Below are 72,089 nucleotides of genomic sequence, written 5' to 3' on the forward strand. Positions count from 1 at the left end.
GGAATGGATTCAAACCTAAAGCAAACACCAGTTCTACTGAGGGGGTGTCCTTCTTGATGAAAGCTTTGTATTTTAAATGTGTGTTTTAAGAGGTTTTATGTCAAGAAAACAGGTGGCAAAGGATATGAAAACAGGAAACATTGATATAAGGACTTTATGATATGTCAAATCTTGTGTCAAATAATGCAAAACCCTGCAGATGTGAGGGTGGTATAGTATTTCTGCAGAATTTAGCAAAAAACATTTTCTTTGTGTATTAATCATGAACAAATATTAATACACAAAGAAAATGTGTATAGATTTTTATATTAATATAAATTGGAAAGATATTTATTGGGAAATGAGCTCTTCTGAAATATTAGGTCTACCCTTTTATGGAAACTATATTTAAGAGTACTTGTTAGAGCCTTTTGGTGATTATGTTTTTTCAGTGTGTTGTAGAACTGAAACTGCAGAAGACAAAATACTTAGGACACCCCATAGTTAGAAATTTGATAAGAATTTAGCAGCCAACAAAAAGTGTAGTAACTTCTTCTTTTTTATTCATTTTATTTGTATATGACAAAATACATTTTTATGTCCAATATAGTGAGTTTTGCAACTAGTTTCATCCTGAAACAAGGCCTGCTCAATACTACCAATAAAATCAATATAGCACAGTAGCTGTTCAATTTTAGATACAAAGAATAAATAACCTAAATATAAAACACTAAAATATTAGAAACATGTATTTAACCATTCTTCACAGGCATCCAACTTCACAAATATAAACCACAGCATGCCTAACTGTTGTGCAACCAGAGCATGTTGCAGTCTCTCAAACTCATCAACTACTGTATATTTTACCTCCACATTAGACCATGACCATGAAAATTCTCTGTATTCAGACCCACCATTCATATAGTTCAAATATAACCAAAAATAAAATTTCACAATTATCCTTGTACCTTCAAAATCAAGAATTTATTTCTTATATGAATACTTTAAAGTCAGTTGAGATCAGGTCTTTTAAGTCCAATTTTCTGCCTTCATTGGTCACTTTTTGTTTTTGTTTTTTTATCGTAGTATGTTAGATTCTGTAACCTCCACATTCATTTTGGCAGGTAATGAGTGATGCTGAAAATATAAATAAGTGTATTGTTTTTATTTTTAGAACACCACATGGGCTGCTTGACTATTTTCTTATTTCAGATGTCTGTTAATACAAACTAGGCTACTCCATGATAGTGTTAAAAACAAAATGTACTAACAACCTGATATAAAGGCTTTAAAAGTTAGGCATTATGTGGAGCCCTATCTTTACAGAAGTTTTCTACTGTTAAGTGCTTTTACTTTTATTTTCAGTTTTCATTTTCTAATATTCCACCATAATTAAAATTGCATAAGATAATTGCTTTACATTTCACATACATATATTTACCTGTAGTAACTTCTTCTATAGCATGTTTTAAAGATACTATTCTTGACAGAGAATATTATGCCAGGACATTCAGACTTTTCCAAGTTTTGTAAAGTTTTTAGAATATTTGTATCAATGCCAGAGATACATAGCATTCTAAGAAAGCAGATATTTATATTATTAAAGTCAAAAAACAGATTGGATCAGAGTTTTAAAGGGATTTTTTTAAAAACCAGGGTCTAGGAAGGTGTGGTTGTAAGAGATAGCAGCACCTAAAGAGACGTTAAGCATTTCACATAGAGACATTTGAAAATGAGCTGAGGGCATTGAAGGAATTTGCAAGACCACAGCCATGGCATGTTTAAGAATGTAGAAGGGAAAATTACCTTGAGAAGGCTTATGGGGCACCCTGCTTGCAAACAGGGCCCAGGAAGTTGCTTTACCACACTCAGCCAGAAAGACATTCAGAAACCACCAGGGCAGTAATTTCAGGGACCCAGCTTCGGTGTGAGTTGGCAGCAGATTTTGGCATCATGTCTGTGGCTCTTTAGGAATGTAAGGTGCTCATGTTAGGGGTCATGGAAGTTTCCACTGTCATTGTTAGAAAGACCTGGGAGGTCAGGCAAACTGTCCCTGCAGGCTGCCCCTGACAGGGTGATATGTGAAGCTGTGAAGGTGAAGCCAAAGTTGGAATGGAATCCCCAGAATTTAATGGATGCAAGTAGCATAAACTCCACCAAGGAATCCTGCTGGCTGCAGAGAAAGCCAAAGGAAAAGAGAGCCCTGTGCTCTGCCTCCAGCAAGGGGGAAAAGGAAGGCATTGTCAATCCCTCTGGAAATAGCATCTTGCAGTCAAAGGTCCTAGATGTTCTACATGAAATTACATGTGGAGTTATGGTTGCTCAGCTGGGTTTGCCTTTCCTCTGGCCCATCCATTCTTTCCATAGCCTTGTTATTTACTTTTTTTTTAATTAATTTTTATTGTAGATTATTCAAAACATTACATAGTTCTTGATATATCATATTTCACACTTTGATTCAAGTGGGATATGCGCTCCCATTTTTACCCCACATACAGATTGCAGAATCACATCAGTTGCACAACCATTGATTTACATATTGCCATTCTGGTGTCTGTTGTATTCTGCTGCCTTTCCTATCCTCTACTATCCCCCCTCCCCCCTCCCCTCCCCTCTTCTCTCTCTACCCCCTCTACTGTAATTCATTTCTCCCACTTATATTTTTCCTCCTTTCCCCTCACTTCCTCTTGTATGTAATTTTGTATACCCCTGAGGGTCTCCCTCCATTTACATGCAGTTTCCCTTCTCTCTCCCTTTCCCTCCCACCTCTCATCCCTGCTTAATGTTAATCTTCTTCTCATGCTCTTTGTCCCTACTCTGTTCTTAGCTACTCTCCTTATATCAAAGGAGACATTTGGCATTTGTTTTTAAGGGATTGGCTAGCTTCACTTAGCATAATCTGCTCTAATACCATCCATTTCCCTCCAAATTCTATGATTTTGTCATTTCTTAATGCAGAGTAATACTCCATTGTGTATAAATGCCACATTTTTTTTATCCATTCGTCTATTGAAGGGCATCTAGGTTGGTTCCACAGTCTTGCTATTGTGAATTGTGCTGCTATGAACATGGATGTAGCAGTGTCCCTATAGTGTGCTCTTTTTAGGTCTTTAGGGAATAGACCGAGTAGGGGAATAGCTGGATCAAATGGTGGTTCCATTCCGAGCTTTCCAAGAAATCTCCATACTGCTTTCCAAATTGGCCGCACCAATTTGCATTCCCACCAGCAATGTACAAGAGTACCCTTTTCCCCACATCCTCGCCAGCAGTTGTTGCTGTTTGACTTCCTAATGGCTGCCAATCTTACTGGAGTGAGATGGTATCTTAGGGTGGTTTTGATTTGCATTTCTCTGACTGCTAGAGATGGTGAGCATTTTTTCATATACTTGTTGATTGATTGTATGTCCTCCTCTGAGAAATTTCTGTTCAGGTCCTTGGCCCATTTGTTGATTGGGTTATTCATTATCTCATTGTCTAATTTTTTTAGTTCTTTGTATATTCTGGATATTAGGGCTCTGTCTGAAGTGTGAGGAGTAAAGATTTGTTCCCAGGACGTAGGCTCCCTATTTACCTCTCTTATTGTTTCTTTTGCTGAGAAAAAACTTTTTAGTTTGAGTAAGTCCCATTTGTTGATTCTAGTTATTAACTGTTGTGCTATGGGTGTCCTATTGAGGAATTTGGAGCCCGAACCCACAGTATGTAGATCATAGCCAACTTTTTCTTCTATCAGACGCCATGTCTCTGATTTGATATCAAGTTCCTTGATCCACTTTGAGTTAACTTTTGTGCATGGCGAGAGAAAGGGATTCAGTTTCATTTTGTTGCAAATGGATTTCCAGTTTTCCCAACACCATTTGTTGAAGATGCTATCCTTCTTCCATTGCATGCTTTTAGCCCCTTTATCGAATATAAGATAGTTGTAGTTTTGTGGATTGGTTTCTGTGTCCTCTATTCTGTACCATTGGTCCACCCGCCTGTTTTGGTACCAGTACCATGCTGTTTTTGTTACTATTGCTCTGTAGTATAGTTTGAAGTCTGGTATAGCTATACCGCCTGATTCACACTTCCTGCTTAGCATTGTTTTTGCTATTCTGGGTCTTTTATTTTTCCATATGAATTTCATGATTGCTTTCTCTATTTCTACAAGAAATGCCGTTGGGATTTTGATTGGCATTGCATTAAACCTATAGAGAACTTTTGGTAATATCGCCATTTTGATGATGTTACTTCTACCTATCCATGAACAGGGTATATTTTTCCATCTTCTAAGATCTTCTTCTATTTCTCTCTTTAGGGTTCTGTAGTTTTCATTGTATAAGTCTTTCACCTCTTTTGTTAGGTTGATTCCCAAGTATTTTATTTTTTTTGAGGATATTGTGAATGGGGTGGTTGTCCTCATTTCCATTTCAGAGGATTTGTCACTGATATACAGGAATGCCTTTGATTTATGCGTGTTGATTTTATATCCTGCCACTTTGCTGAATTCATTTATTAGCTCTAATAGTTTCTTTGTAGACCCTTTTGGGTCTGCTAGGTATAGAATCATGTCATCTGCAAATAGTGATAATTTGAGTTCTTCTTTTCCTATTTTTATGCCTTTAATTTCTTTCATCTGTCTAATTGCTCTGGCCAGTGATTCGAGAACTATGTTGAACAGAAGTGGTGAGAGAGGGCATCCCTGTCTTGTTCCAGATTTTAGAGGGAATGCCTTCAGTTTTTCTCCATTCAGAATGATGCTAGCCTGAGGCTTGGCATAGATTGCTTTTACAATATTGAGGTATGTTCCTGTTATCCCTATTTTTTCTAGAGTTTTGAACATAAAGGGATGCTGTACTTTGTCGAATGCTTTTTCCGCATCTATCGAGATGATCATATGGTTCTTATTTTTAAGCCTATTGATGTGGTGAATAACATTTATTGATTTCCGTATATTGAACCAGCCTTGCATCCCAGGGATAAATCCTACCTGATCATGGTGCACAATTTTTTTGATATGTTTTTGTATCCGGTTCGCCAGAAGTTTATTGAGGATTTTTGCATCTAGGTTCATTAGAGATATTGGTCTGTAGTTTTCTTTCTTTGAAGTGTCTTTGTCTGGTTTAGGAATCAGGGTGATGTTGGCCTCATAGAATGAATTTGGAAGTTCTCCCTCTTTTTCTATTTCCTGAAATAGCTTGAAAAGTATTGGTATTAGTTCCTCTTTAAAGGTTTTGTAAAACTCTGCTGTATACCCATCCGGTCCTGGGCTTTTCTTAGTTGGTAATCTTTTATGGTATCTTCTATTTCCTCAATTGATATTGGTCTGTTTAGGTTGTCAATATCCTCCTGACTCAATCTGGGCAAATCATATGACTTAAGAAATTTATCGATGCCTTCACTATCTTCTATTTTATTGGAGTATAAGGATTCAAAATAGTTTCTGATAATCTTCTGTATTTCTGAAGTGTCTGTTGTGATATTGCCTTTTTCATTCCATATGCTGGTAATTTGAGTTCTCTCTCTTCTTCTCTTCATTAGCGTGGCTAAGGGTCTGTCAATTTTATTTATTTTTTCAAAGAACCAACTTTTAGTTTTGTCAATTTTTTCAATTGTTTCTTTCGTTTCAATTTCATTAATTTCAGCTCTGATTTTAATTATTTCTTGTCTTCTACTTCTTTTGCTGTTGTTTTGCTCTTCTTTTTCTAGGATTTTGAGTTGAAGTATTAGATCATTTATTTGTTGGTTTTTTCTTTTTCTAAGGAATGAACTCCAAGCAATAAATTTTCCTCGTAGAACTGCTTTCAATGTGTCCCATAGATTCCGATATGTTGTGTCTGTGTTTTCATTTATCTCTAAGAATTTTTTAATTTCCTCCTTGATGTCTTCTATAACCCATTGATCATTCAGTAACCTATTGTTCATTCTCCAAGTGATGCATGATTTTTCCTTACTTCTTTTATCGTTAATTTTCAATTTCATTCCATTATGGTCAGATAAGATACATGGTATTATCTCTACTCCTTTGTATTGTCTAAGAGTTGCCCTGTGACATAATATATGATCTATTTTTGAGAAGGATCCATGTGCTGCTGAGAAAAAAGTGTAACTGCTTGATGTTGGGTGGTATATTCTATATATTTCAATTAAGTCTAGGTTATTAATTGTGTTATTGAGCTCTATAGTTTCCTTATTCAACTTTTGTTTGGAAGATCTGTCCAGTGGTGAGAGAGGTGTGTTGAAGTCTCCCATGATTATTGTATGGTGGTCTATTAGACTCTTGAACTTGAGAAGAGTTTGTTTGATGAACATAGCTGCACCATTGTTTGGGGCATATGTATTTATAATTGTTATGTCTTGTTGGTGTATGGTTCCCTTGAGAAGTATGTAGTGTCCCTCTTCATCCCTTTTGATTAACTTTGGCTTGAAATCTATTTTATTTGATATGAGTATGGACACTCCTGCTTGTTTCCGAAGTCCATATGAGTGATATGATTTTTCCCAACCTTTCACCTTCAGTCTATGTATGTCTTTTCCTATCAAATGCGTCTCCTGAAGGCAGCATATTGTTGGGTCTTGTTTTGTGATCCATTCTACTAGCCTGTGTCTCTTAATTGGTGAGTTTAAGCCATTAACATTTAGGGTTATTATTGAGATATGGGTTGTTCTTCCAGCCATATTTGTTTATTTATGTTACTAAACATGGTTTGTTTTCCTTTTTGATTATTCCCCCCCCTTTACTGTACTACCTCCCGCTGTTGGTTTTCATTGATATTTTCCATTTCCTCTTCCTGTAATATTTTGCCGAGGATGTTTTGAAGAGATGGTTTTCTAGCTGCAAATTCTTTTAACTTTTGTTTATCATGGAAGGTTTTAATTTCATCTTCCATCCTGAAGCTTAATTTCACGGGATACACGATTCTTGGTTGGAACCCATTTTCTTTCAGTGTTTGAAATATGTTATTCCAGGATCTTCTAGCTTTGAGAGTCTGTGTTGAAAGATCAGCTGTTATCCTGATTGGTTTACCCCTAAATGTAATCTGCTTCCTTTCTCTTGTAGCTTTTAAAATTCTCTCCTTATTCTGTATGTTGGGCATCTTCATTATAATGTGTCTAGGTGTGGATCTCTTATGATTTTGCACATTCGGCGTCCTGTAGGCTTCTAGGATTTGGGATTCTGTCTCATTCTTCAAGTCTGGGAAGTTTTCTCGTATTATTTCGTTGAATAGATTGCTCATTCCTTTGGTTTGGACCTCAGTACCTTCCTGTATCCCAATGACTCTTAAGTTTGGTCTCTTTATGTTATCCCATATTTCTTGAATGTTCTGCTCATGGTTTCTTAACAGCTTTGCTGAGCTGTCTATGTTCTTCTCCAGTTGAAATACTTTGTCTTCATTGTCTGATGTTCTATCTTCTAAGTGTTCTACTCTGCTGGTAGTATTCTCAATTGAGTTTTTAACTTGGTTTATTGTTTCCTGCATTTCCAGGATTTCTGTTTGTTTGTTTTTTATAACCTCTATCTCCCTGTATAATTGATCTTTTGCTTCTTGGATTTGTTTATGTAATTTATTGTCAAAGTGGTCGAAGTGGTCTTTCTTTGTCTGATTTTGCTGTCTAATGTCTTCCTTGAGACTCCAGATCATCTGAAGCATGTATATCCTGAATTCTTTATCTGACATTCCATCTGCTGCAGATATTACCTCTTCTAAAGTTGAGTTGACCTGCATTGCTTGTGGTCCTTTCTTTCCTTGTCTTTTCATATTGATCGCGTTTCTTTCTGCTTGGTGAAACTGTTGTGTTATTGATTTTTCCCCCTATATATTTATATTGCTCTTGTATAGCTGCAAAGTCTCCCTCGCAGGCTTTGGTGGTGGTTCTGCCCCTCCTCCAATTGAGGCAATGTGTCTACCACGCCGGGAGGCCGCTGTGCCTGTACTTTCGATGGGCCTGTTCTTTCGGTGGTCACAGGTCCGCCTATCTTGCAGGCGTGAGCAGCGGCTTTGTCCCTCCGCTGGCCACTAGGCCTGTTCTGTCTGTCGGTTGCAGGTCTGTCTACCTAAAAGGCGCTGGTAGCGGCTCTGCCCCTCCCCCAACCGGGGCGATGTATCTGGCGGGCCACTGGGCCTGTTTTGTCAGTGGTCACGGTTCCGCCTACCTTGCACGTGCGTGGAGCAGCTGTGTCCCTCCGAGAGTTGCTGGGCCTAACCTGCCGGTGAGTGGCAAGTGCACCTGCCTTGCAGGCCCGGGGGTGGCTCTGCTGCTCCGCGGGTTGCTGGGCCTGATATGCTGGTGAGACGCAGGTTTGCCTACCTTGCAGGCGCCTGGCGGCTCTGCCCCTCCCCCTACCGGGGCAGGCGATGTGTCTGGCCGTCCTCTGAGCCTGTTCTGTTGGTGGTCAGGGTACTGCCTACCTAGCAGGATCGTGGGGCAGCTGTGCCCCTCCGCAGTTTGTTGGGCCTGACCTGCTGGTGTGTGGCAAGTGCGAGTACCTTGCAGGCCCGGGGGTGGCTCTGCCGCTCCGCGGTTGCTGGGCCTGATCTGCTGGTGATTCGCAGGTCTGCGTAACTTGCAGGCGCCCGGCGGCTCTGCCCCTCCCCCAACCTGAGCGATGTGTCTGGCAGTCCACTGGGCCTGTTTTGTCGGTGGTCACAGTTCCGCCTACCTTGCACACGCGTGGAGCAGCTGTTTCATTAGTGCCTGGGCACACTCTCCTTGTTTGCCTCCCTCAGGCCCTAAGTTTGTAGAGCTTGGGGCTGAGAACCCCCAGCAAATTTGCTTACCTTCTGGTAGCCACGCCCCCGTATCTGATGCAAGAGACCTCAGTTGTCAGCACTGGTGGGAGCGGTAGCCGTGAGTCCCACGCCAAGGCGAGTCGGTGCAAGAGACCTCAGTTGTCAGCACTGGTGGGAGCGGTAGCTGGGAGTCCCGCGCCACGCGGTTCCTGCTAGCTCCTGTGCCGGCGCCGCCGCGGCTCCCACCGGCTCCCGCGCCGCTGCTGCGGCTCCCGCCGGTTCCGGCCGGCTCCCGTGCCGCTGCCCCGGCTGCCGCCGGCTCCCTCGCCACAGCCGCGGCTGCCGCCAGCTCCCGTGCCGCCCTCGGTCTGGCTATTGCGCTCACAGGAGAGCTGGGAGGGGCCCTTAAGTTTTCCCCGCTGATCTATAGCTGAAAGAGCTGTGATCAGTCAAAAAAAAAAAAAAAAACAGAGATGATGACGTCAGCTCTCCAAGATGGTGGCCGCTGGCTTCCTCTGTGGTCTGACCGATGTGGAGAACCGAATTGGATGGCTTCCTTCCCCGTCTCAAGCCCAGAATTCAGCTCTGAGTACAGCATTTGCACAGCTGGCGGGAGCCTGCAGAATCCGTATCGCTGTATCTTTGCATTGTTATCTTAGCAGAGCCAGAGGGGAATGGCAGGAGCTGTCTGCCGGCCGGGCGGGGACCCTTCTCGCCAAGCGGGGCCGCCGGGGGCCGCTTGTAAAGCCGGGTGGCTGCAGCCGCGTGGCTAAGAACCAGGCGGGCGGGGTGGCTGTTTGCAGAGCCAGAGGGGAATGGCAGAAGCTGTCTGTCGGCCGGGCAGGGACCCTTCTCGCCGAGTAGGGCCGCCGGCGGCGCTTGTAAAGCCGGGCGGCTGCAGCCTCGTGGCTAAGAACCAGGCAGGCGGGGTGGCTGTTTGCAGAGCCAGAGGGGAATGGCGGGAGCTGTCTGCCGGCCGGGCGGGGACCCTTCTCGCCGAGCGGGGCCGCCGGGGGCGCTTGTAAAGCCGGGTGGCTGCAGCCGCGTGGCTAAGAACCAGGCGGGCGGGGTGGCTGTTTGCAGAGCAAGAGCGGAATGGCGGGAGCTGTCTGCCGGCCGGGCAGGGACCCTTCTCGCCAATAGGGCCGCCGTTAGCCACTTGTAAAGCCGGGTGGCTGCAGCCGCGTGGCTAAGAACCAGGCAGGCGGGGTGGCTGTTTGCAGGGCAAGAGCGGGGCCGCCAGGGTAGCCGGGATGACGGAAGCTGTCTGTCGGCCGGGCAGGGACCCTTCTCGCCGAGTAGGGCTGCCGGCGGCGCTTGTAAAGCCGGGCGGCTGCAGCCTCGTGGCTAAGAACCAGGCTGGCGGGGTGGCTGTTTGCAGAGCCAGAGGGGAATGGCGGGAGCTGTCTGCCAGCCGGGCGGGGACCCTTCTCGCCGAGCGGGGCCGCCGGGGGCCGCTTGTAAAGCCGGGTGTCTGCAGCCGTGTGGCTAAGAACCAGGCGGGCGGGGTGGCTGTTTGCAGGGCAAGAGCGGGGCCGCCAGGGTAGCCGGGATGGCGGAAGCTGTCTGTCGGCCGGGCAGGGACCCTTCTCACCGAGTAGGGCTGCCGGCGGCACTTGTAAAGCCGGGCGGCTGCAGCCTCGTGGCTAAGAACCAGGCGGGCGGGGTGGCTGTTTGCAGAGCAAGAGCGGAATGGCGGGAGCTGTCTGCCGGCCGGGCGGGGACCCTTCTCGCCAAGCAGGGCCGCCGGTGGCCGCTTGTAAAGCCGGGTGGCTGCAGCCGCGTGGCTAACAACCAGGCGGGCGGGGTGGCTGTTTGCAGGGCAAGAGCGGGGCCGCCAGGGTAGCCGGGATGGCGGAAGCTGTCTGCTGGCCGGGCAGGGACCCTTCTGCCGCACTGCTCTGGGCCGCCTGCTGCTTGCAGAAGCGGCCGGTGGCCGCGGGATTGGACTCTGTGCCCGCCGGTCAAGTTTCACTTGTCTGAGGCAAACTGTCACGTCTAATAAACTTACTAATTCTCAGCAGGTCTTCTTTCAACAGAATTTTGCTAGATGATCCTCAGTAGGTAGAATGTAGCTGTTTTAATGAGTGTTTCTGATCCCGTTAATGTGGAGATATTGAGAGTCCTGTTTCCTCGCCGGCCGCCATGTTGGATCTCCTTGTTATTTACTTTTTGAATGGGGAGATTTACATTCTACCAGTGGATATTGGATGTATATAATTTGCTTTTGACTTTTACAAGCCAAGAGTTTTACCTTCAGTTTCAGGTGATATTTTGGACTTGGACTTCAGGGCAAAGACTATGGGACCCTTGGAGATGGACTAAATTCGTTTTGTATTGTGAAATGGACATGAGTTTTGGAGGTCTGGGGTTGAAATGTTATGGATGGGATGTGAAGTGTCTCCCAAAAGTTCCTGAGTTGAGGCCGGAATTTGCAAATGTAAAATGATTGGATTGTGAGACCTTCAACTTAACTAGTCTCTCCTAGTTTGAATGAATTGATTGGGTGGTAGCTTTAGGTTTTGGGCCTATTGCTGGAGGAGGTGAGCCATGGAATTAAGCCCTGGAAACAGTCATCTTCCTCAGATTTCCTTTCCCCTTCCCAGTCTTTGCTTCCTAGCAGCCACATCCTGAGCAGCTTCCCTCTGCAGTATCGTTTCTCAATGTGCCCACACCACGGGCACAAAGCCATGGAATTGGCCAATGATTAAACTGAAACTCTGAACCTAGGAGCCAAAAATGTGCTTTCCCTCATCTGAGTTGTTTTTTGGGTTTTTTGTTTGTTTGTTTTGGTTTGGTTTGTTTTTTTTTTTGTACCAGAGATTGAACTTGGGCACTCAACCACTGAGCCACATCCCCAGCCATATTTTGTATTTCATTTAGAGACAGAGTCTCACTGAGTGCCTTGCTGTTGCTGAGGCTGGCTTTGACCTCACAATCCTCCTCCCTCAGCCTCATGAGCTCTAGGATTATTGGCATGCACTACTGTGCCTGGCTGGCTTTTGGTTTTGATCAGGTATTTTTGTCACCACAATGCAAAGCTCACTGACACAATTACTCAGCACATTCATAGAGAGTTTAAAGTGTTTACGAGAGATGTCAAATACGGGAAAACATACGATAATCAATAAATCAGTCACATTATATTAGCAGAATGAAAAATACATGTCTACAAATGGAGGTGTTGATTAAATATTTCTGGCATATACATATAATGGTATGTCATTCATCCTTAAAGATGAACAAATGATACATGTAACAAGGTAGCTTAATTTCAATGATGTTAGGGTAACTTAAGCCAGAACACAGATCATATACTGAATGATTACATCTATTTGAAATTTCACAGATATGTAAATTCAAAGATAGAGAATAAATTTAGTGTTTTCCAGTGACTGCAGTTAGGCATAATATGCAAAATGTGTGTAATGGATTAGATGGTTCTTTTGAAGTAAAACAAGTATTTGGGAACAAGATGTAGCGGGAAGTTGTGCAATGGGGCAGTGTGGTAAATAAGACTAAGCCAATAACCATGACTGTTGCAAAGCTTAACTTTATGTCACGTAGACTTCATCTCATTGATAAGAAATTTTGGTGCTGAACTGCAGACAGCCTTAGATGTTTCCCACTTACAGGTTGGGGAATGAGTGAGAATTGCCCACCACCCTCAGTGTTCACTGATCCCCATGAACACCCCTAACACACTGTGGTGAAGGGGGGCACAGATGGAAATACACAGTGAGCACCATCAGTCTCTCTTCAGTGTTACCCGATTCTCAATAACGACTCAGGGAGATGCCCAGCAGATGAGTTCCTCTGTGCCATCCACTGTCCACATTGGCACATGCCCAGAAGTGGGGTAAGGCTGCAGTAGTTATGGAGGAGCTCAAGACAACAATGAATCTTCATGGTGCCGACAACTCCATAATGAATCACTATGGCTCTCCTTTATTTTTTAATTCATGTTAGATCAAGCAGCTAGCTCCTTGTATGCTTATTAATTAACCCAAATCATATAATCTTGGAAATACAAAGATAAATAGGTTCTACTTCCTAAGCAGAACCCCTTTGCACATTGTTCTCCAAAGTGGCAAACAGATAAACAAAGCACTTGTTAAAAAACAAGAGAACAAGAAAAAAAAAAAAAAACATAAACTCCCCCATGACACCAACAATGCGACCACAAGTGCAGTGACACCAAGGTCCCGGTGATGTTGGGATGATGCAAAGTGCTGCCGCTCACTTGAGCAGCTTTGCTCCTTTTATTACTTAGTTTAATCACATCAATCTCTAACCTACATTCTAACCACCTCTAAATAAGCCCCTCTTTCTACACAGATGACCCTTTTTTCCTCAATTCAGGCAAATTCCCCTGATACCCTGCAGGAGTGATGGTCAGTCAGAAGCACGGTGTGGCTGCCAGCCCTGGTGATGTGCCCCTGGCCTGGGAGACCCGGCTTCCCTTCCTTGATGGTAAATAAAGTGAGGCCAGTGTGCCACCTGGCATAACAGATGACTTCAGGACTCCTGACACCTTCTTGCCTGTTGGCCACAGATGATGTAGGTCTTCCCACCTCCTTGCATTCCAGAAGCACTGGACATGTAGATTGTATCAGTTTTGAAAGTAATCATGATCTTGTGCTGGTAGACACACAGATATGTCCTTGACAGCCTGACACCTGGCAGGGGACACACAGCCTAGTTGTAAGTCCAAAATCATCTTATTGGCTTCCCCAATTTCAAAGAAAAAAGCTTGGTTTGGGAGGCTGAGGCCAAAGAGTCGGATCATAGGTTTGTGGCCAGTCTCAGCACCTTAGCAAGGCTCTACACACTTAGTGAAACCCTCCCTCAAAATTTAAAATAAAAAGGGCTGGGAAGTGGCTCGGTGGTTAAGCACCCCTGTGTTCAGTCCCTGGCATAAAAGAAAGAAAGAAAGAAAGAAAGAAAGAAAGAAAGAAAGAAAGAAAGAAAGAAAGAAAGAAAGAAAGAAAGAGAAGGAAGGAAGGAAGGAAGGAAGGAAGGAAGGAAGGAAGGAAGGAAGGAAGGAAAATTGCCAAGAAGTGTAAATTTCCCAAATTCCGTCCTCCTCCGAGACACTTTTTATATTCAATGTAAATACAGTACACATTTTCTACAGTAGTATAAATTCCAAAGAATTATAGAATCATATGTGGAAGCACTTTTATTTACATCCTGTAAAATTAGAAGAACCTATGATCTCCCTGGACTTCAATATTAATGACATTTTGTCTCAATAGTTTAAAACCACTGTGTTTACACTATCAAGCTCACTTATTTTTTAATTTGTTCTTTTTAGGTACACATGACAGTAGAGTGCATTTTGACATATTATACATACACAGAGTATAACTTTTCCTCTAATTAGGACCCCGTTCTTGCAGTCGTACATGATGTGGAGAATCACAGCTCACTTTTAACATTGTGAAAATTGTGCTCCCCTGTCCTTACTGAGGCACCATATCAGGCTGCTGGGCACCTGTGGCTGTCACAGGTCAATGGTGGCTTACAGGGTAGCGAGAGTGAGGGAGCAACCAGCATCCCTTCCAGGGCTCTACAAGGTCTGAAGTCTGCACAGTGAGTCTCTGCTAGGGTTAAGGCTGGCCCCTAGGTCACAGGACATGCCCCATGAACCCAGGATGGAGAGAGGTGAGTAAAAGCCACTAGGTCAGCTACTGAGACACAGTTAAATGATGTCAAGAAGTGAAATGCACTGAGAAAACAGGATGAATAGCAGCATAGAGGAGAAGCTCCAGACAGGAGTGGGACTATGGGAGGGCTCCTTGTTGGCTCTGGATCCTGAGGACAGCTGAGAAGAGAGATGGGGGAGGAGGAGGGAGGGGAAGAGGCAGGCTCACTCCCAGGTACGCCCTCTCAGAACCCTCGGGAGGGGCCTCTTTGACTGCAGCAGGCTCCTTAGAGCTGCAGTGACATCTCTGTTGTGCAGGCTGTAGATGAGGGGGTTCAGCACAGGGGTGAGGATGGTATAGAAAGCCGACACCATCACATCCTGCTGCGCTGTGTGGTAGGAGCCGGGGAGCATGTAAGTGTAGATGGCTGCACCAAAGAAGAGTAGTACCACTGTCATGTGGGAAGAGCAGGTGGCCAGTGCCTTCCTGCGGTCCTCAGCTGAGCTGGTCCTGTGGATGAGGAGCAGGATGAGGGTGTAGGAGCTGGAGATGACCACGGTGGGCACGAGGAGCATGAGGACACAGCACAGGTACATGAGCATCTTGTAGAGGGAGACATCCGAGCAGGAGAGCCTCAGCAGGGCAGGGGCCTCACAGAAGAAGCTCAGGATCTTCCTGGACTTGCAGAAGGGGAAGCTCATGGTGATGGGCGTGAGCAGCAAGCCGTCCAGTGCTCCCAGGAGCCAGCAGCTGGACACCAGCAGCCGGCAGACCCTCTGGTTCATCAGCAGTGGGTAATGCAGAGGTCTGCAAATGGCGACATACCCGTCATAGGCCATGGCCGACAGAAGGAAAAACTCAGCCCCTGCCAGGGTCAGGTAGAACATCTGGATCCCACAGCCTGCAGGGGAGATTGTATGGTCTCCCGTGACCTGGCCCACCAGCATCTTGGGCACAGTCACAGAGATGTACAGGAGATCCATGAGAGAGAGCTGGCTGATGAAGGAGTACATGGGGGTCCAGAGGCAGGGCTCTGAGTAGATGAGAAGAATGAGGAGGGCGATCCCAGCTAGGGCCATCAAGAAAATAATGAAGGTCAAAGTGTAGAGGAGGGTAGTGTGGGTGGTGTTCCCAAAGAGTCCCACGAGGAGAAAACTGGTGCTTAAGTTTGATTCCATGAAGTTTCCTTCCCCACATGCATATCTAGCAGGTAGTTTCACCTATGAAGAGTGAGTGTTGTCACTCTCCCTCCATCACACCTGCGTGACTGTCCCAGTCTGCTTGGGTAAGACATGCACATCGAGCTATTTCCCCACACACTGGGTAAAATCGAGGTGTAATCCTAAATTCAAATCTCAGGGAAGTGAAGCTGTGCGTGGCCCCAGGAGCAGATTAAGCTGCTCCTGAATCTCGGGACCTGCGGGCTCATCAGGGTCTCACTGCTGGAAGTCAGAGTGAGGCAGCTGTGGAGGGTGATAATGTCAGTGGAGCTAAAAATCACACCTCACATCCTCTGAAAACCACAGTCTCCTCCAGAATCCTCTCCTCCTATATCTCCATCATGTGGACCCCGTGCAGGGAAAGGAGCAGCAGTGGCTGGCCACCCCTACAAGGGATTTAATCCACTAACCATCCTGCAGGAACATGATATGTACAAGAAATGGCAGAAATAAAAGTTGGAGATGCTCTAAATATCAACTATTTCATTTAAAAACAAATTAAGCACTTATTTTTCCTTCTGAGGATGCTGTTTCTCCCCTAAAACAGTGCCTGGGAGTGCAACATTCCATGTGCAGTGATAGGGGGAATGGAGTTGAAGGGCCAGGAGAGCAGTTGTGTAAAGACTCGGTGCTGCAGCCCCTGACAATCCTTGGATCCTTCCAGCCCTGAAGTCCACTTAGAAAACCAGTAGAGTCATCCCCTGGGATGACATCCCACAGCTTTGCTCAGGAACAGCTCCACCTAAGATGCACCTGCAGGTTTTCAGCCGACTGGTGTGAGTCACACTGGGCATGAAGAAAATCGTCCTGCACTCAAAGTTAAGGAGATGTCAGGCTGCAGACTACTGATGGGTGGGAGTTCTGTGGCTGTCAGGCTGGTTGACCTGGGACTGCTGCACCCAGGGTAGAACAGCATGCAGAGGAAAAGTCATATAGCAGCTGAGTCCCAGGTACACACAAAGCAAAGCGCAGTGAACCATGGGCAGGCAGAAAAGGCGAGTCTTCAGGAAAGCTGAAGTGTGACTCATGCAGGAGACAGCAGCAAGGATCAGCGGCTAGTGTTCCCTGGCCTCCTTCCTGGTGCAGAGTCCATCAGACCTGGCAGAGCAAAGCCTTGTGCTTCGCTTCTCTGCTCCCCAGTGAGTGAATCTGCACCACAGCAGCCCAGAGAAGTCATCCCCGTCCTAAAGATGGGCGATGGGTACACTGGGGAGGCAAGTAGGGAGTTTCATCAGCAGGTTCTTGGCCTGAGGGAGCTAGACACACACCTGCTGTGTGACTTCCACGCTGCTGAGGAAGCCTGGACCAGCTCCCCAGGGGAACCTAGGAACTGCAGCGACCACTTGTCATCTATCCATCTTCCCCACGCTTGGCCTGCGCTCAGGATGGGATGCCTGCTGTCCTCAGCCTCTCCAGAGGTCCACTTTTCTGGTTTCTGTTGCTGTCCTGCTCTTGATGTTTTTACCATTTGGTTTTCCAAGTATATTGTAACTTTCCACTTACAACAAACATGGCAGTTGTACATATTTGCCAATTTGATGGGGTAAAGCTATAAAAATCTCCATCTTTTTCAGTAGGACAGGCATATTGTTTTTTAAATTATTTTCCCAGCTTAAAATCATGTTTTCATATTTGGTATTCATTGTCTCACTCTATGAAATAAATCTGAATTTCAGAAAGGCAGGATTGTGCAGAACACACATAGTCAGACTATGAACCCAGACAGGATTGAAGGTCCCAGCTCTCTTCTCCTCAGTCTGTAATTGCTCTGTGCACCACCCAATGACCGCTTCAAGTCCTCTTCAACACAACCAAGCATTGCTCTTCAGTACCCTAATCAAGCAAGGGTAGGGGCCATGTAGACACTCTCCTGGCAGACTTGTAAGCCCATAGTAGGTCCACAAGAAACCTATTCACAGTTTAGCTATCTCCTAGTTGTGTCCAAGTTCACTCCATAGCCCCAAAGTTCAAGTGATAACATGCCTGACATGTTATCACCACAGCTTCCCACTGTCCCTTCTGTTTCTGTGGGAATGCCTGGCCCCACAGACTCGGGGCTGTGTGGAGGCCACAGGGGAAGGCAAAGACTACAACTGAAATGGGCATCGGCTAAAGCTGCAGTCCAGCTGCCCTGCTGGCTTCAGACTACGTGATCTCAGTGGAGACCCTAAAATCCCTGTGGTTTCTCAGAATCCAGTCAAGCAGCACATGTACTCTTGTGTCTCTGAATCATAAGACACATTCGATTCCAACACCCAACTTGGTCTAAGCCTTCTTTGGGGAAGGGTAAGCCTCCTTTCTCATTGCCCTCTGCCTCCAGGCCCAGAGACCTCCCCTGAAGGTCTGTCTCTTTGTTACCTAACTTGAAATGGAGAAGCATGGGACGCCAATCTCTGGCACCCTTGCACACTTCCCAGCACAGGGAGGCATAGGCATTGACTGGGCTTGTGTCTGTTCAGGCCAACTGACTCCGGGTCTGAGACCCTGCCCATCTCCACCTTGACTCTGAGGCCTGTTCTGCTTCCCCCAGGCTCCAGCTACCTCCAAACTCCACACCTCCGCCTTTGCACCTCTGTGCCTTTACATCTTTGTGCCTTTGCATTTTGAGACTCCCCTAGGCTGTTTCATGCCTGGCCTTACTCAATCAAGCTGTCTGAATTCCAGCACCCTACCCACTCAACTGCACTGCCAGCTCCTGCAAGGGTCTTCTGTACCCTAAAGGAGCTGACACCTCTGAGGGGACCCAGAGCTTTGACAGTGTCATTCCCAGAGGCCTCTATCACCTACTACTGATTTCATTGCTTCTTTTCAAATTCCAACAAAAATTCTGCATGAATGACATGTATATCTATAATTAAAATGGAAGGTATTTTAAAAGGGTACCTGTTGTATAAGTATGAAAGTTAAAAAATATGATTTTTTAAATAATTATAGGTGGAGGATGAATGTATTTGAATACATAAAACCACAAAATTCTCCCTAGATAAATTTTAACTAGTGTAAAAGCATCCATGATCTGTACACTGATAATATGAATGTTTTACTCATGTATATCACACTTCAGCTAATAATTTATAAAGGGGCTGGGGATATAGCTCAGTTGGTAGAGTGCTTACCTCACATGCACAAGGACCTGGGTTCGATCCCTAGCACCATCAAAAAGGAAAAAAAAAAATAGTTTTATAAGGTTGATCTAGAAAACACATAACAGATTCAAGAGTACAAAGAGAAATTAATAATGAAGCTCTCCATCGCCCTTGATCCTAGAGACTGAACCAGGGGATGCCCAGTGCCACCAACAGACTCCAGGTGCTCACGGAAACACAGGGTGCACTTGGCATCACCTCAAGCAGTCGCAGGGGTCCTGCCTCTCAACCCTGCCTACTCCGAGGGACCCAGGTCTGAACCTAGAGCAGCACTCCTTCCTCGCCTCCTGTTCATGTGGCGTGAGGAGGTCACATGTTCTAACCATTCACTGTTTGTTTGTGCTAGGAGGTACTGTGCTTGTTTCCTTCCCCATGTCCCCCAGCAATAACATCATGCCTGGCACATAGGAAAAATTAATTAGCATCTGTTAAGTGAATAAATAACTGGAGAAGGCAAATTTATGTTCCAAAATTAAATTAGTGCCACCCCTTTGGGAGTGAATTAGTAATGGCTTTTAACTTACAGAAGTTCTTCCCCTGCACCTTAGGTATTCCAAGGAAATGTACAAAGATATGAACCTTGAAAGAAAGTGGGAAACCTAAATACTTCTCTATGGAAAAATGCATGCATAAATAACAACATTAATGTCAATTCATTGAAACTCTTCAAAAAAACAGGGCTGAAAGAAAAGAGGTCACAAAATGATCAGTGTGACACCATTTAACAAAACACCATCCTGCAAAATCTTAACATATTAACGTTTTAAATATGAACACACATATTTGCTGCAGTCATTAAAAACTGATAAGCAAGATACACACCCACTGCAAGGGAAGTACTTTCTCTGAGAACAGTGAAGCAGGGACCCAAAGGGACACAGGTAGGGCTCCAATGTGTCTATAACATATTTTAAGAGTTGATATTTCTTTCAAATTTTTGGAGTGGAATTTGAGCAAGGTGAACACTACATTAATTTAAATGTATGTGTGTGTGTGTGTGTGTGTGTGTATATATATATATATATATACACATACTCAGCTATGAAATATTTTAAATAAATTATACTAAATAAGTTATTTCCATTCAAAAGCCAAAACACACTATTTCTTAGTGGTATAAGTTATTAACTGTCATTAGCCTTTGCCCTTATTAGAGGACAATGATCACAGTAGACAATACTATATGTAAATCATTAGATTTGGTAAATGTGCACATGTCAGTCTCAAAAACAAAATGAAAAGATAGAATACATCAGTAGCTATTCCCTCCTGTAGGAAACCATTCATAAGCCATCAGAGAAATAATGTGTCAGTTAAATTTCAAAGCTCTGTGTCATGCAAAAATGTTTCAATCCTGTTTTCATACCTGTGACAGTGGCTTTATGCTGATGCTCCACCTATTCTGGGTAAACATCATAGGACTTACAAGTTAATTTTTAATGGTAGTTTATTTCTAATGGAAAGTTTTCATTGCCATTGCAATTTGAATTATTCTAAAAATGAAATCACAAGCCAGATATGTTGACTTGCACAGTTTCAATTACATATCACCTAAATACACCTGGTTCTGTGGAAAGTTTTCCGTTAGCTTGAAGCCATTTGCATGTCTTCTTGCAGATCTCTTATAATTCTTTTATGAAATTATGTTCAGTAAGCATAAGAATAGGATTCTCTCCGCACATAGCTGGTGATCTGTGTCACATGGCTTCTTATGTCGGTGCCCACACTGCCCTGACTGCTGAGTACTGTGTCAGGTGAGGGAAGGACAGCCAGGCTGCACCCTGAGTCAGGATGGAGAACCGTGATCTGTGGGACTTCCAATATGCTGCAGCAGAGACTTGTCAGCATTCTTTTTTTTTTTTCAGGGATTGAACTGAGGAAGATCACAAAGATAAAAACATTATTCATAGAATTGGAAAGAATAAAGACATGTAATTTTGATTTCTTCTTCTGGTTCATTCTGATCAGACACAAAACATCTTTTTTTTTTAGAGAGAGAGAGAGAGAGAGAGAGAGAGAGAGAGAATTTTAATATTTATTTTTTAGTTTTCGGCGGACACAACATCTTTGTTTATATGTGGTGCTGAGGATCGAACCCGGGCCTCACGCATGCCAGGCAAGCGTGCTACCACTTGAGCCACATCCCCAGCCCCCCAGACACCAAACATCTTTAGCAACATTATAATATCATCTATGCTCAGATTTACACTTCTGCAATCTTTGTAATGTTTTGAATAACCAATAAAAAAAAAGATTTACACTTCTCACTAAATCAAAAATTTGAGATATTTATTCATATGTTTAATAGTTATCTTCAAAATAGAGAATTCACTGAGAAATCAAACTTTTTCCATGCACATTTACATTTAATTTACATTTAGTTGCTGCTATAAATTAGATATTAGTGGTTTCTCCAGCTTCAGTCTGATCATGTAACTTATAGCAACAAGGTTCAGATTCCTACAGATTTCCTAATTAGCTGAAAGACCCTCTATGAGCCGCTCTAGGTCTCTGCCTCCGCTCACACCAAACAGGGATAATAACACTACAACCTTGTATATGTGCCTTCTAGGTAAGCAGACTAAAGACCATGTGAAAGTATTTGCCGAAGTCACCTAATATGTGTCAGGAAACATACATAATGTTTTATCTACAAAAGTGTGCCAAGTCTATCCTCACCAGTTAATCCCTTCTTAGTTTTAGGGTGGATTCTATTTATTTTTGCTCTCCACACAAATTCAGTCTTATGGCAATGGCATATTATTCGTGATTTTGAGTTGTTTCCCCATTTGATCATTGTGAGAAGTAAAGGAATTTTCAAAACTGACTTCAAATGTGAATATTGTCATTTGATTTTCTATTTCCACTCAAAGATACACATAATTGAAAATTTAAAAACAATAAAAAACAGAAAAGTCAATAAAGCAAACACTTGATTTCTATAGTTGGGGTCAGAAGTGTCCCCCAAAGCCCAGGGTTGAAGGATGGTCCCGAGGGTGGTCTACTGGAAGGTGTCACTTTCAGGAGGCGAGGCCTGGTGGGAGGCAGGTAGGTTGTTCAGGGTGTGAACAACCTACCTTCCCATCTTTCCTTGCTTCCTGGCCACCGTGAGTGACAGCTTTGCTGCACCAGGTGTACACCATGATATTCTGCCTTGCCACAGGCCGAAGTGATGGAACCAGGCAACCACAGGGAGGAACCTCAGAAGCTATGAGCCAGAATGATCTTTCCTCCTTGTAAGTTTTTTATCTCGGGTATTTTGTTACAGTGATGGAAACCCGACAGTGATTCTTAAAAAAGATCAAACAAATGGATAGATTAGTAGCCATATACAGAGACAGAAGAATCAATCATCCCCACATACGTATACATTCCACTTGCAATGGAATTGGTCTTATGGTGATTACAGGAGATAAAACAATTCAAATAGAGAATACAAGAAGCAAGTAAGAGTAGATTGGTTCAAAATTTTTTTGAGATATTAGTTTTATTATTATGCAGGTATTGTGAGGCCAAGATCAGGAGAAGGCAAGGAATGAATGAGGTTAAAATGCTGTACTCACAGATCTCAAGAGAAAAGGGAAAGCTGTGCCATGTGGAGAGTGGGGGAATGAGGGCACATAAGGGGGATGAGGGAGCCAGGAGAAAGAGCAGACAGCACACAGCTCAAACCCATAAAAACCTCCTAAGGTGAGGTGTCGGGCCAGGAGGGTTTCATTACAGCAGGACCTCACAGAAGTGGTCAGTCTCCCAGGACCTGCCATGGTGAAATATGAAGCCATCTAATGATCCCAGGAACCAGCAGCCAGATGCCAGAAGGAATCTCAGTCCATGGCTCATGTGGACAGAGGAACAGGGAAGATGGCAGACAGCCACATAGCATCATGGGCCAGGCAGCTAGAAAGCAGTACTCTGCACCTCCCACATCAGGTGAAAGCTCATCCAGGTTTCACAGCCGAGGACTGAGATGCCCTTGTTTTGGCTGATTGGTTCACCAGCATTTGGGGCACAATGACAGAAGTATGTATCAGTCCATGAGTTGAAAACTCACTGATGCAGAAGCAGATGGGGACATGCAGAGAGGAGTCCCTGTGGCTCAGAAGTATCAATGCAATGTTCCCAGACTCGGCCATCAGGAATGTTCTGAGAATGAGTAGAGGTGGCCAGGGGGTTGAAGGACTGGCCAAGATCCCCAACAGGAAAAGGTGAGTACCAGGGCCTTCCTGCCAGCCACATAATGACCAAATGGTCAAAGTGACTTTAACCAGAGGACAAAGCAAATCTTTTGTTATTTATAAGCATACAGTTATCATTCCTGGCAAAGTTTCCTTTAATGTATTTTATAGTCTCAACTTGAAAAAAATTTCAGAGTCTCCAAGATCAGATGTGAATTTGCACAAAAAAAAAAGAGACATCATTTTAGATTATGATAGATTCTCTACCTGGAGTGGAAATGTACCCTTTATATTTACAACAAGGTATACAGCAGAAATCACAATGTCATTTTTATGAAAAAGGAAATTGAAATCAGAAAACACAATTCCCCATGAGAAAGATTTGGTGATATCAGTGGGCTGCCATGGATGGACAGTAGGGGATGGCCCCTGGGACCTGTTGGCTCTCTGTCTGATACTGTGTGTCACACACCTCAGTTGTGGCCACCAAATTGCAACAAGGAGATCAGAAACTTCTCCCTGTGTGGGCTGAGTCACTGGCTAAGAACTGAGAACCGGATCATGGCGACAGTCGTGTCGTTTGCATGTTGGTGTTTAGCAATCTGTGGTTTCAGCCCTGCCCACTGTTACCTGCTCTGTCACTCATTCAGTTGCTCACTCAGAGAGCAGCTGGCTGCCATGTTGGGGCTGACCTATGGAAAGGCCCAAGTGGCCCTGGCCAGCAGCCAGCCATCTAGTACCTAGATTCTGTCCATCGTCATGGGAGGGAGCTTGCAAGGGGGCCATTCTCATCTGGGCCCACAGTGGATAGCTGTCCCAGCCAATGTCTTCACTGGTTTTGTGAGAGACCCCAGACCTGAGACACCTGCTGAGCAGTACCCAGATCTGGCTCAGAAAACTTTAAACAATGTTTGTTGTTTTAAGTGGCTAAGTTTTAGAATAGTCTATTACACAATCATTGGTAATGAACATATCATCTATTGTATTTTTAAAATCAAAACAATCACAGCCTATTTGAATCAAAACTATACAAGAAATGGGTAATGTCCATAGAAAATTATAAAAGAATGAAGATAAATATTGAGTTATATTTGCACAAACATTTGTAATAGCAGTGAAAGATAAACATTAAACAGCATCAGGAAATATATTAATGTGAAAATGTATGAAATAGAAATTGAAGTTTGTTTATTTAAGAAAATTGTAACAAGCACAGGGAAATGGAAATCAAGCCTGTGAAGCATTAGAAAGAAGAAGTTACAGAAATCTTCACAAAGATGAATAGCACTTACCGATCTTAGCTCACCTTTGAAAGAAAAAAACTCAAAGGAAAGTCAAAGGTGTTCTTTAAATCTAAAGGTAGCCAAGGACATGATAAATATGAGGTTACATGTCCTCTCAGTGAAAAGAACAGGACAGTAAACATGCACTAGGAAGATGAAAACCAAGCCTGAGCATGAGTTGCAGGAAACAGCAGGTGCCCAACAGCACAGAGAAGCAGCAGAGCAGCAGTGGTGTGGGGTAGTGAGCTTGCTGAACTGCAGAGACCTTGATGCCAAAGGCTTGGCTGGGAGAAAAGACAGACTTCTTAATAAATGGCACAGGAAAAAATGGAGAATGCATTGGGGAAGAATGAAGCTAGATCTCTGTCTCTCACCCTGCCCAAAAATCAACTCAAAGTGGATCAAAGACCTAGAAATTAGACCAGAAACTCCACAACTGCCAGGAGACAACATGACAGAAACACTCCAACATTCTGACTCGGACACAACTTCCTCCAAAGGACCCTTAGCGCTCAAGAAACAGTGCCAGGAGTTCATAAACGAGATGACATCCAATTAGAAAAGCTTTGCACTGCAAAGGAAACAAGAGAGAAGAGAGAACCTACGGAGGGGAAGAAATATTTGGTAGTACATATAGGGGACTAATATCCAAATATATAAAGAACTCAAACAATTTAACAACCAAAATACGAATAACCCAATCAATAAAGGGGCAAAATAACTAAACAGACACTTCTAAAAAGAAGAAATACAAATGTCGAGCAAATATATAAAGAAATAGTCAAGGGCTGGGGATGTGGCTCAAGGGATAGTGCTCTTGCCTGGCATGCATGCGGCCCGGGTTCGATCCTCAGCACCACATACAAAGATGTTGTATCCGCCAGAAACTAAAAAATAAATATTAAAAAACTCTCTCTCTCTCTCTCTCTCTCTCTCTCTCTCTCTCTCTCTCTCTCTCTCTCTCTTTCTCCCCCTCCTCTCTCTCTCTCTAAAAAAAAAATAAAGAAAGAAATAGTCAACATTTCTAGCAGTCAGAGAAATGCAAATCAAAACTACATTGATATTTCATCTCCTTTCAGTTAGAATGGCAGTCATCAAGAATACAAACAATAATCAATGCTGGTGAGGATGTGGGGGGAAAGGATCACTTATACGCTGTTAATATGATTGTATATTAGTACAACCACTATCAAATAAGCATGGAGTTTCCTCAAAAGCAATGATATGACCCAGCTATACCACTCCTTGGTATTTATTCTAAAAAATTAAAGTTGGCATGCTACAACAATATATGCATACTCCTGTTCATAGCAACACAATTCACAATAAGTTATGGAACCAGCTCAGATGCCTGTTAACAGATAAACAGATAAAGAAAATGGGGTCTGTATACACATGGGGTTCTACTCAGCAATAAGGAAGCAGATGGAACAGGACAACATCCTGATAAGGGAAACAGCCAGACTCCGACAGTCAGGGTTTGTGTATTTTCTCTCATTTGTGGAAATTAAAGAGAAAAAGTGGGGGAAATGGTAGTAGAAGGGAGACCAGTACTATAGAGGATGAGGGTTGGAGAAGGGAGGGAGGGAAGGGGGAAGTATGGGGAATGAATATAATCATAATTCATCAATACGTACATTCTTAAAATTAAGAAACAGGTCCGGGGTTGTGGCTCAGTGCTAGAGCACTCACCTAGAATGTGTGAGGCCCTGAGTTCAATTCTGAGCACCGCATATGAATACATAAAAATAAAGTTCTTCAACAACTTAAATAAATAAATAAATAAAATTAAGAAACATCCATAAGCATGCTACTTTATAGAACACACAAAATTAATAGAAAAAATGTATGTAACTTAAACTATGGGCAAACATACAAAAAAAAACAAAGAAATATTTTTAAAAAATTAGAAGTGGTATGATTTCACATGAGTAAAATTCTACTAACTAAAATAATAGGGGTGATTTCATATTCAAAAATGCCCAAATAGAGGTCCTCTCCCTCCCTCCCTCTGCAAGGAATCTATGACCTGCTCAGTTCCTGAATGGAACTATCGTTTCCTACCCTCAACTTGCCCTCTCATGTTTCCTTAACTACTGCCTAGTGGATTTCCTGACTTGGATGTGTCCATCAATGGGAATAATAGAAAAATTAAATTAAAATACCTAAGTAAAGTTAAGATACATGCTTCCGAATTTAAAATAGATTATAATTCAATTTTGGGTGTATGAAGAAAATCATTTTAAAAGACAGCACTATTTGTACATGATTTTTGTGTTTAAGAAAATGTCTTAATGAAAAAGGAGAGCTACAGTGAATGATCAGCTACACTTGCTCCATCCTCTCTATCTGACAATTCCTTGCTTGAGATTTGCCTACTCACCAGAATTCATCATCTCAAGATCATGTCATTTCTACAACTTCCCACGAATGTGTATAGCACTGGAGAAACTTGCACTAGATGTGTGTGTTCCCAGCTGCATAGGAAATTGTGCTCTGCCTTCCCAACCTGCACTTTTGTGCTTTTCTAGGGGACAAGTTTGCTGCTCAAAGTGGCCTGAGTTTGTCTAATGTGACTGGAATCAAGAAAGTTGTGTGAGGATTACGAAGCCAGTGGAGCTAGCTCAGCCTCTCTAGGCCAGGTGCTGAGTTCAAGTTCAGTGCTAACTGACTCAGTGAGGTCACCACGCTACACCTTCATCAGAGTCTCAAGGGTAGTGAGTCCTTAAAGAGAAACACAGGAAACAGATGAAGATAATGTGATCAGAGGTGCCCAGGCACTTAGCCCTGTGTTTGCTTTGGGGCGATGACTCATTATTCACTAACTCGGTGTGCTCAATGATTACTATTGAACACAAACACATCATATAACAAGAACCAACTTGTATATCAAAAAAGGTGGATCTACTGGGGCAAGTGAGCAAAGAATGTTTCTTCCATATTGCAGAAAAAAGCCCCCCTTCCTAGGAGGGGTGGAGGGAAGTGTATCTTTTTCAAACATGACATGCAAAAATATCTTGTGACAAGGTGTATGTTTTCATCCTGGAATACTTTTTAAAGGATATGAAGTCACTTGATAATTCTGTCTCTTATAGTTTCTCAGGGAAATCTGGAAACCTTGGGAAATGAGCCAGTTGGATATGGAGCCGAGGACATCCACCATAGATCTCTGATCCACCCTTCACCCCAAATGCCAACAGAGGGAAACAGCAACCCACAACCATCGCAAAAGAAGCTGAGAGACTCCCAGGACAGTCTCTTATCTACAGGGAGTGATGGCCTCCTCCATAAAGCACCTGAGAGGAAATTCATCTGTCCCCACCGGGTGGGGAGTTAGCCTAGGCTGAGGGTGACCCTAATGCTCTTAAGGAGTGCCCCATGGTCTCTGGTCTGCTCTCACACAGCTTTCCTGATCCCTCTATGTCCTGCCTTGTGAGCAAAATGGTCTTCTGAGAAACCTTTCCCCTCCCAAGAGCTCCTGTCTCACTCAGTTCCACTTAATGATCTGAAGAGTTATTACTAGAAGATAAAATGATTTGACTTATTGAATGCTTTTCTTTAGATGAGATTTCTTGCTAATTCTCTAGCTGAGCAAGTCACACTTGACACTACCAGTTCAGTTTCGCTCACCCTCTCTTCAGGGAAGTGGTGTGAGATGAACTAACTCTCCAGCACAGGTGACGTTGGAATGGGTGCAGTAGATTGCCTTGTGACACTTGTTGGCTTTCTCACCCTGGATTCGGCTTCAAGGATTGTGTTTGTTTGGAGAATCTTTTTTAAAAAAATTACATTTTCTCTCCATTCTTTAAAAATTGCCCAAGCAGTTAGTTATCACATTTGCAATATGGAATTTCTTTTTTTTCCGCCCCCGTACCAGGGATTGAACTCAGGTACACTCGACCACTGAGCCACATGCCCAACCCTATTTTGCACTTTATTTAGAGACAGGGTCTCACTGACTTGTTGAGCACCTCACCTTTGCTGAGTCTGACTTTGAACCCGTGATCCTCCTGTCTCAGGCTCCTGAGCCACTGGGATTACAGGTGTGTGCCACCGTGCCCAGCTGGAATTTCTTTAATGCTTCCATTTCCATAGGGGCAGTAAAAAGTCAACTGTGTTATTTTGCAATCAAACTACAGAACGCTGGACAGCATTATTCTTCATAAGGAGTTTCTAAGAGCCCAACATTTATTCTGGGCTGACATTAATTAAAGTCTGGGGACAGACTCCCATGAGACAGCGCTCAAAGGTTCCCAAGTTTTGCAACACCCAGAAGCTGTGGGTGGACTAAATCAGGTCCAGAATATGCTACTGAGCCATCACATGCTATTCTCAGACCTCAGCCAGGTGTGCAACAGAACTGCAGTTAGTCCTTTGAAATGAGATGTCAGATATCAGATTCCTCAAGACAAGACTAAGTTAATGCCAAGGAGCCATGGGACCCAAGATGAGCCTGTTTACCTGAAGCTCATTGGGCAGCAGCAACCAGAGGGAACACGCTAACTCACTATTAATAAACAACTGCTTTCCGTTCAGGAGGTTAAGTCTGGTTGTCTAGAGCTCTTACCATGTCTTACTGAGCAGAAAATTTGCTAATACTGGACAGGGAAACAGTACATTAAAACAAAGAAGCGTAAGAATTGCACATAACAGTTGTAGCAGAAAATGTTGAAAAGCAAGAGCAGGTAAGTTTGGACCAGTGAAATGGAAGGATGTTTCTCACTGAGTCATGACCTATGAAATGTATTTTCTCCATCCGTGGAAGAGCGAGGAAGCAGGAACCCAACTCCTGTGGTAAGGATCAGTGTGACAGGGGTAGATCCGGGTCCTGATGGAGAGGGGCTCTAAGTCCTGGTAGTGCATCAGCCAGTGCCTGGCCGGGGCCAGCTTCACAGCTCACTGCCACCTCCCAGGCTGCCCTGAGTCTTCCAGGCTGAGGACAGAATCATTCTCTGTTCGACAGAACTCACAGTTCCTTGCTTGTCCTTCAGTCAAGACAGCCTCCTCCAACTAGCTGCGTAGTTCAGTACTGCTTTTAACTTCATGTCCTAAAATAGGTGCATGAGGGCTTTATCAATGACTATTGATTTATTATGATTTTGAAGATGAGAGAGCAGCCTTTTAAATCAAATAGAACATGAAAAATCCAAATCCCTGACCTATATGTTGATTTTTCAGCTTACCAGGCTTTGAAGAACCAAGACATTCCTAATGAAAGCACCTTTACCACATAGTCCTATAAAACCTCATAATATCTTCATCATATAAAACATCACATGTGGGGCTGGAGTTGTAGCTTAGTGGTGGAACACTTGCCTCACATGCGTGAGACACCGGGTTCGATCCTCAGCAACACATAAAATAAATAAATAAAACAAGGATATTAAAACAAAAAAAAAATCACGTTATTATATTCACTCCTAATTCCCAAATAAAATGATAATTTGACATTTGAATGGGGGCCTGTGCATGAGCAGGGAACTATCAGCAACTGGTCATCAAGCAACATGCCACACACATTCTCCATGCTTGGGGCTCAGGTTGGTGCTAATCTGCAGCGTTGGTCTCCTTCCCACTTGCTATGGCAGTCTGTCGGCCACAGCTAAGACCCCTTGCAAGCTAATCAAAGACTCCATGTTACATTTTACATGTGATAATCGAGCACCAAGGGCTGTTACTCTCAAGGATCATTTCACCCCTCAGAGGGAAAACAAAGCCCTATGTTGAGGGAAGCATTTACAACCAAAAACTCCGAAAGACGGAGAAGCATTATAAGGAGGGACCACTAGAAAAAGCAGTCCAGGACCTCAAGGCACCTGGGTCTAGTACCTCGAGGAAACAAAATTCTCCAGATGTGAGGTGCTGAGAAAGGCTTATCATGACTCTACCCTATAAGGGCGGCTCTTTCCACTGGCTGTTAACACTGTACAATGCGTTATTTTCATTATCTCAAATAAAGGAAAGCATAAGAATATGAGATGGGAAGACAGGCCTGGTGGTGCACACCTATAATCCCAGCTATTAGTGAGACTGAGGCAGGAAGATCACAAGTTTAAGGTCAGCCTCAGCAGCTTAGTAAGACCCTGTCTCAAAAGAAAATTAAAAGCCTCAGCATATAATGCAGTGATAGGGACTTAGCCCAGCATGTGTGAGGCCCTAGGATTAATCTCCCATGTTGAAAAAGTGTAAGTCTACAAAGTATATGAGTATATGATAAATAATGAAAGTAAAATTTCTAGTTGCTTGACAAAAGCAAAAGATATTGAACATGAGTCATTAGGGTACACAAAGGAAATCAACTTATGGATTTGGAATTGAATATTTGTCTGTCTGCCACAGCTAAGACCCCTTGCATGCTAATCAAAGACTCCATGTTACATTTTACATGTGATAATCGAGCACCATCTGATATTTGTTGTCAGATGAGGGTATAAGTCTTCATTTGTCCTAAGGGGAAAGAGTAAGGTGTTATCTACTGGCCTTTAGACAGTACCCTTGCAAACATGGGATCTTAAAAATTATTTATGGGACTTTATATGACACCTTAAAATATTTTAAGAAATTTTGTGTTACTCTGTGGCCAATGAACAGTAATTGAAGAACTACAGACCCAGCAATAAAAGACCACTTGCTTAAATAGGAGATTATTTTATTTAATACAAAGATAAAGTTTAAAATTATTCTTACTTAGAATAAAATGGAAAAACCTGAATGTAATACAAATTATGGATCATCACAAGTAAAGCAGAATAAACAGCCCTAGTTCATTTGGTTGACAACTGAAATTTTTGAGTATAGCTGTGTAATAAAGGGCCACAGGGAAGGCCTCTGGGTCGAAGTGGGTACACAGGACGCTCAGAAACAGAACCCCCACCAGGAGAGAAGGCCAAGAGCCCAAAAGACATTGAGACTTCAAAATACAGGGAAGAATGATGGGCTGGGAGATTGTTATCAGTCAAAGGGACTAACGTCCTCATATATCCAAGTCAGAGTAACTACAGGACATGACTTTGCTAATTTCCAGGTAATGGCGTTGTTTGATGGAATTATTTAAATGTCTCTTTATTGGAATGCAGAGTTTTAAAGTCCTGGTGAGCAGCAAATGAAGAAGAGGTGCTGACCAAGAGACAACGATTATGTCAACAAAACACCACAAGCCCTGTGGTATTATTTTGCCCCTGTAGATTTTCAATCCAAACTTGAACACTTGAATGAAAACATGGAGGAGAATGAAACCTCGACGGATTTCGTGCTGCTTGGGCTCTTCCCCAGGTTCAGGCATCCCAGCCTCCTGGTCCTCATCATTCTCCTCTTATACACTATGGCCTTTGCTGGAAACTCCACCCTGCTCCTCCTCATCTGGCTGGACTCCCGGCTGCACGCCCCCATGTACTTCCTACTCAGCCAGCTGTCTGTCATTGACCTGGCTTACATCTCCAGCACAGTGCCCAAGATGCTAGCCAACCATTTCTCGGAGAAGAGGAACATTTCCTTCCTGGCCTGTGCTGCCCAGATGTTTGCCTTTCTCACCCTGGGCCTTGCTGAGTGCATCCTGCTGACCCTCATGGCCTATGACCTGACTGCTACGTGGCTGTCTGTAACCCCCTGAGGTACACAGTCCTCATGAGCCCCAAGGTCTGTTTGCAGATGGCTGTCTCGGCCTGGGCTGGAGGAGCTCTTGCAGCACTTGTGCACACCATCTACACCATGCACTTCCCCATCTGTGGCTCCAGGGAGATCGACCATTACTTCTGTGAGATGCCTGCCATTCTGAGGATGTCTTGTGTGGACACGTCCGTCTATGAGATGGTAAAATTTGTCTCAACCATTGTGTTTCTGCTGGTCCCATTTCTTCTCATCCTGGCCTCCTACACTGTCATCTTCCTCACCGTCCTCAGGATGAACTCTCGGAAGGGCAGGAACAAAGCCCTGGCCACCTGCTCCTCCCACCTGACAGTGGTGAGTCTCTACTTTGGCCAGGCCATCTTCATCTACATGACACCCAGCTCTGCCCACACGCCGGAGCAAGACCAGATAGGAGCTGTGCTGGGCACCATAGTGACCCCCACGCTCAACCCCCTCATCTACAGCCTGAGGAACAAGGAGGTGGTGGGTGCCCTGAGGAAGTGCCTGGGGAGGGGCTGCAGCTGCTCTCAGGAGTGTTCTAGCCTCAACTTTCAGAGGAGCCACCATCACCTCACGTCCTGAGGAAATGACTTGGTGACAGGGAGGGAGGGAGGGAGGGCGCCAGGATTCCTGAGGAATCTATTCCTGGGGGTGGGGCTGCTCTCAGTCCCACAGTGGTGGCTTCAGCAGAACACAGCCTCCCTGACCACTACTGACCAGCTGGGGAGAAACTTCCTGGATTCTGCCGGTGACGGCCCAGAGACAAGTAAGTGCTCTGGCTCTTTTTTTTAACTTTAATGCACTGGGTCACAAAGGAAGTACTGGTGCTTCTAATGTAAACTGTCCCCTCTGCGTCCACTCCTTGTCACCAGTCACTCCCCAAGCTCCTCTTCAACCTCCCCTGCCTAAAACCTGAAGGCCTCTTGTTCCATGACACTTCCACAGAGAATCCCCCCTTTCCCCAGCTCTTGTGTGTCCACTTACATTATTGTTGTTACAAATTATTTATGCACTTATATTCCTTTTCCTTCTGATATAGCCATATGTAAATAGAAATCTGAGTGAATTCAGGAAATTCTTTAATAGAACTTAGTCTTTTTTCTTCTTGTCTACCAGATTTTACCATTTTTCATTTTCATTGTTTTATTAATATTTATATTTATCTATATAATTAGAGGCCTTAACTTTAGGATTTTATAATCATCTTCAGTGAGAATTCTGAGGCTCATGGTAAACTTTGATATAATGATATGGTCTCTAAACAAAATTAGCAATAATAAAATCTGAAGTTTTAAAATCACAACTGGTCTTGGAAGATGCCTTTAAATTTATTATTGTTGACATCATCATATGATCGTCACAGTCATAGTGTTCTAAAAAAAGTTTTATTTTAACAATTTTAAAATGACATGGTGTTTTGCTCTTAAATGTAAAAGTAGTCCAATTCAACTTAGCAAACCCTCACCCCTGGTTTGGTCAGACAGGTGGCCTTTCTTCTGAAACACTGGAAATTCTTTTCCCCTTCACCATGAAATGCATTGAAGATCCCCTGCCCTGCCCCGCACAGCCTCACGCCACATCAATCCTTCCCAGACAGTGGAAAACAGCAGGCTTCAGCCACCTCCAAGGTGCTATGACCCTAAATCTGGGAGCAGTTCAGCTGGGCAGCTCTGGTGAGGGACTGAAGTCCAGCTGTCATAGCAACTGCTCTCCTGTCAAGCCTGGGAGGACCCTCCAGGCACTCACACCTTGCCCCACAGTGCTGCCCTGGCCTGCAGTGACTCCCACAGTGAGCCCACAGGTGCCCACACAGAGACAGACTTTGATGTCCCACAGCCTTTCAATCACTGTTCTCAGAAGACTTCAGGAAAGATGGTCACACACCATCACCTGGAGAGTGGGGACCCTCAGAGGCCATCATGGGAACTGTCACAGGTGACAACACGTGCCACCTTCCTTATCTACCATCCACATCACCCTAGGACTTAGGCTCAATTGAAATCCCATCTGGTCTGCATACCCTCACATACTTCTGTTGAAAACTGTGGTGCATAGAAGACTTTATCCCTGACAACGTGTTGCCTTGAAAGAACGACAACTTGACCTGGAGAAGTAGCTCAGTGATAAAGTGCATTCTTAGCCTGTGCTGTGCGAGGTCTGGGGTGGACCCCAGCACTGGGTGGACCCCAGAAAACAGAACTAAATTAACCCTACATCTTGAGTAGCTAAGATAACCCCGCTTTTTTTTTCATGTGTTTTCATTTTATTATTATAAGATGAACACTTTAAAAACATAAAATATGTTTTCGCAAACTTAAAAATAATGGAGGTTCTTTTCAAATCATGGTAGATGATGTAGAAATACGCTGAAAAAGAATACCTGGAATCTTGTCACCCAGCCACAGTTTCAGGATAACACACCCAACATTCTTTCATGCATCTTATTCATGCACACACACACACATTTTACACAACAGGTGGGACAACACATGCCCTAATATTTTTGCAATCATGGACATGCTTTCTTTCCCTCTTGCTTCTCTTCCCTAGATAAGGCTTCAAATTCCCAACAGACTATGGAAGCAACCTGGTGACCTTCCATAATCAAATCTTCAGCAGTTGTATATTCACATACAAACACATAAATATACAATAGATATTGTGTCCCTGTTTTTTTAATGGGCTTTTATTGCTACATTTCCACTGAATTTTATTTTCTTGCTCACTCTTTGTGAGCTCAGAGATCCTTCTGAGTATCTGGTATAGTTAGCTTTAATTCTTTATAATGACTCTACAATATCCCATGACATCATTTGGATATACCACACTGTATCTGTTATTACCCCAGTTACTGCTACTCTTTGAATAAATGATTTTAAAAATACCCATGTATATATACCCTTGTGCACTGGCATTTTTATTTCTATGGGAATGTTCTCAGTAGTAGAATTCCTGAGAGGGCAGACAGTTCTAATTTTAATAGATGTCATTCCAAAGAAGTCACAACACTGCACATTTCTACCAGCCAGGCACAAGAGTGCTGTTTTGTAAACTTCCTGTGCACCAAAAGATGTTCAAGTACTTTTTAGTCTTTGATGGCCTGATGGGTGTTTTACACAAACTGAATGCCCATTCACCTTTTCTGTGGGCACAATTGCTTATTGTCAACAAAAGTGTGATATGTTAGTTGTAAAAGTTTTATAGTGATTGGTGTGAACTAACACCTCTCAACCATGGCTTTTATCAAAGAAAATATTTTTTCCAATCAGAGAATCTTGATTAGGGACCTAATGTTGGAACTCACAACTACAACAAGATTTATGCCACCAAGTCAGGGCAGCAAGCTGGCCTGGTTTCACCACACAGGCGTGGCTCTTGGCAGTGGAGGCCTGGGTTCTATGCTTTGGGCAGTGGAGGACCCCTCCTGGCTGGTCTTAGGAGGAGATCTGAGTCTGCACACGCAGTTGTGAGTCTCCTCCTGAGAGCCCCAGTAAACCCCCCTCTGACGCTCAAATGCCAACTGTGAGATTCACTCATCCGAGTCAACCTCCTAAGGGCCTCCATTTTTCTCCAAACTGCTTCCTTCTGTGTGGAGACTTATGCTTGCTTTACCTTGACTGACAACCAGGACACCAGTCTCTTCTGCCTCTGCCTCCATGAGGACCTCAAGAGTCTTAAGTATCCCATGAGAGGACTTAGCTCTCAGTAAGCAGTGGCCCCAGAGGCTGTAAAATAGTTGCTATGGCCAGAAGGACACTCCTCTAGACAGGCAGCAAGCCTTTCCAGCCCCACTCTCCCGCTCTCAGCCTTCAGTTCCACTTGCACTTGCTGCAGGAGGAGGAAGCTAGAGCCAAGAGGATGGAGAATCCAGAGATAAGCCAGTGCACCTGCCAACTCACATCAGATTGCTGTCACTGGAGACTGGGCATGCCGGTCAGAGTCCTCCTGCCCCACACAGGAGCTGCTGCCAGAATTACTAGAAAGTTTCCACCCAAGGAGGAAGGGAGAATAGAGCCAGCTACTGGGACAGCCAGAGCAATCAAGAGGGAAAATATATTGTATCATCATTGCCCCTCACAGGACAAGACACACTGTCTTCCCCAAGAGGCTGGATTTCCAACAGTGACTATTAGCATACCTGAGCCACTAATAATTCAGGACAGAAGTGGGCCTCAAAGGAACTAAGAAGTGTCTGAAGCAGGTATGAAGACAGAAGATGGGAACTTTGTCTATATTTACAAGCTGATTTAAAAGAGAACCTCAGGGGCTGGGGCTGGGGCTCAGAGGTAAAGCACCTCCCCCCCCCTAGCATGCAAGAGGCACTGGGTTCAATCCTCAGCACCACATGAAAATAAAATAAAGATATTATGTACACCTATAACTAAATAAATATTTAAAAAGAGAGAGAGAACCTCAGTGTTGTAGAGATGCATTCAATTTGTTGAGACTTATGAAGCTGTTTCTATAATATATGATACTGGATTGTTGGGTCCTTCTTATGTTTCCAGCTCTTTCCATAATGATTTTCTGCATGTCAGTATCTCCCAGCCCTGGTCACAGCTTGTGAAGCTCTCCACAGACAAAACGGATGCATGCCTCCCTCCTACCCCATCACACCTGGGCCACTTGTCCCCACACTTCTCCATTTCTCACCCTGATTGTGAGCCACATCAGGGTGATGTTGAAGAGGAAAACTGGAACTAGTGGGAAGGGACTTCCCTTGGGGACATTTGCTCTCTGCCATCCCCAAAGCCTGTCTGATTACTCCTCCTTGACAGAGCTGACCTGGAGTGAGCTTCACTCCATTCCAGCCAAGGATCTGGCTTATGCAGCCGCTCCTACCAAGTCAGTGACAACCCTAGAAAAGGGGTCTTCTCTGAGGGCATCAGATCATTCTCTGTGGAAAGTGCACTGAGATGGCCGACTTGAGGTTCACAGAAGGGAGCGGAGCCTGACCAGCACCAGCCACATTGCACTGGGGCTGTGTCCCTGCGGGAAATGGGGACAGACTTGAGAAGGCGCATCAGGAAGGGAGCCGTGTGATGACACCATTGTCTGCTGTTAGGCAACAGCCTCTGGGACCAGCCTCTTGCCCACTGGGATTCTGCCCCCAGACATTAATTAACCTGTGCTCCCACAGCTGCTTGATGGCCTCTGACTCCACAACAACTGTCTGAAGAATGGGAGGGGCTTTGGAGAACGTGGCCCAGATCTCTCAGGGCTACAGCCGAGCAGACAGGGCAGGAATGCCAGGTGTGGGACTCTGCACCCATAGCTTGTGAGAGCTCCATTTCCACGGCCCTGAAATCGACCATCAGGGGACACCCTGCTGTCTGCTCTGAGGAGGGACACTGGCACTACATGGAGGTAGCCAGAGATGAGCTGGACTGGGAAATGGACCCCTGACTGGGTGCTGAGACCAGGTGAAAGATGGCGCAGAAGCATGGGGTGGTGACCAGGTGTGATGGGGTGGAGCATGGTGTCCATGGAAGAGGGGAAAGAAGTGTGGCAGGGCACAGGGGAGGACACCCACAGGAAGGGATGGCACAGGGACTGCGAGTCAGGCTGCCTGGCTCAGATCCAGGCCTGTCCTGGGTTCCCACTTGACCTCTCTGGTACTGTGGAAACCCCTAGCCCAAGGCTGGTGGAAATAATGAGTGAAGAACCTCAAGTAGTGAAGGCTGCCTCATTAGTACTTAAGAAACACAACTATTTCAACTACCATCATTTTCTATATGTTGGCATTTCTGCCTCTCCAGAAATTTATTTTAAACTTCATGATTAATTTTTTTTCTTTCTTAAGTAATGATTTTTAGTAATTGTTCTTCAAGTTTTGTTGAAAAATGGTGTAATGGTGTCACCTAGTTCAAAACAATAACCATGCAGAACCATACATATAGCTTCCAAGTCAAAGACGGGACAACGGGACCTGGACCAGCCCAGGCTTTATGACCAGCCAACCATGAGGCCTGAGGAGACAGAGGGTAGCTCTTCCACAGGTGGCCCTGCACTTTGAACCAGCCACAGGCGGGTCACGCCCCAGGCGCTGCTTCCATAGGTGAGTGCAGTGGGATTTCCAGGACTGGCCCCACGGGCTTCCTCCCCCTCCCTGCCTCTGTCCTTCCTCCTCTTTCCCTCCCCCAGTACTGGGGAGCACAATGTGCCATCACTATGTCAGCACTGAGAGACAGGCACAGAGAGCCAAGCCTCCCCAGCAGAGACAGTGACAGCAACCACTGAGCCTGTTGGGAGCATCCAGGTGAGGCTCTGTGAGGGCCCAGGTGAGGCTCTGTGGATGGCATGCCCATGTTGCAGGCAGTCATTTTGAGCTGCCCACCAGGTACTTATGAACCCACTGACCTCCACTCATCAGTCCTTGAGATCAAAGCTAGCTTTTTTTTATATTAAAACCCTCCTATGAAGAGTGAAGGCTAGTGTCAGCTGTAGCTCGGATGATGGTAATGAGACGGCACAGGTCAATTGCAACAGTGTTCAGGAAGGCTGCTAATGGGGGGAGGGAGCCATGCATTGGGTCAAGTGGTATGAAAATCCTTGCTCTCAATTTTCCCATGAACTTGAAAATGCTCCAAAATTATAAAGTCCATTAAGAGTCATCTTCTAAAAAGAACTTCTAAACCCGCTTCCCACGTCAGTACCCTGATGAGCTTTGAAAATGGAAGGCATCTTTGAGGTAACTGTCTGGCCAGCTCTCTCTCTCCAGAGGGAGAACCATCTCATTCAGGTCCCAGAGACCAAAGCAGCAGAGGAAGAATGAGGCTTTCTTGGGGAGGCACATTGTGCAATGGGCTGGTGGCACTCAGGACAGCCAGCAGCCTCAGGGGATGTCCTGTGGGCACTGAATAGAGAGCTCAAAGGACACAAGAGACCAGTCTCTTGAATCACCTATTTCATAACACCAAAAGCTGGGCATTGCAATTCTCTCAGACTAGCTCCATTATTTCAACCAGGATTATAGAGAACATACTGACAGCTGGGTGTGGTGGTGCAGACCTGTAATCCCAGTAGCTTGGGAGGCTGAGGCAAGAGGATTACAACTTCAAAGCCAGCCTTAGCAAGGCCCTAAGCAACTTAGGGAGACCTTATCTCAAAATAAAAAAAAAGAGCTGGGGATGTGACTGAGGGACAGGGTACCCCTGGGTTCAATCCCTGATACCAAAAGAAAAAGGAAAAAGGAGGAAGAGGAGGAAAACATTCTTAGAGCTTCTTTATAAGAGTCCATTTCTTCTTAAGCTGTGTTGGCCAAGACAACACATCGACAGATCCACATACAGATTTAGCCACTGAGCATCCAGCATGCTGGACTCAAACCAGTGCCTATGATTAGAGCATTTGTGCCATTTTCTATGACTGCATTTGAGGACAAATATCAGGAATGGTGCTGAGTTTGAGGCATTGACCATTGATCGCTATTACTCTTACTTTAAGGAGATGAAACCAGTCAAGGCCTGAAGCACTATAATTTCTCACAGAGAGCAGTGTCCACACCCCTGTTCCAATGAGCACATAAGCCATTCTCTTATGTGCAAGGCAGCTATAAGGGGGGTCCCTACGACCTCCCAAATTGGAATAAAGCTGATACAAATGTATGCCAGGTGCAGAAGGCAGCCTATACCACGTATCCAAACTTTCTATCTGCCTCTTGTGGGTCACAGTTTGGGCCAGAGCTCAGGACCACCAGCTCTGAGATGTGGCTTCTGTGGCTGTGGGTGATGGGGTGGTTCATGGCACCAACAGCTCTTGCCACATATTGCCTCTGCCCTGCTCCACTCCATGGATCCACCCAACAGGTTTCAGACCAACCAAGTTTCAGAATAATGAAAGGCATCTGCAGGCAGCAGCACACGCAATATTATCAGGCATGCTGTGTACCCCTGTTCTTAGACGACGTTTGGCCCTGATCCTGGGACTTTCTCGACAGTTACTCTTCTCTGAAGAACCCAGTCGATTCCTTCCATGCCTCTCCTCTGGTCTATTCCTGTTTGTACCATTCCCAAGTCCATGTCCACATTGCGTGCAGAGTTCTAAGAAATGCTCTGGTGCCAGCTGTTGAGTTTTCCTTTTATTTATTTATTTATTTTTGCACTGAGGCTGCCATTCAAGGGAAGTACATGTGACACGTTATAAGGGAAATAAAGCCAGCCCCTCTCATCATCACTTGTTTTTTTCTCCTCCGTCTAGTGCCCCTCTGGGAGTTCTGAGCATGGAGAGAGGGAATGACATGGGAACGGGTTTCTTTCTCCTGGGGCTTTTCCCAGGGCTGTGGCACCTCGGCACCCTCGTCACTTGTGTCCTTCTTGTCTATATCTTCGTCTTCACGGGGAACTTGGTCCTGGCACTCTTGATCTGGGCCGACTCTCGCCTCCACACGCCCATGTACATCCTCCTCAGCCAGCTCTCTCTCATCGACCTGGCCTTGATCTCCACCACGGTGCCCAAGATGGCCATCAACTTCTTTTCAGGGAAGAAAGACATCTCGAAAGCTGCCTGTGGAGCCCAGGTTTTCTTCTTCTTTGCCCTTGGTGGTGGCGAGTGCCTGCTTCTGGCCCTCATGTCTTATGACCGCTACTGGCCATCTGCAGCCCCCTGCGATATCCAGCCATCATGAACTCCAGAGTCTGCCTGCAGATGGCGCTGGTGTGCTGGGGCGGAGGGGCCCTGAATTCCCTGGTCAACACCATCTACACCATGCATTTCCCCTTCTGTGGCTCCAGGGAAATCTGCCACTTTTTCTGTGAGATGCCGGCCATCCTAAAGCTCTCCTGCCGAGACACCTCCCTCTACGAGACAGTGGTGTCCACCGTCTGCATCGTGTTTGTGCTTCTCCCCCTGGGATTCATCATCTCTTCCTACATCCTCATCTTCCTCACCGTCCTGCGGATGAACTCTCCAGAGGGCAGGAGGAAAGCCCTGGCCACCTGCTCCTCTCATCTGGCTGTCGTCAGCCTCTACTATGGGCCATCCCTGGTCATCTACATGACCCCCCAGTCTGCCCACACTGCAGAGCAGGACCAAGGGCTCTCCATGATCAACACCATCTTCACCCCCCTGCTCAACCCCCTCATCTACAGCCTGAGGAACAAGGATGTGCTTACTGCACTGAGAAAGGTGGTGGGGCGAAGGGGCACTTTAAAGTGGACATGAACAGCCTCCCCAGCTGCAGACTCGAGACCACCCAGCAGGCAGTGAGCCTGAGCTCCACACCTGTGGCACCTGCGAGGTGAAGCACTGTTCCCTCCACTGCTCTGTGAACTACAGTCTAACTTAGCTGAAATGAACAGAACCTGATGCTTGGACACCTAGCCTGGACACCTGTCAGCTGTGTGATAAAAAGAACTGTATTTAACTTCTCTGTGCCAATTAAGACGTTGAACTCGACCTCGAAGATCATTTCCATACTTAAAATGTTTCCCAATTCTCTCCTAAGATTCTAGGAGATGTATTTGGCTGCATCCCTGATTCATATTTTTGAAGTGCCTTTTGAAGTTTATCCTGTAAAATGTGTCATCATAATTCCTCTTTCATAGTGAATATTGAGATTTTACTTGGCCATTATTAAGTTGCTCTGGGGTTTTGAGGGTGGTTCTGCACAGTGTTTGGTAGATGTGTGATTCCCTACAAAACTGTCTGTGGCCAGTTCATTAATAAAGAAATAGTTTAGAACAAAACACATCCTGGAAACCAGGAAGGAGAGTGTGCCCTTGAATACCCCAGTCGCTGGGAGGTCACAGGAACAGCCTCTTGTTCTTATGGAACAGGAAGCAGATACAGGAACCTGTCTGGGTTTGAAAAACAAGGGCTCAAGAGGAAGCAGGGATGGAGAGAGAGGCCCAGCGCACATGGAGTGTCCACAGCAGTTGCACACTGGGGTCTCCTGGTGAGGACAGGCTCCCTGGGAACACGCACCTCTAGTGGAGGCTCGGGTAGAGGCACACCTGAGGGTAGTGGGCCAAGCTGGTTCCTCAAAAGAAATGCACGTGAAAAACCTATTGCACTCACGGCTTCACATTACATAGACCAAGGAGAGGCATCCTGTGGATGGCCTTGCTTTTCACATGACCATCTGGACACCAGGAGAACATGGAGCTCTGGTTCTTGTTCCTGTCCATCTCCCAAAGTCTCCACAAGGATGGTTCCTGGGCTCTTTCCTCGGCACTGTTGGCTCTGCCACCTAGCTGTGTGCCTTAGTGTCTTAGGAGATGGCACAGTTAGCTTTCACGGCACACTTTTTGATGACACAGGTTAATCATGACATCTTTTGGTATCACTCTCAATTCTAAAATACTATTATTCAGGAGTAAAATTATGGAAAACAAGTTGCAAATAAAAACACATAAAATAGTATGCCCATCAGGAAGGTGGATTGATGCCTGGGACTTTCTGACAGATGCTAAAGTGCTCCATACCTTGGACACCTGGAGTCATGCCACACTCATGCCCCAAGTATGAGTCAGATGACTCAGGAGAAGCCCAACTCCAGGCAATCAGGATCCTGTCCCAACCTTGCTGAAAAGCAGCAAATACAGGGATCTTCCCTGTGCATTATTTATTTATTCTCAACAGTAAGGACACTGTCTTCCCTGAGTCGCAAACATGTTCAGTGAGCTGCCCCAGGTCACACCTAGTTCTGAAGCCAGGCTTCTAACTTCAGGGGGGTCCCTAAGACAGGACAGTAACACTGAATCTGTAAAACCACACAGTGGGGTCGAGTCTTCACAATGGTGGCAGGAGAGGGCAGAGAAAGGAGGGACCTCTCCAGAACTGAACCACATCAGGCCCCCTCCTTAGTACCACAGGCGCAGGACTGCTGGGGAAGAGAGAGGGCCTTCAGCAGTGCGCTGCCTGTTGTCCAGGGCAAGGGTGAGGAGGAGGGATATGTGAAGGAATGACTTGTGGTCACAAAGGACATGAGAAGACTTGGCTGGCAACTGAACAGTCCCCCTGAGTCACATCCCACACGGTCCACCACTAGAGACCTACCTGAGCTGGAACCTCACCGCCTCGGAGCATGCCATACACTCACTCACCAAATGACCCAGACCAGACACTGAGAGTCCCTGGCCATATGAAGAAGTGTAACAAGTGTAACTCCTCTGGTGTTTTGGTTCTGGTCAATTAGTTGCTTGACTACCTTGTCGCGGTGGGCGGAATCAACACACAGACTCTGGGAGCTGGTGAGAGAACTGGCAGGAGACAATCCTCAAGTTGTCGTCCAGTAGCTCAGTTTATTTTTGGAATGCATACAATTGTTATAGGGTTCGAGTGGGGTGGGTCCTTCAATCATACACAAGCAAGATAGTATCCATAAGCCAATCATCTTCTGCCTAATGTAACCACACTATGAGGATGTTCTAAATAGTGCTATCATCAGGAAGGGTCTTTGTCCCTAGGGGAGGGAGTTTCTAAGTTAGAAGTTCCATGTCGAAGCTCCTGGTTATCAGTTTCCTGGCCTGGCAGCTTGGTAATGCTAACTACAAGTGCTAAGGATGTGGTTTCACTAAAGGCTCGCTAGAACAGAGCATCCCATCCTGCAGGAATCCCTATCAGACCTGAATGAGTGTCGACTCTTTAAGCACTCCGAGCTGCTCACAGCTGCTAGCTGCTAGATGTAAACTGAAAGTTATTCCAACACTCTGGGGAGGGCTTGGTCCACGCTGAATGCTTTTTATTTTGTGAAAAGCCATCATTGGAACCCAGACTCCAGGAAGTCTAGGAAGATGTGGCTAAGAGACATTAAAGTGTGTACCCTAAGGACATCTGACCTCCCCTGACACGTTGCTGCAGAGCCCCTTCTATCAGCCTAACTCCATGCCAAGATTGAACCAGACAAAACGGCTGGCATAACTCAATTCTCTAAGGATCTTTATTCCCATTTTTAATAATTTGTTTAATTGATTTCTGTGAACCAGGAATTCATGGTGTTGTCAACTGAGAGAAAACAGGATTCCCAGTAGCACGTGCCCCCCGACCCCTGGTTCTGCACAGGTGAGTATTTAATAGAAGAATGTGGGGACATGGGCATACTTCTGTGGACTGAGTGACTTATAGAGTGACCTTCAAACCAAGGCACTTTTTAAAGGAGCAACCACATGCAACACAGCAGAACTGGGCCTGAGGAATGGCTGTCCACAGCAGCAGGAGCCAAAGACGTCACCACAGACAGACTTGGCTGCAATGATCGTGCTAGCTTCTCTTCAGAATATCTAACCATCCTTCAAGAAAAAATTGACCATAAATGTACCTAAAACACGTCTGACTGATTCTTCTACCCAGTTAAAAATGAACCTAACTTTGGATTTCAACAACAGCTCTAATTCACTAGTCTGAAATATACTGACAGAGTTAATAGAAACCACCACTGAAGAAATAAAGGAAAACTACATACATCCATAAAGAGAAGAAAGTATATAAAGAAACCAAATTGAGGCCTGCTCCTATCAGAACACGCACCGAGCCCGGAGCGGCGGAGCTCCGGCTCCCGGAGCTGCTCTGGCCCAGGGCTATAGAACCCGTGGAAACTGCTTCTTGGAGCCTGCTCCTGTCGGAGCATGCACCAAGTCCAGAGAGGCCGAATTCTGGCTCCCGGAACTGCTCTGGCCCAGGGATAAAGAACCCGCGGAAACTGTTTCTTGGTCCGGGTCCTGCTGAATACTGTGGAGGCCAGAGGGGCGGAGCAGAGCTGCCGCCGGAGCCCGGAACAGGCCCAGCGACCCGCCGGCGTGGTGTCGCGTCGCCCCGGCTAGAGCAGGGGCCGAACAGAGCCGCCGCCCGCGCCCGGAACAGGTCCAGCGACATGCCGGCGTGGTTGTCAAGAAACCCCAATTGGAGTAGGGGAAAGCAGATCCTCCACCCGCGTCCGCAAGGTAGGCAGGCCTGTGACAGACTGGCAGAACAGCCCCAGCGGCCTGCCGGCATGGTAGACACGTCACACCACTTGGGGGAGGGGCAGAGCAGAGCCACTCCCGGAGCCCGGATCAGGCCCAGCGGCCCGCCAGCGTGGCAGTCACATCACTCCATTTGGAGTAGGGGCAGAGCAGAGCCGCCGCCCGAGCCTGCAAGGTAGACAGACTTGCGACCGATCGGCGGAACAGGCCCAGCGGTCTACTGGTGTGGTAGACACGTCACACCAATTGGAGGAGGGGCAGAGCAGAGCCACCTCCTGAGCCCGCAAGGTAGGCAGACCTGCGACCTACCGGCGGATCAGGCCCAGCGGCCTGCTGGTGTGGTAGACACGCCACCCGTCACCCCAATTGGAGTAGGGGCAGAGCAGAGCCTTCGCCCACGCCTGCAAGGTAGTCAGATCTGCGACTAACTGGCAGAACAGGGGTTCACGGACGTGGTAGACACGTCACACCAATTGGAGGAAGGGCAGAGCAGAGCCGCTGCCCGTGCCTCCAAGGTAGGCAGACCTGCGACCGACCGGCAGAACAGTCCCAGCGGCCCGCCAGCATGGTAGACAGATCACCCCAATTGGAGGAGGAGCAGAGCTGCCGCCCGCCCCTGCAAGGGAGACTTTTCAACTATACAAGAGCAATATAAATATATAGGGGGAAAATTTCAAAAACACAACAGTTTCACCAAGCAGAAAGAAACACGAGCAATATGAAAAGACAAGGAAAGAAAGGACCACAAGCAATGCAGGTCAACTCAACTTTAGAAGAAGTAATAGCTGCAGCAGATGGAATGTCAGATAAAGAATTCAGGATATACATGCTGCAGATGATCTGGAGTCTCAAGGAAGACATTAGACAGCAAAATCAGACAATGAAAGATCACTTCGACCACTTCGACAATGTATTACATAAACAAATCCAAGAAGCAAAAGATCAACTATACAGGGAGATAGAGGTAATAAAAAACAAACAAACCGAAATCCTAGAAATGCAGGAAGCAATAAACCAACTTAAAAACTCAATTGAGAATACTACCAGCAGAGTAGAACACTTAGAAGATAGAACATCAGACAATGAAGACAAAGTATTTCAACTTGAAAAGAACATAGACAGCTCAGCAAAACTGTTAAGAAACCATGAGCAGAACATCCAAGAAATATGGGATAATATAAAGAAACCAAACTTAAGAGTCATTGGGATACAGGAAGGTATAGAGGTCCAAACCAAAGGAATGAGCCACGTATTCAATGAAATAATACCAGAAAACTTCCCAGACGTGAAGAATGAGACAGAATCCCAAATCCTAGAAGCCTACAGGACGCCGAATGTGCAAAATCATAAGAGATCCACACCTAGACACATTATAATGAAGATGCCCAACATACAGAATAAGGAGAGAATTTTAAAAGCTACAAGAGAAAGGAAGCAGATTACATTTAGGGGTAAACCAATCAGGATAACAGCTGATCTTTCAACACAGACTCTGAAAGCTAGAAGATCCTGGAACAACATATTTCAAACACTGAAAGAAAATGGGTTCCAACCAAGAATCATGTATCCAGCGAAATTAAGCTTCAGGATGGAAGATGAAATTAAAACCTTCCACGATAAACAAAAGTTAAAAGAATTTGCAGCTAGAAAACCATGTCTTCAAAACATCCTCAGCAAAACATTACAGGAAGAGGAAATGGAAAATAACAATGAAAACCAACAGTGGGAGGTAGGACAGTAAAGGGGGGAAAAATAATCAAAAAGGAAAACAAACCATGTTTAGTAACATAAATAAACAAATATGGCTGGAAGAACAACCCATATCTCAATAATAACCCTAAATGTTAATGGCTTAAACTCACCAATCAAGAGACACAGGCTAGTAGAATGGATCACAAAACAAGACCCAACAATATTCTGCCTACAGGAGACGCATTTGATAGGAAAAGACATACATAGACTGAAGGTGAAAGGTTGGGAAAAATCATATCACTCATATGGACTTTGGAAACAAGCAGGAGTGTCCATACTCATATCAAATAAAATAGATTTCAAGCCAAAGTTAATCAAAAGGGATAAAGAGGGACACTACATACTGCTCAAGGGAACCATACACCAACAAGACATAACTATCATAAATATATATGCCCCAAACAATGGTGCAGCTATGTTCATCAAACAAACTCTTCTCAAGTTTAAGAGTCTAATAGACCAACATACAATAATCATGGGAGACTTCAACACACCTCTCTCACCACTGGACAGATCTTCCAAACAAAAGTTGAATAAGGAAACTATAGAACTCAATAACACAATTAATAACCTAGACTTAATTGATATATATAGAATATACCACCCAACATCAAGCAGTTACACTTTTTTCTCAGCAGCACATGGATCCTTCTCAAAAATAGATCATATATTATGTCACAGGGCAACTCTTAGACAATATAAAGGAGTGGAGATAATACCATGCATCTTATCTGATCATAATGGAATGAAACTGAAAATCAACGATAAAAGAAGGAAGGAAAAAACATGCATCACTTGGAGAATGAACAATTGGTTACTAAATGATCAATGGGTTATAGAAGACATCAAGGAGGAAATTAAAAAATTCTTAGAGACAAATGAAAGCACAGACACAACATATCGGAATCTATGGGACACATTAAAAGCAGTTCTAAGAGGAAAATTCATTGCTTGGAGTTCATTCCTTAAAAAAAGAAAAAACCAACAAATAAATGATCTCATACTCCATCTCAAAATCCTAGAAAAAGAAGAGCAAAACAACAGCAAAAGAAGTAGAAGGCAAGAAATTATTAAAACCAGAGCTGAAATTAATGAAATCAAAACAAAAGAAACAATTGAAAAGATTGACAAAACTAAAAGTTGGTTCTTTGAAAAAATAAATAAAATCGACAGACCCTTAGCCATGCTAACGAAGAGAAGAAGAGAGAGAAATCAAATTACTAGCATAGGGGATGAAAAAGGCAATATCACAACAGACACTTCAGAAATACAGAAGATAATCAGAAACTATTTTGAATCCTTATACTCCAATAAAATAGAAGATAGTGAAGGCATCGATAAATTTCTTAAGTCATATGACCTGCCCAGATTAAGGCAGGAGGATATAGACAACCTAAACAGACCAATATCAATTGAGGAAATAGAAGAAACCATCAAAAGACTACCAACTAAGAAAAGCCCAGGACCGGATGGGTATACAGCAGAGTTTTACAAAACCTTTAAAGAGGAACTAATACCAATACTTTTCAAGCTATTTCAGGAAATAGAAAAAGAGGGAGAACTTGCAAATTCATTCTACGAGGCCAACATCACCCTGATTCCTAAACCAGACAAAGACACTTCAAAGAAAGAAAACTACAGACCAATATCTCTAATGAACCTAGATGCAAAAATCCTCAATAAAATTCTGGCAAATCGGATTCAAAAACATATCAAAAAAATTGTGCACCATGATCAAGTAGGATTCATCCCTGGGATGCAAGGCTGGTTCAATATACGGAAATCAATTAATGTTATTCACCACATCAATAGACTTAAAAATAAGAACCATATGATCATCTCGATAGATGCAGAAAAAGCATTCGACAAAGTACAGCATCCCTTTATGTTCAAAACGCTAGAAAAACTAGGAATAACAGGAACTTACCTCAACATTGTAAAAGCAATCTATGCTAAGCCTCAGGCTAGCATCATTCTGAATGGAGAAAAATTGAAGGCATTCCCTCTAAAATCTGGAACAAGACAGGGATGCCCTCTCTCACCACTTCTGTTCAACATAGTTCTCGAAACACTGGCCAGAGCAATTAGACAGACGAAAGAAATTAAAGGCATAAAAATAGGAAAAGAAGAACTTAAATTATCACTATTTGCAGATGACATGATTCTATACCTAGCAGACCCAAAAGGGTCTACAAAGAAACTATTAGAGCTAATAAATGAATTCAGCAAAGTGGCAGGATATAAAATCAACACGTATAAATCAAAGGCATTCCTGTATATCAGCGACAAATCCTCTGAAATGGAAATGAGGACAACCACTCCATTCACAATATCCCCCCCAAAAATAAAATACTTAGGAATCAACCTAACAAAAGAGGTGAAAGACTTATACAATGAAAACTTCAGAACCCTAAAGAGAGAAATAGAAGAAGATCTTAGAAGATGGAAAAATATACCCTGTTCATGGATAGGCAAAACTAACATCATCAAAATGACGATATTACCAAAAGTTCTCTATAGGTTTAATGCAATGCCAATCAAAATCCCAATGGCATTTCTTATAGAAATAGAGAAAGCAATCATGAAATTCATATGGAAAAATAAAAGACCCAGAATAGCAAAAACAATGCTAAGCAGGAAGTGTAAATCAGGCGGTATAGCGATACCAGACTTCAAACTATACTACAGAGCAATAGTAACAAAAACAGCATGGTACTGGTACCAAAACAGGCGGGTGGACCAATGGTACAGAATAGAGGACACAGAAACCAATCCACAAAACTACAACTATCTTATATTTGATAAAGGGGCTAAAAGCATGCAATGGAGGAAGGATAGCATCTTCAACAAATGGTGCTGGGAAAACTGGAAATCCATATGCAACAAAATGAAACTGAATCCCTTTCTCTCGCCATGCACAAAAGTTAACTCAAAATGGATCAAGGAGCTTGATATCAAATCAGAGACACGGCGTCTGATAGAAGAAAAAGTCGGCTACGATCTACATACTGTGGGGTCGGGCTCCAAATTCCTCAATAGGACACCCATAGCACAACAGTTAATAACTAGAATCAACAAATGGGACTTACTCAAACTAAAAAGTTTTTTCTCAGCAAAAGAAACAATAAGAGAGGTAAATAGGGAGCCTACATCCTGGGAACAAATCTTTACTCCTCACACTTCAGATAGAGCCCTAATATCCAGAGTATACAAAGAACTCAAAAAATTAGACAACAAGATAACAAATAACCCAATCAACAAATGGGCCAAAGACATGAACAGACACTTCTCAGAGGAGGACATACAATCAATCAACAAGTACATGAAAAAATGCTCACCATCCCTAGCAGTCAGAGAAATGCAAATCAAAACCACCCTAAGATACCATCTCACTCCAGTAAGATTGGCAGCCATTATAAAGTCAAACAACAACAAGTGCTGGCGAGGATGTGGGGAAAAGGGTACACTTGTTCATTGTTGGTGGGACTGCAAATTGGTGCAGCCAATCTGGAAAGCAGTATGGAGATTTCTTGGAAAGCTGGGAATGGAACCACCATTTGACCCAGCTATTCCCCTTCTCGGTCTATTCCCTAAAGACCTAAATAGAGCATGCTACAGGGACACTGCTACATCGATGTTCATAGCAGCACAATTCACAATAGCAAGACTGTGGAACCAACCTAGATGCCCTTCAATAGACGAATGGATAAGAAAAATGTGGCATTTATACACAATGGAGTATTACTCTGCATTAAGAAATGACAAAATTATAGAATTTGGAGGGAAATGGATGGCATTAGAGCAGATTATGCTAAGTGAAGCCAGCCAATCCCTCAAAAACAAATGCCAAATGTCTTCTTTGATATAAGGAGAGTAACTAAGAACAGAGTAGGGACGAAGAGCATGAGAAGAAGATTAACATTAAACAGGGGCGAGAGGTGGGAGGGAAAGGGAGGGAGAAGGGAAATTGCATGGAAATGGAAGGAGACCCTCAGGGTTATACAAAATTACATACAAGAGGTAGCGAGGGGAAAGGGAAAAATAATACAAGGGGGAGATATGAACTGCAGTAGAGTGGGTAGAGAGAGAAGAGGGGAGGGGAGGGGGATAGGAAAGGATAGGAAAGGCAGCAGAATACAACAGACCCTAGTATGGCAATATATAAATCAATGGAAGTGTAACTGATGTGATTCTGCAATTTGTATACGGGGTAAAAATGGGAGTTCATAACCCACTTGAATCAAAGTGTGAAATATGATATATCAAGAACTATGTAATGTTTTGAACAACCAACAAAAAATAAAAATAAAAAAAAATAAAAGTTATTTTATGACTTAAAAAAAAATAGCCCAAATGTGGTTACACTTCCTATTTCCTGCTACTCTGTCTTGTAACAGCTAAGTTTGGCAAAAAATCTTTGTGATGTTACTTCTGCTTTTGTGGTAAACCATATAACCTCTGACTACTCTAAAAAAAAAGAAGTGAGAAAAAAACACTCTCTATGAACTCAAAGAAAAAAAGATACTTTTAGGTAGACTCCAGCAAAAGTGGAAATCCAAGCCTCTCCTCCCAGTGGGTATAAAGTTCAAAGAGTTTCTAGACTCATGGTTCAGAGGAGGAAATTTTAGGATATAGCCACACTCTGAACCAGCTGTCACCAAGAAACTATCCTTCTGCTAATTCCTCAGGTGTGCAGCCTCATCTGTCCTGCATCATTTGGCAATCCACATGGGATGGAAATGGTAAAGTTGCCTCTCTTGTCTCTGGAGTCTGGGATGTTGGAGGACATTGCTTCCCCTTAACACATCACAGAGGCAACTCTGACTGAAGGGGGAATGACTCACCTGACATCTCAGAACTGCCACCTGAAGCACAACAGAACTCATTAGGAGAAGGATCCAGGAATAGGGAACGTGGAGCACCACCTGACCAAACAGGTAGGTCCCAGGTTCTTCAGTGGTATCCCATCTGACTTCGACCAAGAGGCCCACATAGGTGGGAGAGAGGCTTGTTCAACATCTGAGGGTCCTGAATAACCTCCAAAAGGAGGTGGAGCCAAAAAGGATCCAGGGGTCAGCAAGCATAGGGGAAACCGTGACTCCCTTTTTGTTTGTGTAATATGGGATTTTAAAATATTGCTATGACCACTGTTATGGCAAGATTGCAATAAATCACTGAGTCTGTCTTAAAAAAAAAAAAGAAACCAAATTGAAATTCTGGAGCTGAAAAGCCCAGTAACCAGATGAAAACCTAACTAGAAGGGCTTAACAGCAGACCAGAGCAGGCAGAAGAAAGAATGAGCCAATTTATACTTGAAATTACATAAACAATTAAAATTATCCATCATGAGAGGCAGAGGGGAAAAAAAGAAAAGAGTGAACAGAGCTGTTTGCCTGTAGGACACTCCTATGCACAGTACAGGAGAGTCGACCTGAGGCCAGAAGTGAACCATCGTGGTGTGCACCCTGTGTGTGCACAGCTCCAGAGGCCAGAGGACTACAAGTCCAAGGCCAGTCTGGGAGACTTAGCAGGACCTGTCTCATAATAAAATTTAGGAAAGGGCTGGGGTTGTAGTTCTATAAGAATGAGAGCACCCCTGAGTTCAATCCCCAAAACAAAACAAAAACCCAATCACAAAAACAGGCTTGTGGGTTAAAACCACTCATGAAGCATTCACAATAAGATTACCAGCAAATTCTCCACAGGCACCATGGAGGTCAAAGGTAGTGGGAAGAAAAATTTTAAATGCTAAAAGAAAAAAAAAACAGCCAAGGGTTCTGTATCCTCCACAACTCTCCTTCAGGAATGAAAAAGAAATCGACACATTTCCCTAAAATGAAAGGACACTGGATAGTAACCCAAAGCCCTGGTGAGCAGATAAAGACACTGTCAAAAGTAACCGTAAAAATAAATATAAAAATCAGTATGTTTGTGACTCCTCTGTTATCTTATGTGGTTTTAAAGGCAAATGCATAAAACAATAACTCCAAGTTTACACAAATAGTATCATAATCTATAAAAATCTGTGACAAGAGCAACATCAAGAAGAGGTAGGGAGATAGGAGCAGAATGTTTCCATGCTATTTAAACTAAATCTGTTTAGGGGATCAATTGTAATCCTCAAACTAACCACTTACAAAATAACAAGAAAATATTCAGAAAAAGAGAGAAGAAAGGAACTGAGACAGTGCACTCCCAAATAAACATCAACTACCCACAGAAAAGGAAGTAGAAGGGTTAAAAGAACCAAAAGTACATAAAACATTAAGGCATCCTAAACAATCTTGGAAACCGATGAAGTTGTGGGACGACTTGATTTTAAAAGTTATGACCGAATTATGATAACCAATCAGTATGGACAGAACAAATAGTCCCGATTCAGTAAATAGGCAAATGATCAGATCAGACAGTTCTCAAAGGAAGAACTACAAACAGCCAATAAGTACATGAAAAAAATGCTTCCAATCTTTAGCCATCTGGGAAATGTAAATCAAAACTACCCTGAGATACCGGCTTACCTCAGTCAGAATGACTATTAAAAAAATTAATATAACAAATATAAAAAGAACCCTTACACATAGCTGGTGGGAATCTCCACTAGTATAGTCATTATGGAAACAGTACAAAGTTTCCCTCAAAAAAACACAAAAATAGAAGTGCCATATAATCCATCTATACCACTCCTGAGGATGTACCTGAAAGAAATTAAATCAGCATCCAAAAGAGACACTGTATGCCCATATTTATAGCAACACCAGGCTGGGTGCCCCTCAACCGACGAATGAGTGAGGGAAATGAGGTGTAAATACATAATGGAGTGTTACCACTCATAGGGTATTCACAATCACTATTTTTTTTCTTTCAGCCATTAAGAAGAATCAAATCATGTTTAGGAACATGAATGGAACTAGAGATCCTCATGTTAAGTTAGACTCATTTTTTCCTGATATATGGAAATAACAAACAAAAGAAAGAGGACATGGAAATCTGAAAGCAGAGAGGGACTAATAGGGAAAGGAGAGTGGATGGAGAGGATTGGAGTAAGGGGTGGAGGTGGAGGGAAAGAAAGGGTAGTAAGGAGGATGGTACAATCAAAGCTTGATACATGCATGTATGGGAATGTCACAGTGAAATCCATGATTCTGCACCAGTAATGAGTTAATATTTATAATAAAGAGGCAGTACGGTACTTGCATGAGGATCTACATATAGACCAAAGGAATAGAGCTGAGAGCCTGAAAGAAACTTGACACCTAGGGTCCATTGAATTTGGCACACTATTTCCACAGCCTGCCAAGATCTTCCAAGGGGAAAAGAACCATTACTGAAAACAAATGGTGCTGGGAAAATATATCCACAATCTAAAATCAAAATTGGACTTTACATGATGTACAAAAATTAGTTCAAAAATCCAAGACTGAGACCAAAGAGTAAAAACTATGAAACTCATTAAAGAAAATATAAGGGGTAGCTTCGTACATTGGATTTGACAATGATTTCTAAACTATGACACCAAAATCACAAGTAACAAAAGAAAAAAGAGATCAGCTGGACTATGTTAAAATTAAGAATTTTGTCCATCAAAGAACACTATCAACAGGGAGAAGATTCCAAAGAACAGGAAAAATCAAGTCATTTCTCTAATAAGAGATTAATGTTGCTGGCACACCTGTGATCCAGCTACTTGGGAGGCTGAGGCAGAGGATTTCCAGCTCCAGACCAGCATGGACAACTTAGAGACCCCGTCTAGAAGAAAGAAACAAAAAACCACAGAGAGATACCATTTCACACCTACTAAGATGGCCTTAATTGTTTTTTTAATGGAAAACCTGTGTTGAGAACAATCGGAGTCCTTGTGTTTGCCTGGTGCTGGTGAGACACAGCAGGCACCCCGTGGGAAGCAGGTTGGCAGAGTCTCAGACAGTTACACGAGGGATGGGAGAAAGATGGCGTGGGGTTCCTCGGCACTCGTCTCCTCAGGAAAACATGAACTGGAACCACTATCCATGCACACAGGTCTGTGCAGCATCAGGGAGGTGCAAACCGGATCACATGAGATGGGCCCTCAGATGTCAGAATGGCCAACAGCAAAAGATGACATGGTATTGGTGAGGAGGCTGAGAAGGGAGACCCTTCAACACTATTGGTGGGAATGTAAACTAGTTCAGCCAGAATAATGCAACTACATATGGAATCTCCTCAACAAGCTACAAACATGGATTCCCATTGATGTATAGTTATCAAAAAAAAATTAAGTCAGCATGACAAAATGATATCTATGCCTCATGTTCGATGCAGCACAACACACAATAGCCAAGATAAGGAATCACTGAAGAGTCCATCAACAGATGAACGGATAAAGAAAATGTGGAATACATACAGATGGACACACCATTCCGATTTTTATAAGTAAGGGATTTTGCCATTAGTAAGGAATTTTGCCATTAGCAACAGCAGAGATAGATTGGAAAACATTACGATCAGTAAAATAGAGCACACACAGAAATACAGAGGCCGCGTGTTCCCACTCACGTGTGTGATTGGAAACAAACCCACAAAGCAGAGAGCAAGAGGAAAGGGACTTGGGCAGCTGCAGCTGAAAGCCCCAGCTAGGAGCAACCAGGGCTGCTGCACTGTCTTTGAGATGCTCTGGACAGGGTGGTGAATGGAGTGAATAATTATATTTCAAAATCATTGGGGGCACATTTCAAGTGTGCTTGCTACAAAATGGGATAAGCATGTGAGTGATGGGGTGCTCATTAGTTCTATCTAATTTTTCCACCTTGAAGTACTCCATGTGGTAGTACTCATGAGTCACAGCACCTTTTGTACCACAGTAGACATAACTAAAATTCATCATTTATATCTAAAAGTACAACTTTTAAAACACTAAGATTTTGCACGTGCCAAGAGTGTGAAATAATCAGCTTGTTAGGGAGGCTCACCAAAGAGAAAAGTGACAAAGAGGGTAAGTTGGCTCTGGCCAGCCAGGAGGCGCACCCTGCCCTCAGAGAAGGGACCGCCTGAGTACAGGACCCTCTGAGGACAAGACAATTGTGTGCAAGGAGGAGCAGTGCTGTTTAGAAAATATCACTTAATCACCCACTGGAAGTGCCAACATGCACAGGCTAATTGTGGGGATGCCCAAGGGGCCCAGGAGCACCCCCCTGGGTCCCCAGGCCCCTGAGAAGCAGGCTTGTTGGCTGGTGCAGATCACCCACAACTCATGCTGCATGCCCAGGGAACTCTCAGCTTTCCAGAGCTGTCCACCAAGAGTGCTGGGGTGGGGGGTAGCAGGATCACATGCCCAGGGCAAGAGAGACCAAGTCCTCCCAGCTCCCCCCAGAGAGCCAGAGCCACCCACAGACATAGCTTTGCCCTCCTGGGGTTTGAGTCTTCTGCCATTAACTCAAGTCTGGAGAATAGCTTCATACAAATAAACAAAAATAATTATTTCTGCTGTTACCCAAGCAGGGGAGTGTGATAATCAGTTTTAAGTCCCACTAATTCCTTAGGGATGAGCCAGAACCAAACATGTATTCTCGTAAATTGTTGCACAGAGAAGTCCAAATAAACAGCCTGATATCTTGAACTTACCAAGAATTGATTGACTGGACATAATCCATTTATGTTCTTACATTTATTATTATAAAGGAAGAGTAAGGCTTGGTAGTCAGACTAAAAGTAAAAGGTGAAGAAAATTCTCATCACGCACCATCTCCAGATCCTGAATTCTCCCATCTCTTTTCAACATTTATAAAACAGTTCTCTGCAAGTGAGAACTGCAGAACTGCTGGGGAGGTTCCTGTGCTCGCTCTCACCCCTTGGGCCATGAAGAAGAGCTTATGTCCTTTGCAGTCTTGCTTGGGTTCATTCACTGTCACAACCTCTGGTGGCCCTCGGCAGATGAGATCAGGACTAGCATGGAGTCCTGGTCCCGGCAGTGGGCACTCTCACGTGGTCAGCCCTGTCTTGAGGGGGTCCTGTTTTCCCCCTACTTTCTTCACATTTTCTGAATGCTATGGTTGCCTAAGTGAAAACCCAGCTACCCACACATTTCTCCTAGGTAAGAGATGATCCCAGGCCTTCCACTGCAGGGTTCATAGTTTCACAGTCGAGTTCTCCCATGGCATGACTTGGTCGTTCAGTTCACTGGTTTTTTGTGCTATGACTTAAAGCTGCACTCGTTCCATTTTGGCATGGCTGGGTTTCTGCATTAAGGCTAATGCAGAACTTACCCTCTTTGTCACTTTTCTCTTTGGTGAGCCTCCCTAACAAGCTGATTATTTCACACTCTTGGCACGTGAAGAAACCTAGGCTGACCATCCTGCATTAATCCCCACTGGAGTTTCTTTCCCACAGGCAACAATTGAACATTCCTGTGTAAAATACAGTTATCCTTGTATTTTTCACGCACATTGAAACCTTTCTGTTAATATTGCATGTTGACGTCGGCATTATAAGCCTTTGGTGCAGTTATTAGTATTATTCTGGATATCAACAGTAACAACAGCTACTGTTTGCCCTGCCCTTGCCAGTGACCATGATTGGGCTAGGATCTTTATGTTGTCACAGCAAACACATGAAGTATGGATTATTACATCTGTAGGCCCAAAGGAGGCTATAAGTTAAGTAACTTTCTCAGGGCCATGTGATTAGTAAGGAGAGAGTCAGGATTAAACCAAGGAAGCCATTTCCCAAAGACTCATCTTCTTAGAGATGCTTCTTTTTTTTTTTTTTCTTTTGGTGCTAGGTATTGAACCCAGGGCCTTATGCATGCTAGGCAAGGGCTCTACCCCTGTGCTGCATCCCTAACCCTTCTGATATTTTGCTTTTAGAGAGTCCCCAAGGGACTAGATGGATCAAGGATATGTCCTTGCTTCCCTCCCTGCAAGCCCTCCTGGAGAGAGGCACTGTCAGATGAACAAGCACGAGGCTGCATCAAGAGGAGAACAGGCTGCAACCCAGTCCCAGCAGCAGGCAAGGCTTCCCCTGGCATTGGCAGCAGGCACCCTGCAAGGAGTCAGCACAGGACCCACGTGGGACTGAATGCCAGGCCCACACCAAACTCCCAAACAGAGGGCTTGTGTGAAGCCCTGTAGGCCACTTTCGTCCCACTAAGTGTCAGTGCCTTGGATACAAGGTTGTGTCACCACAACAGAGACGGGGATATCTGGAAACTGGAGAGAGAAGAAGCAACAAGAGTGGGAAGGAGGTTGAGGGAAAATAAAAGAAAACCAGACTCCCCAGTCTCGCCTGTAATTGTGAAGCCCTTTCAATATGGAGCAATTTTTTTTTTTTTATCTGACAATGGGGTTGAACAAAGGGCCACACACTTTTTAAAAAGAGACTCGTATTTTCCATTTCACTCTCTACACTCACAGCCACATGAGTGTGTGTGCAGTGTACTCTCCCTAAAGCAACGTGCCACAGTGAGCAGAGTCACCCAGCCTCCCTGCCAGGTTTGTGTTGGTAAGGGAGGCTCTTCCTCCCTGGCCTCTGGCCTGCACATCTCAGGGCTTCTGTGGCCCTGGGACCTGGGGCAGGTGAGCAGGTCTGCATATGAATGTTAGAAGAAGATCAAGGCGATACTGCCAGATCTCCCACGATAGAGTGTGCAGCTTCCAGCCCCAGAAGTCAGTCCAGCATGAGGCCAAAGTATGCTTAGGGGACAGCACAAATGAGTTAAGCAAGCAGAAGGAAGAAGGGATGAGTGGGACACGTGGCATTGAAGCGTGCTTACGTTTGGTTATAAATGAACCCATTTGGCAGCTGTGGGAGCCACCGGCAATCCCAGGCTCCTGCTCCCAGAAAGAGGCGATCCTGTTGGAGTCCTAGTTTCCATCTCTGCAAAACAAAGTGATAGGGTTCACCATAGGTCATGGCTCCTAGTGTTGAGGCCAGATTCTGAGCATGCTGCCTCCTCCAGGGACTGGGTGCACTCCTCGCAGCAACACATGCTTGCTTATGGGATGCGCAGCTGCCTCAAGAAACAAACTGCAGTCATGAGACACTGGGCGTGGAACCTGCCTTAAAATCTGTTTTGCACTACTCAAAGCCGAGCGGGCTGTCATTCCACTGCTTACGAACAATCAGGAAGACTTCTGTTGAGAAATAGGCCAGAGTCATTGTTTCCAGCAAGGAAGTTCAATCCAAGATGTCAGTTTACTGGCCCTGGGGAAACCTGAGTCTGAACAGGCATGTTGTGGGCACACCAGCCCCATCCAAGCCCCAAGGGTGTGCCCAGGGCTGCTAGAGGGCCTGTTGGCTGCCTCCTAGACCCAGAGGCAAGGCTCTGTCTGGACCTCGACTGGGCTCACAGACCAGACCTGCCATTTATACAGCAGACCATCTTGAGCACCATGCTAGTTAACCTTCTGAACTTCTGTTTTCTTGTGTTTAAAATAATGATCTATTACCCCTTCATACAGCTGTGTTCAATGAGGAAATGTGCTACATGTCTGACACAAATAGGGCATAAAGAAACCTTAGCTTGCTTCCCATTCTCAACTCTTTCAAACTGAGGAAAACACATTAGAACACGTTGGAACCGAGCTGAGGGAGGAAGGAAGGGTGGCAGGAAAGAAGGACCTCGGCTTGTCTACCTGCCCCCTGGCAGGTGTTTCCCCGGACACGAGGTGTCGATCTGTGTACATCCCCCAGCCTGCCCCAGGTGTCTTGGGAACACAGACAGCCCTTTCCACAGTGCCCTGGGCCCCAGGCCCCAAGGACACGTTGTCACCACTGAGGAGTCCCAGCCTGTGTTCCTGAGGAGCCCAGCCTCTCAGGACGCCAGGAGCTTTATCTCTGACTTGGACACTTGCTCTCTTAAAACACACTGAAATCTAGGTGTATCCCCCTCCTGAGTCACTTCATCCCCTCACAGAAAACCCTGGGAAACACCGGGGAGCCAGCCAGGAGGAAAGCACTGGCCGTGGGGTTTGGAAGACTGACCATTCTGGCTATGGGGCTCGGGGACCGCACAGGTGAGGCCCGTCACCCCCCATCTGTAAAGAATCTGGAAGAAAGAACCCAGGGCTTCCTCAAGCAGCTGTTCTGAAACAAGCACGCTCCTTCCCCGAGGCTCTTCCCCTGTAAACCCCTTGCCTGTCTTTAACCCTGGGTCTTCTCCAGCATTTAGCTGAGGATGCGGGGGTTCGGAGGGTGGGAGCTGGGAGAAAGCTTCATTTCTCTCCCCCTGCTTTTCCTTTGACATATATGCAGCATCTTTGGATGTTCACACTTGGGTTTGATTGGATTCGTTTCTAGGAAGCTTGTGTCCTGTGGTTAAAATAGGTCTACAGATTGCGTTTTTTAAGGTAGCTATTTGAATCAGACTATCACTTAGACTAGTCACTACCAATTTTGGATAGCAGCTAGAATGTTGTTAAAACAAGCACAGGATGTGGCCATAAAGAGTCAGGGGTCTCTCGGCTCCTCTGGGTCCTGGCTTCCTGCTGGCCTGTAAGAGGCACACTGGGCACAGTGCTAGAACACAAGGCAGGCGGGTGGGGACATGAGCCACCTGTGTGCCCAGAGACGGCAGAGCTGAGGAGCCCCTGCTGCAGCAGACTGGAGCAGGAGGCGTCTGTCTCTCCTTCCCCAGGCCTGTGTCAACTGGTAACAAAACAGCTCCCTGCTCTCTCATTCTCGTTGTGTCCTTGGTACCAAGTTCTGTTTCCAGCCACGTCTGCAGAACAGCAAAGCAAGTTGGCAGACTTGTGCAGGTTCTGCCCCTAGGCCAGGCATTTGTCTGACAGGACAGAAGTGATCCCGCCACCATCACCCCTCTAAAGACTGAGCTTACATGCATCACAAAGTGGCAGCGCCTGCCAGACTTCTGTGCACGTCTCACACCTCTGATGCCACCACAGCCAAGTGGCTGCCTGGGCCAAGCTGCTCAGTCACTCAGACCTGACAGCGTCTGTGTCCTGAGATTGTGTGGATGCTGGGAAGGAAATGAACTGTCATGCCTTCGAAATCTCCCCCTTCCTTCTTTCAACTGAGATTCAGCCTTGACTTTTCTTCTGTAATGGTGACACATCCATCCTCCCAGCTACCCATGGCCTCGCCCACCCACCAGGGTGTGCCCTGCTGACCTCGACATCTCACAGGCAGGGTAGCCTTGCCTTCTGAGAGCCAGCAGCACTTAGGACAGACCAAATTCACTGCAGCAAGCAGGTCGGGAGTAGGTGTGCCCAATCCTGGTACCAGGTACCTTTCAGACCGGTTGATTTTTGCCACGAGTGCTATTCTAGCCTCTTCCCACTTGATGCCCTTAGCAGTGCCCCCTCCTTCTCAGGACAATCAGAAACACCTTCAGACACTGACTGATGTCCCCTGTGGGGTGAAACTGCCCCTGGCTGAGAGCTGGGGGCTGCAGCAGGCCTTGTTAAAGGAGACTCGGACCCACCAAGTCTCCGATTTGGTGAATCCAAGGCAGAGAGTGAGAGCTTCCCCTCTACTCCAGCGACTGACACTGTTGGTCCAGAGACCATACTCAGGTCTAAGGTGCCCCGAATGCACCACCAGCTGACATGTGTCATTCGTCCACCTCTGAAGTCCCCAACTCAGTGGATCCTAGACCCCCATCTAGGAAGTCTTTCCATATTCAATCACCTGGAAATCTTCCAAACCTTCCAGAGACCAAGGGGCATCCCAGACAGAGCAGACCTCACTCCTGGAAGTGTGCGTGTCCTGTGCCCTGAGCTCCACAGACCACCTCAACTTGCACACGGCCTGGCACACTGCTCTGGACCCCTTGGCCTCATGCGTGACTCGAGGGTTTGGTACCAAGCAGTTCCTGTCATCTCGGGAATGCAGCACAGCAACCTCAGTCGCACAGCTGGATTCTGAGTGCTAACCAGGCTTGTGCCATCCCAGCCTCTGGGGGCTGGGACCACCGGCCAGGTCAAGGGCAAGAGCCCTTCAGTCCCACCATTCTGAAGTGGGAGGGAGCTCACACTAGTTGCAGTAAAGGAAAGAAGGGGCTCTCGGGAAAGTGAGGAGCCCTCCTGCCGCAGAAGGACACAGACTTCACGCCTCAGCCGTCGGGGTCCTGTGTGCGAACCTCCAAAGAGAACCACCCTGGTTTCTGAGCTGTGACCTGGAGCTCAGAAGGACGAGGGAGAAGGAGAAGAGACAACAGGAGAGCAAGCGTCCTGATGGAGACTGTGGGCTGGGGCCTTGTGAGGTGAGTAGGGGTGTCACGGGAGGGGAGGCGGGACAGGGGATGGCCAAGCGTGCCCCATGCCAGCAGCCTTTAACTGGAGATGGCCCATGGAAAGGCAGAGCCACAGCCTGTATGACGTGAGACTCTCCAGCACTTGAAGTCTCTGACAGGTAAAGTTATTTTAACACTCCCTTTCCATAAATGAGCTGTCTTCAATTGTAACAGTCAAGGGTTTGCTCTGTAAGAGAACAAGTGAGGAAGGAAAAGTGGGGGAAAAAAAGGGGAGGAAAGAAGGAGGAATCAAGAAGACTGTGGGGGAATAAGCCAGGGGCTTGGGTTCTTGTCCAGCTTTCAATGGCCCAGTTCACCAGTTCTAACCTAGGCTTCTGCAAGGACAGGAGAGAAAAATGGATTCTTTTCTGAAACAGTGTGAAAGAAAAAGAATTCCCCTAATTATTTTGAGACCCACATACACAGGCCCATACACACACAGACCCACACACACAAGTACACACAGGCACCCACAGGCACACACATACTGCAATGCAGATGTGTGTATCCATGCTAAGAATCGGCCACAAAGGAAAACACCCACAGTGGCAGGACTTTCTGGGAGGCAGGCAGGCATCACAGCCCTGCAGAGGAGATGCCAGATTCAGATGCTGGTGATGAGGAGGACATTGAGGCAGCAGTGTTTTGTGAACAAGGGTGCACTTCTTTCACATGTTTACCACACACGTACCTGCAGTCCACCAGCACTGAATGGGAACCATGATGAATATCCATATTTTGTAGAGAAATATACAAGACAGACATAATCCCTAGTCTCAGGTAATTTGTAGTCTACATAAGGAGAGCCACCCGCCCAATCACAAAACACCCCATGGTTTAGGAGACAAAGCAAGTGGAAAGGAAATCTCTAAGTGGGAGGGACGAAGAGCCCTTTGAAGGTAAGTGCAAATGTCAAATGCATGATTCTGCATGAAAACTATTTGCAAAACCATCTTGCTTAAGAGGAAAGGAAGAGTGCTAACATTTACTACATATCTTCTATGGGAAAGCACAAGCTCCCAGTTTTTTTATTCAACCCTCTCATAATAGTACTGTGAAATAGGCCTGATGATCCCATTTTAGAGAGGTAAGCAGAGGCTTGGGTTTATGGAAATACTGATGTCATCAGCAGCTGGTACCCAAATGGCTCGTTCCTCCTGCAGACCCTCTCCCAGGTACTGTCCAAATATAAACCACTGAATGCTCTCAATAGTCCGTATTTGAGATGAGGGCTTGGGTAAGCTGCCCAAGCCATGGGGCTGGGAGACAGCTGAGGCCTGCACCCAGGCAGCCTGATGCAGAGGCTGCACCCTAGAACACAGAGCTCTAACTGGGCAAACCAGCAAAGGACGTCCAACTGACCAGGATTTTAATCATGTGAGCTGTTGTTCTTATTTGCCCTTATGGAGGGGGAGGCAAGGGAGAGGACAACAACTGAAAGGAAAATGACCACAATATCGAAGCAACCAAGAGATCTTTATTGCAGCAGTGCAAAAGAGGAGAAAAAGAGGTGGGGGGGGGCGACAGGGGAAGATTTTTATAGTCCTTCTGCTGTTCTGCCTAAATCTAACAGGGTCTCTGAATTTGCAAGCTGCCTTGTTGGTACAAGAGGGGTTAAGAGTTCAGCCTTGAGAGGGGGCTTGAGCATTTGGACTTGAAGCAAAAGGTTAGATAAAAAACCAGACAGAGGGGGTTTGAGTGGCCGGATCACCCTGCAGCTAACTTTGTTTGGCATGCCCTGCAGACAACTTAGTTCAGCCTGTCCTGCACCTAACAATAACTAACATGGCAGGGGGGGAGGGGGGGCGCTCCACCACTGGTGCTAGTGCCCTGCAGGTGACATCCCTTGGAAGGGTTGCTACTGCCACCTAGAGAGCAGAGTCTGGTATGCTGCTAAATTTTGTGCAATGACAGCACCCATTGGCAAGGAATTAGCCAGCCTCAGATGCTCCTCATGCTAAGGTAGAGAACTTCAGATGTGGCCTGCAAGGTCCAGAGCTGTTGGCCAAGGTTCATAGCTATACTGTGACCAACAAAATAGGGATGTGGGACCAGGTTCCTTCCCAATGCTAAATCTAATGCTTCTGAGACATTAAAGACAGAAAACAAGCTGTGCCTAAAACAAGGACATGAGAAAATTCTCTTTAGGGGAACTTTCTAAATGTACCTGAGACCATTTTTATTCAGGTCAGGTAAGGCACTGCCTGGAAAGATGACTTTGATTCACAGCTCCCAAGAGGAGTGAGCATGCCACTCAGAGGCAGCAGGGTTGATCCACCGGGAGGCAGAGTGTGGAATAGGCAAAGCCTTTGTTGGGTATTTTGTGGGATGCAACAGGCAAGGAAGGGCTAGCAATGGCACAAGCTTCAGATTGCATAGTCTGACACACTCTGGGCTATGGGGTGGTCTCTAGTTGCCCAGCACCTTGTCCTGGGGCTATCCAGGACAGGATAGTGGCCCAAACTGTAGGAGCCTGGCACAGGCAGGTGGTGAGGGGCACAAGCTCCAGTTGAATGGTCTACATGTCAGAGGCAGCTGATGGGCCAGTTGTTCCCCATGTCCAGGAATCAGCCAGTCCTTGAAGATGCAGGCTTTAGACTCTTGAGACTCTAAGATGCACTACAAAATATAGAAAATAGAAGCAGTATGTCTCATCTTCACTAGGAGCCTGGTATGGAACACTTGGGTTTAACAGTGGCAATTCTGCGCTCAGCTTTGGGAGGGGACTATGGGACCCTGGGATAATCAAGCACTGAGCTTCTTGAGTCAGATCTGAGACCTGTGCACCCAGGACCAACCAGCAGCCTGGGTCTGGTAGTTCAAGGCTGTAGAGAAGGGGGAACTCCTGCTACAGCAAGAAGAGCAGGAAGCCCCTTGGGGACAATGGCTCCTGCAGTGGCTCCTAGCTGTCCAACTGTGGGCAAGGAAGATCCCAGCCTCAGCATGTAAGATGAGTGCAGCGGTCTAGTTAGTGGGTCCCTACTCAGGCCCACCACAGCAGCCTGGAAGCCCAGTCTCAGGGATTAGATTCCCTGGTGGACCCCAGGGCCCTGCTGGCATGCAGGATTGTCACATCTCTGGTGTGGCTCCAAGACACCGTGCTGCCCTCCAGTTCCAGCCTCTCTCACAGCCTCAGCTCCTTTACAGAACCCCGCAGCTCATCTCACTCCCCTCCCATCCCTCTATTGAGTCATCTGCTGTAGACCCAAGCTAGAGCTCAAGCATGCCCTGGGACTCGGGGTGCTGGGAGCAGGGTTCCTACGGGCATGGTGGCCCAGGGCTTTGCCAGCAGAGCAGGGGTTCACCAACTCTCTATGGCCTCACCTCTGGTTCCCCTCCTGCCTGCCTCCTAAGATACCTGCAGGCAGCCTTACCACCACAGCTGAGCCTGATGTTCCTTGTGATGTGACTCCACCTGAATGATCTTTATTTAAAATTTATAAAGGCTATTCTTACAAAGACAACCCTCAGTTATCATGGAACTATTGAAATAAGGAGAAAGCACAATTGATTGGGGATGAGAACATACTGCCCAAAGCCTACATAAAAACACCCACTGCACCCAAGCACAATGCCAACCCAGGACTCCTGGGGGACAAGACAGCTGGAGGACCTGGCACAGCACAGCTGTGCAGCTGTGGAGACCACTTTTTCACCAGACCTGGAAACACAGCCATATCCAAGGGAAATGTCTCACATGGATCCCCACATAAATGAGAATTCTGAACCATACAACTTGCATATTTGTGGATGTAGTCATCAGGTTAGTTGAAAGTAAAAGTCTTTAAAATCTTTCCCCATGTGCATTTGCTTTTCTGTTTACTTGGGATTAAATTTTTATATTAACTATGCACATTTTATTAAACATGGGGCACTGTAACGTGCTGTCCCTCTCCTGACTCTCTGAGATGGAGACTTATATCACTGGTTTCTAGCATTTCCTCTCTTCCAGAATGCACATGTGGTGCTAAAGTTTCCCTCTGGACACTGCTCTGGCCATGTGCCAGGCCTTTTGTAGTCATTTTCCATTGTGAACGAGTGTCCACCCACACAATGGAGACTCCTTGTGTCCAAGAACCTGTGAATACCTTCTGCTGCCCCCTTGGGCTCCCGTGCTGTCCTGCTACCTTTACCTCCACCTTTCCCTCCCTGAGGGAAGGTGCCTGCTGGGTCCTTGGTGAGCTGGCTCCCTTTCCCCTAACAGGGAGGCGCAGCAGGAGGCAGGCAGAGGACCCTGGAACCTCTCCTCCATTCCAGGCTTTCTCCTCACCAGCCTTTTTGACGAGAGCCAATTACACCTGTTCCTGTTCAGCCTGGTGGTGCTCATCTACATCCTCGCCATGGCTGGCAACACGGCCATGGTGCTGCTGATCTGGGCTGAGACCCGGCTGCACACGCCCATGTACTTCCTCCTCAGCCAGCTGTCCTTCCTGGACATCTTCTTCACGTCAGTCACTGTCCCCAAGATGATAGTGGGTTTCCTCTTCGGCTGGACAAGCATCTCCTTCGGGGGCTGTGGGGCACAGATGTTTTTCTTCATGTTCCTGGGAGCTGCCGAGTGCCTCCTGCTGGCCCTCATGGCCTACGAACGCTATGTGGCCATCTGCAACCCTCTGCACTACCTGGTGTTCATGAGCCGCCTCGTCTGCCTGCTCATGGTCACAGCCTCCTGGCTGGGGGGGTCCCTCAATGCCTCCATTCAAACCTCACTGACCCTTCAGTTCCCCTACTGTGGCTCTCGGAAGATTTCCCACTTCTTCTGCGAAGTGCCCTCGCTGCTGACGTTGGCCTGTGCAGACACAGAGACCTATGAGCAGGTACTCTTTGTGACTGGTGTGGTAGTCCTCCTGGTGCCCATCACCTTCATCACCACCTCCTATGCCCTCATCCTGTTGGCTGTGCTCCGGATGCACTCCGTGGAGGGACGTCGAAAGGCCCTGGCCACCTGTTCCTCCCACCTGACAGTTGTCAACCTCTTCTATGGACCCCTGGTCTACACCTACATGCTACCTGCAACCTACCACTCTCCTGGCCAGGATGACGTGGTGTCTGTCTTCTATACGGTCCTCACACCCATGCTTAATCCTGTCATCTACAGCCTGAGGAACAAGGAAGTGACTGGGGCCATGAAGAAGGTCATAGCAAGGTGTGGAGTCTGCAGGAATGCCCTCAGGAGAGACAGGGTGGCAAGTCGGAGCCCTTAGTCCAGTTGTATGCACCGAGGCAAAGGCAGGGGTGTTGACCAAGTGGGAAGGTCCTCGGTGTCTAGGACCCCAGGATCTTATTTCTGAGATTCCCTTCGGAGACAAGAGTTACACAGACAAGTGAGAGGAGAAGCTCCTCATTCCCCAGCTGCTAGGCTTTCCCCTTCAGAGAACTGTGTGGTCAATCCTTCCCACTCCCTGCCACCTCAGCAAACTCCAGCTGGGTCTTCTTTTTAAGGCTTCCTTTGTGGGTGCAGTAACAACCCAGAGTCTCGGTGTCCCTGGAGGTCCGAGGCTTCCCTTCCCACCTGCCATAGAAGCCAAAGGCCCCACAGAGCCCACTGCCCCGGACATCTCCCCACTCCTCTGCACTGCCCTCCCCATCGCCCCTGTGGCCACACTGCCCGCACAGCTCTAGCCCCCAGGCCCCCTTCACCCAGCACCCTGCCTGGGGCTTCCTCCCATCGTCCCAGCCCCTTCCTCCACTGCCTTCAGAAGCTGCCCCAGTGCCGGATCCCTTCGCCCGAGCAGCACCCACCTGCACCCACACCTCCTAACCCCGGGTGTGTTCCACGTTCCTTTTTCCCCTTAGCACAGCAGGTCGGGCCAGCAGAGGCTATGCTTTATCAGTGACCTGTTCTCAGTTGTGGAAGACACCTGGCACATGGATTGGTTAATAAACACTGCTGGATGAAGGGATGAGCTCAGAGGACATTTACTACCTCGCCCCAGCACTGGTTCCATCCAGCTCCCACTTCTCGAAAATCTTTCTCCCTCCCTCGACACTTACCCTCCTCCCTGGGGCCCACCCCTTCCCCATGAGTGTGAAGGTGCTGGGTCTGTACAAGGCCCTTCCCACACTCTCTTCTGGCACTCCTGCTCAAGGACATGGCCTTGTTTACCACCTGACACCAAAGTCGGCCATACGTATTCACAGGCCCGCCAGACATCTCCTGAGCTCCTCACCCACACCCAATGCCCCTCCGCATGTTGCAAAGGCACCCCAAGTTTGTCATGCCAGGGGACAGTCATGGCCACAGACCCATTACCTGGAGGATGCAGGAAATTCCACCAGGTGTCACTGTCCTTTCTCACACTGCCCTCCTAACTCACCTGCAGCTTGTTCCCAAGGTTTAGCCTACAGGATCTCTAAATGCAAATACATGAACAAATCCCATTCCTCCACCTCAAACTCCTTGGCAATTCCACTGCTCCTACATGGTCACCTCCTAACAGATCACATGTCAGTTCCTTATATTGCTTACTGCCTGTCTTCATGATAATGTAAGCTCCCTGAAAAGAGATCTGTGCTTCTTAAAAACACGGAAGAACAACAACATGAAACTCTTGAAGCAAAACATCTTTTTCTCTGTCCAGAAAGTCCTGTAGCTCCCAGCCTTCCTGGGCTCCCCTCAGTTCCTTGTTCTCTCCCCTACTCCCTCTCATTTCCAGGTCACCAGCAGAGAAGGGCATTCTTGCACCTGAGGTGCTGCTGGCTCGCTGTGCTGGGTGAACCCCTGCACATCTTTCCTTCGTCAGCAGAGGTACTACATCTTCAGAGAGCCTTCCCCGGTGTCCCAGCTGATGAACATTCACACAACTGAATATTATTCAGCCATAAAAATAATGCAGTATTGTTACAAACTACAGCAACTTTCAAGGATGAACCTTCAAAGCATTCTATGGAGTGAAAATCAAATGTGAAATACCACAAACTGTAGTGGTCAATTTGTACCCAATGTCCAGAACAGGCAAATCCATAGAGAAAGTCATTAGTGGCTTCTGGAGGTCTGGGAAGGGAGAAATGGGGTCCACCTGCCCAGGTTTCATTTTGGTGGTGAAGAAATTTATAGATGCCACTGGGATATGAGTATTGAGATGGTGAATTTTATGCAAAGTGTATTGTGCTACAATAAACCCTATGCAATACTTCATGCTCTGTTTAATACTCACAGCTGCTGCTGACACACAACCTCTAACTCCAAAACCTAAAACATTGTCACTGTGTCTAAATGAGGACTCCACCATGAATTGTTCATTATGAGACTAAACCAGAGGACCACTTCACCCAGACTCGCTCTCTAGCACTTTCCTCTTGCTCCAGATCTTAGTGGACTCCCCAGGCCTAGAGAGGAAGACTTGACCCATTTCAGTTGCAAGCCCCCTCCTTGCCAACAGCATGTCAAAGCTGACTTTCATTCCAGCCACATGGGCACTACACCCTCAAGTGCCTGCAGCTCCAATAGACTGGTGAATCTACTACAAAACCTTCATGGGCTGGTGAATCTACTACAAAAAATAGTGTGATGTAGAGTAGAAGAAGAAGAAGAAGAAGAAGAAGAAGAAGATGATGATGATGATGATTGTAATCCACAAACTGCACTGTCTTAACGATTTAAGTGTACAATACAGTAGTGTTAACTGTATGTTCATTTTTGTTCAATAAAGATCTCTAAATATTTTTCATTTTGCAATTCCCATTCCCCTTCTCCCCGAGGGCCTGGTAGTTACCGTTCACTTCAAATGCCTCATATAAGGAAATCATGCAGGGTTGTTCCTGTGACTTCCTTATTTCTCATGGAAAAATATCCTCAAAGTTCATCAATGTTACAGCCTATAGTAAGAGATCCTTGTACTTTAAGGCTGATGTGTAGTCCACATTCTCCTTATCCATTCATCCATCCACTGATCCGTATTTAGATTGCTTCCAAAAAAGAATAGTGTTTTTGCAGCTGAAAAAGCAAGCCCTCAGAACAGCAATGGGGAAGCTGGAAGACTTTATAACTTCACGGGCAGAAGGAATTCTTCATTTATTCGGCACATACTAACAGTGTGTTCACGTCCAAGGCACTGGGCTAGTGACTCCTGGGGACACACAGTTCATGCACATGTACAACGCCCCCCGTTCTCCCAAAGCTCAAGAAGGGTGGAAGTATTGGAAAGCATCATGAACTTCCAGGGCTACTCCAGGTGCTGGGCTGCTAGGAGGGCACGTCCCGGAGGCCAGAACTGCCCATGGGGAATGAAGCACAAGGCCACGCTCCCTCTGGGGGTGCTCACAGTAGGGAAGAGGGACCGCGCACAGGAGCACACCTCTGTGGGGAGGGACTGCTCCAGAAGCAGGACCTGCTGCTGCTCGAGCTCCCCCAACTTTGTGCAGTGTGAAAAGAATTCCCAGGCTCCAGTCAGGTGTGGAAAGGGCCCCACGGTCTCATTGGCTCAGGCTCCAGGAAGGCGGGCAGAGCAAGCAGGCGACCAATGAGGACCGCGGACCATGAAGTTCTGCCCCGCACATGCGCTGTGGCGTCCTGCCCTGGCATTCTGCCTTGGGAGCCACGTGCAGTGGGTGGCCGCCAGGTAGGCTGCCGCTGGGAGGCTGCCGCCGGCACTCAGCCTCGGGGCTCAGCCCACCGCTGCGTCCTTGTGTGCAACAGGGCAGGGCAGCGCGCTGGCCCACATGGTGCGGGGCCCTCGAGGCCGCCCAGGTCTGCCCCCCAGAGGTCGGGAGCCCAGCGAAGGCGCGCAGCTTACCGGCTTCTCTTCCGCAGGCAGGACCACACCAGCCACAGCCATCAGCCATGTGCCCCCCCCACCACCACCCCCACCCCCCCCACCACCCCCCCCACCCCCCGGCTCCGGGCAGCCTGCTCCTGGCCTGCAGCCTCGCTCTGGTGCCCCTTGTCGCAGGTGAGCTAGCGCGTTGTGCTGTATCCAGATCCCCAGCATCCCCCTTCCCTTCTGCGTTCGCACGCCCACCTCAGGCCTGCTTTCTCTCTCTTCTGCCCGTCCTGCATTCCAGCCCTACCCCTTCATTTCTACCCGCACTTTCCTGAATTCCCACATCTTGGCCTCAATCTCTCTTCCCCCATGCACTACCAACTACAGTATCCACTGTATTCCCAGCTGCATTTCCCCTTCAGTGCCATCTTCCTTAGTCTGGTGCTGTGTTCTGCGTGGTACCTGCAGTGAAGGAGTTGACACAGAGTCTGACATCAAAATGCTCCCAGCCTAGTGAGTGTGATGGGGACACACCCGCCTGTGGCCTCCAGATCAGCCAGTGCTGACCTCCGGGTGTGTAGATAAGGTCATCGGAACAGTTGACACCTGCCTCTTGGAGTGGCAAAGAATGTGTGAGCTTGTGAAGCTGCAGGCCCAATGCCTGGCACTCAAGAAGCCCTCATTAAAGAGTAGCTTTGTGTTGTGGTGGGGTTTTTTTCTTTTGTTTTGTTTTTGTTCCCCTTCCCCCAAAAGATGACATGTATGGGGAAGGAAGGAGCAGCTGAAATGTTTATCATTGAATTTGGTTTACGGGTAAGGGGTATTTGGGAACATCTAACTATCCCTGGGTTCACCTGTGCCCAGGTCTTTTTTTTTTTTTTTGGTACTGGGGATTGAACCCAGGGATGCTTAACCACTGAGCAACATCCCCAACCTTTTGTTTTTGTTTTGTTTTATATTTTGAGACAGGGCCTTGTTAAGTTGCTAAGGCTGGCTTTGAACTTAGGATCGTCCTGCCTTAGCCTCCCCACCCACTGGGATTATAGGTGTGTACCACCACACCCATGGTGCCCATATCATTTTCATATTCCCCATTATTCCCAGGTCCTCTCAAGCCAGCCTCCACCATCACCTAGTTAGTCCACTATTTCAGGGATCAGAGGCTGTTGACTGCCAATCCCACCAACTCATGCTTTTCCTTTTTCCTTCAGCCTCTTAACTGCTCTTCTCGCTGACTGAAAATAGACTCTTCATCACCTGTTCTTTCTCCCCACCCCATACAAGTAGACCAGACATGACAGCAGAAACACTGTCACTTAGTAGGAATTTCTTATGAGACAGTTTAATGTTAGATTCAGAAAGGAAGACTGGCATGTTCAAGAGAGGCATGGAATAGGATCAGCCTTCAGACCAAGAAGTTTGTTAGAGCCCATAGTACAGAGGGGTCTTGAAGTAAAGCTTCAGCCAGCCCAGGAAAAGCTGGTGTTCTTTAAAGGTCTCTTAAAGGGGGAAGAGTGAGACCAGGATAAGGGTCTCACTCAGGTCAGTTGACATTAATAATCAGATTGAACCATGTAGTCAGTGTTTGGGGCTGGGGCAGTGCTTAGAAGGTCCCAAGTCTCACTTGTTGGGTAGAAGAAGAGAATCTTATAAAACAGTGGGTCTGTTAACATGTAGCCTTTGATATATGACATTTAGGACTTTAGATTTAAAAAGTCAGCATAG

General features: G+C 45.7%; 2 protein-coding genes and 2 pseudogenes across 2 annotated transcripts; 3 read left to right on the forward strand and 1 right to left on the reverse strand.

The window, feature by feature from the left end:
* Positions 1-14,559: 14,559 nt before the first annotated feature.
* Positions 14,560-15,513, reverse strand: LOC143400269 (olfactory receptor 2T3-like). The gene has a single exon (XM_076857561.1). It carries the CDS (start codon positions 15,511-15,513, stop codon positions 14,560-14,562), a length of 954 nt encoding a protein of 317 aa, XP_076713676.1.
* Positions 15,514-31,378: 15,865 nt separating this feature from the next.
* Positions 31,379-32,367, forward strand: LOC143400268 (olfactory receptor 2T27-like; annotated as a pseudogene).
* Positions 32,368-40,006: 7,639 nt separating this feature from the next.
* Positions 40,007-40,947, forward strand: LOC143639847 (olfactory receptor 2T2-like; annotated as a pseudogene).
* Positions 40,948-57,296: 16,349 nt separating this feature from the next.
* On the forward strand, positions 57,297-66,866 carry LOC143400265 (olfactory receptor 2V1-like). The gene is made up of 4 exons (XM_077107885.1): positions 57,297-57,419; positions 59,326-59,425; positions 60,722-60,950; positions 65,867-66,866. The coding sequence occupies exons 1-4, from the start codon at positions 57,297-57,299 to the stop codon at positions 66,864-66,866; spliced, it is 1,452 nt and encodes a 483-aa protein (XP_076964000.1).
* The last annotated feature ends 5,223 nt before the right edge of the window (positions 66,867-72,089 follow it).

The sequence above is a fragment of the Callospermophilus lateralis genome (assembly GCF_048772815.1).
Source record: "Callospermophilus lateralis isolate mCalLat2 chromosome 5 unlocalized genomic scaffold, mCalLat2.hap1 SUPER_5_unloc_2, whole genome shotgun sequence".
NCBI lineage: Eukaryota > Metazoa > Chordata > Mammalia > Rodentia > Sciuridae > Callospermophilus > Callospermophilus lateralis.

Excerpts from the sequence above, each read along its gene's own strand:
- LOC143400265 (XM_077107885.1), top strand. The coding sequence starts at position 57,297 with ATGGATCAAGGATATGTCCTTGCTTCCCTCCCTGCAAGCCCTCCTGGA. Across the intron at positions 57,420-59,325 it reads CAACCCAGTCCCAGCAGCAG|AAAACCCTGGGAAACACCGG; the intron begins GCAAGGCTTCCC and ends ATCCCCTCACAG. Across the intron at positions 59,426-60,721 it reads GGGGCTCGGGGACCGCACAG|CAGTGCCCCCTCCTTCTCAG; the intron begins GTGAGGCCCGTC and ends TGATGCCCTTAG.
- LOC143400269 (XM_076857561.1), bottom strand. The coding sequence starts at position 15,513 with ATGGAATCAAACTTAAGCACCAGTTTTCTCCTCGTGGGACTCTTTGGG.